At 41.3% G+C, this 72,089-nt stretch overlaps 1 protein-coding gene across 2 annotated transcripts; it reads right to left on the minus strand.

Annotated features, from left to right (window-relative positions):
• Positions 1-23,300: 23,300 nt before the first annotated feature.
• tmx1 (thioredoxin-related transmembrane protein 1) lies at positions 23,301-42,566 on the minus strand. Of its 2 annotated transcripts, XM_072269142.1 has the most exons (9): positions 42,388-42,566; positions 41,876-41,991; positions 32,827-32,872; positions 30,166-30,294; positions 27,530-27,575; positions 26,099-26,200; positions 25,831-25,900; positions 25,086-25,288; positions 23,301-24,488 (listed from the first exon to the last, which is right to left on the minus strand). In XM_072269142.1, exons 1-8 carry the CDS (start codon positions 42,549-42,551, stop codon positions 25,110-25,112), a joined length of 852 nt encoding a protein of 283 aa, XP_072125243.1. In that variant the 5' UTR covers positions 42,552-42,566; the 3' UTR covers positions 23,301-24,488; positions 25,086-25,109. The 2 variants fall into 2 exon arrangements, with proteins under 2 accessions (XP_072125243.1, XP_072125251.1); XM_072269150.1 differs by lacking the exon at positions 30,166-30,294.
• Positions 42,567-72,089: the final 29,523 nt, after the last annotated feature.

Genomic DNA, 72,089 nt, shown 5'->3' on the forward strand with positions numbered 1-72,089 from the left:
GCCCTTTTCTCACTGTTACCGTCAGGTAGGAGGTACAGAAGCCTGAAGGCACACACTCAGCCATTCAGGAACAGCTTCTTCCCCTCTGCCATCCAATTCCTCAATGGACATTGAACCCTTGGACTCCACCTCACTTTTTTTTTATATATAGTATTTCTGGGTTTTTTTGCACTGTTTTTAATCTATTCAGTATACGAGGGGTGATTGAGTTCGTGGCCTGAGGTAGAAGGAGATGAGTTATACGGCTCTCATTACATGCACGTGCAGTTCAACTCTTTGAGTGATTATGCAGAAAGTTTGAAGTTAATAACTCATCAGGGGTGATTGTTAAGTTTGTGGCCTTAGGAAGGAGGAGATGAGTAACTCATGTATAACTCATCTCCTTCTACCTTAGGCCACAAACTTATCAATCACCCCTGCTGTGGACACTTTCTGGAGGTCCAAGATCCATGTGCTCCATGACCGCTGGACTAAGTGTGTAAATGTAGGAGGGGACTATGTTGAAAAATAAATGTGCTAGGTTTTCTAAAATTGACTCCTTCTACCTTAGGCCACGAACATATCAATCACCCCTTGTATGTATAGTGTATAAATATACCGAGTAAGGTTTATTTATTTATTATTATTACCATTACTATTTTATTTTTTTTCTTCTATATTATGTAAGTTAACAAATTTCACGTTACATGCTGGTGATAATAAACCTGATTCTGATTCTGATTTTCAACATGAATTGAATAATACTTGATATAAATAATAGTACCACAGGAGTTATTTTCCTACATAAGTCAAGGAAATATAAAAGTTTAGAGAACAACTATGTTCTTCATTCTTTTAAAATGATACTCAGTGTTCAATAATAGGCTAGAAATCTCAGCTCACAACTTAACTACTTCAAGATGCCATGCTGGCAATGGAAGTGTAAGTGAAGGAAAAATTGGAATAATTTCTATCCAGAGGTATAATTTATTACATTCTGGAATAGATGCAATAAAACAGTACATGTAGAGTTATGTGTACTTTCAAGGTAAACTTGAATATTTACCAACACATCAAATGTTTCATTTATTACATTACCTATTTTTAGTTTTACAGAAAGATGCATATTGTTGAGTGCAGAACCATGCATTAAAAGAATAAAGAAAATATTTAATTTGTAGATTGATTTCCATAAGATTTATGTATCATGTTAGAAAAATATCTCAGAAAGAATGCTCCAGTTACTTTGCTAAGGTATTGTATTTACTGAAACAAAGACATCATGTTTATAGTGCTCACCTAACAGAAAGCATGCAAAGGCAATTACAAATGAGGGAAACCACATATTACTCCAAAGTCTGTATATGTATTGCCTGACACTGTCAATTTTAATATATTATTTTCCAGATGGGTAGGTATATTAAAATGTATGCCAATTGGAGCCCTATTATGTTAAAAGCTGATGACTTGATTTTAAGTAAGGCCTTGAACAACTAAAGCCTTTTTATGGGATCCACTTCAGAGATCCCATAAAAAGGTATTCAAAAGTACATGAAAATCATTCTTTCAAGTGGTCAGAATAGGAAAATTCCGACATGCTCCACCTGCCTCCTGAAATCCACCTCCATACAAATGTTTGTGGAGGAACCTACCCTTCTTGTCAGAAACTGCTCGTGCAAACTTCTCCCCTTTGACCAGCTTCAACCTTCAGCATGTTTGAGCGGGAAGCCGCTCAGCATAAGGCTGGAAACTTAGATCATTGAATACATCCTGCACTAACTTCATCCTCTGCTCATCCTAAACCCAGTCAGCATTAAAAACCATTGCAGTCTACTACCTTTAATTCAAAGTTGCTATAAATTGATTAATCTGAAGATAAATATTTTTATAAAAATATTGTAAACATAATTTCTATTGCTTTATTCATACTATTAAATTTGATACCACCCCATAAGCAACATAGTTCGGGGCAGCTAGGGATGGAAAATAAATCCTACTTAGCCAGAAATTCCCAAATGAATTAAAACAAAGGTAACTCAGAAAGAAATATTGGAAAGGAAGCATTTTTAAATTTTTAATTCTGATCATTTAACTACAAATTATTGTGTGTTTTGGTCAAGATAGTAGTACCTACAATATGTTTGTTTATTAATGTCATCAAATTTCTTAATCCACAAAGACAACCAACATCAGAAGCAAAACATAAGAAATTATAGGGCTATCTTCCTAATATTCTTAATTGCTATATTCACAAACATTATTTTTGGCATGAAGAATTACCTAACTGTCAAAGTGACTGGCCTGTCATTACCATTGATAACACTAACATTTAGCAGGAATTATTGCTTTATCTACCTTGAAAATACACACACTGATCAAAGCGACATAGACAAATTAGCAAAAGCCGGTCATTTATCTAAAAAACTGCTGCTCTTATCCAGCTCATTCAGACAGATTCCAGTGGGAAAGTTTCCATTCTAGCAGATTAGCTTTAGATTTGCAAAGATATTCCAGGCAAATGGAGGATTTCTCACATTCTTTCTATTGACTGTCAAAGGATATCAGGGAAACAGCATGCCCTCTGGAATGAATTGATTAGATTTTCGAGATTGGTCAATGAAAAGAAAAACTCACTGCAGTTAAATAAAATCCAAAACTATTGGTAGCTGTGATTTCTATGTGAAAGCTTTCAGCTGGAAAGTATACAACCAACAGTTTATTAGAAATAAATATTGTGCATCTACAGTATTTGTCCAGTTAAATCTCTGCCTGTGATAGGCTCCCATCACCTCCATCCAAGTAAGGTGGTTTAAAAGAGTAAGAAAAAGTCCTACACCAGTTGTCAAACTTCAAAGTATATTTATTACCAAAGTACATATGCATCACCATATACAACCCTGAGATTCATTTTCTTGTAGGTATTTATAGTAAATACAAAGAAACACAATAGAATCAATGAAGACCACACGCAAGACAGACAAACAACCAATGTGCAAAAGACAACAAAATGCAAATACAAAAATAAAAATAATAATAAATAGATAAATAAGAAATAAATACTGAGTACATAAGTCCTTGAAAGTGGTGGTGTGGGTCCTGAGGCTCCTGTACTTTCTTCCTGATAACAGCAACAAGAAGCAAGCATGCCTGGATGGTGGGGGTCCTTGATGATGGATGCTGCTTTCCTGTGACAGCACTCCGTGTAGGTGTGCTCCATGGTGGGGTGGGCTTTCCCCTTGATGGACTTGGCCATATCCACGATTTTTTGTAGGATTTTTCATTCAGGGGCATTGGTGTTTCCATACCAGGCTGCAATCAAGCAATATGCTCTCCACCACATATCTACAGAAGTTTGTCAAAGTTTTAGATGCCATGCTGAATCTTCGCAAACTTCTATGGAAGTGCCGTACTTTTGTTGTAATGGCACTTACGTGTTGGACCCCAGACAGATCCTCTGAAATGATAACACCAAGGAATTTAAAGCTCCCCAATGAGGACAGGGTCATGGACCTCCAGTTTCTTCCTCCTGCAGTCAATAATCAGCAAATCTATGCAAACTTCTAAGGAAGTAGAGGTGCTGCCATGCCTTTTTTGTAATGGCATTTACATGCTGGATCCAGGACAGGTCCTCTGAAATGATAACACCGAGGCATTTAAAGTTGCTGACCCTCTCCAGAAACATGATGATGTTTTGCTTTACATAACTTCTAATTATGGGTCTCCATATGTAATTTTCACCCAAAAGAGATTATGGAGTCACAAAGAAAGATATCGCTGTCAAGTGCAACTATTTCAGCATTCCCTATTGCACAGGATGCACTGTAAAAGAAGGATCTAATGTTAGGAAAAGTTGTTTTGGTCCAACAGAACACCTTTTTGTTGAAGCTCACTATGAGCCCAGCATCATGAGATTTATTTTCGTTTCATCTACCTAGACCAGCGGTGTATGCTGCTGACTCAATTTTCAGGAAATGAGAGAAAAAGGTATGGTGCTTCACTCAGACACAACTGTCTAGGCAATCAAGATTGTAAAAAAAGGAAGTACTTGGGTTTTGTCTGCACAGGCCATAACTCACTGCATGTGAAATTAAAATAAAATTACCAACAGGTGACTCTCTTCTGTAAAAGCAAGTTAGTGTAATTGCTACAAACAATCTGCTGGAAGAACTCTGTGGATTACGCAGCATCTGTGGAGAGAAAGGAACTGTCAATCTGTCTATGTTGTGGGACTGTGCTCCAGATTCCAACACCCGCCATCTTCTTGTACTCTGAAATGCTATAGAGTACCCAGATTCTGACAGGGCTCCGTCTCCAAGAAATATTCATTACCCAGACATAAGATGACAGCAAGGGGAGAGGATACAGTATGTACAGGCTATCTATAAATCAGTGTTTGTAGCCCAGGGAGCAGCTGTAATCTGAAATAAATCATGATACTCTGCTCATGACACACCTGTAAAGAAAGAAACAGGGTTAATGCTTCTAGTCTATAACCATTCATCAGAAATGCTATGATCTGGTCTGGCTCAACTCCAGAGCCACACTAATGCAGTCAACTCTTAATTGTACTCAGATTACCAAACAAGCCACTCAGTTCAAAGGTGATAGGAATGTACAAACAACACCAACTTTGCCACCATTGCTCACTCAACATAAAGGTCTAAAAAAATACCCAGAGACTGTGAAAAAGTAAGTGCTCTCCTCCAAAGCTCAATGTGTTCCTTAACCCCTCTCCATTCTTGCACCAGATTGAAACCACACAAAACAACACTCATTTTATAAGTCAAATATAAAACAAAAGAGCATGTATACTCATAGTCACAGGAAGGTACTGCACAGAAACCAACCCATTGAGTCTGTGCCGACCATTAGGCTCCCATTTTTACACTAATCCCACACAACCCAATTTAATTCTCCCCAACTCCCCCAGGTTCTGCCATTTATTTACACATTAGTGGCCAATTAACCAATCAGCCTGCACATTTTCAGGATTTGAGAGAAAACCAACCCAGCCAGAGGGAAACCATGTGGTCCCAGGGAGAAAATGCAAACTACACACAGATAGATAGCACCAGAGCAGAGGATTGAACCTAGGAAGCTGAAGTTGTGAGGCAGCTTCTCTACCAGTTGTACAAATACGCCACCTTCTAAAAAACTTTTTAAAAATAACAGTCTACCCAAACAACTTTAATGGTTAGTTGTGAAAAGATCTCAGGAATCATGAAGAAATGTCCCTAAAAAGAGTACAACAAAAAGAAAACAGAAATTTGAGACATTATTTTACAAAAGATACACTTGGAAAACAGATGGGCCCTAACAAGTCGTTTCACCCCAAGTACAAAATAGGAAATTTAAAAACAGTGATAGTAATTTCAGAAAAAAAAGCTGTTCTAAATTTGATCAAAGGAAGATCTCCCATTCAGCTCAAAATATACTGCTGAATGCTTGCTAAGAGAAATCAAGATCTTAGTAGGTGTCCAGTGCTGAGATAGTGAGGATAGAGATTCAAACACAGCTGATTTCTTACAGATAAATGCTCAGTACCTGTTCCACGTCACACTGCTCAGACGCTTTAACCTGGTCTGATTTTTATCACATATTTATTAAAAAGCCTACGTCTGATGTCTGTGCTTTTGATATTATCTGCATGCACAATGTCACAGGTGTTATCCACTTTAACCAGCACACAAAACCAACCATGTATCAGTTATGAAGTCATAACATCATAAATCAATGAGTAAAGCAAAAAATATGTCTATGCAGTTATTTGTTCCAGACCATTGAAGTTTGTTAACCCTGATGGGATATTGCTTAGCTATCATTTGAAGCATTTCTAAATTTACTTGAAGCATTTCACTTTTTCTTTTGATCATAGTGTTGCAAAATGTTTATTAAGCCATGAGAAACCAAAATGGTGTGAAAAAGGATTTCACCTTTTAGGATTCTTTACATGTCAATAACTTGATAGAAAATTACACCGAACAACAAGTTTTTTCAAAAGCGTTGCTTCCTCAGATTTTGTTTTTGGTTATGATAGACTGCTTGAAGCGGAGCACAAATATAATTTCAGATTACTTGTATCACCTAGGAATCTGGATAAACAAGAAATTAAATTTTTATTGAATGTAATGCATTTAATTGCCTAATAGTGCTGAAGCTTTGCAATAGTTCAACTAAGCTAAAAATGTTTCGTTGATGACTTTTGTTTATACTCGGGGTCTGAGGCTTCTCGCTTAAGTGTCCAACAATAATCAGCCAGCATTGACGGATTCCAGTTGCCCTGAGACAGTTTCTCCATGACCACAATGTCCTGGTAAAGCCTTTCACCATGTTCGTCACTAACCGCGCCGGGATTTGCAGGGAAGTCAAAATAGGAATGCAGAAAATGAATCTTTAGTAACATGTCACACTTCATGGTTTGTATGCTTGAAGCATGTTGTCAACCATCTGCACGTGTCATTTGCTGTATTGTTGCAAAATTTTCAACATCTTTGAATGCCTTCCAGACAATTTTCTCAGATTCCATGAGAAGTTCTTTAAATTGCTTGTCATTGATGACCTGTTTATTAGTGGCCGAAGATACCTTCCTTAATCTTGGTATCTGTTATCCTGACTTGAATTATGAATTAAATAACAAATATAGGTGATTTTTAAAAAATGGTGCATGATAAAGACATTTCAAGGTGATTTTCATGATCAGAAGCCCAAAATCCATAAGATACACCCAAAAGTATTCAGGAAGCAAAATCTTTGTTGTCCTCTGTTTATTGAATTGCAAATTGAATATTTTCGGTCTCAGGTCAAAAACACAACCAAATATACAAAAAGCAAGGTTTTGTGATATACAAAAGGATATTAGGAATAGCATCCCTCACCTTATATGCCAAGTAGGATTTAATTAATCTACCGAGATCTAGAGGCCATCTTCAATTCTGAGATTCAGATGCTACTTAAGAGACGTGCTTGTCGTTAACGCCTATCCAGATAGAAGAGATAAAGTAAAAATTTTAGGTTCATTTAATCTTGTCATGGGATATAACTAGTTAAAAGGTTTCTTCTTATTTTACTTCCTATGGTTAATCACTTGCTAGTTTTCTTGAGGTTTAGAGATGACATTTCAACTTACTTTGATGATTTGGTTTTTATTTTGTATATCACCATATTCATTTTTTTTTGGCCTGTACCTGTGTGCGCGTGAGTCTGTGCATGTGCGTCTGCGTGTGCGTGCATCCGTGATGATGTCCTTTTCATGGCCTTTACAAGGCGCAGAGTGAGAGAGAGGCTGCGTGGCGCGCCACTCCTCATACAGACATTTTCTCGCAGTCTGTCTAGGTACCATATCCGATGCAGACTTTGGTGACCATGGTTTTCCATATAGATCTATCCTTCGTTTTTTGGATGACTTCCATTTCCTCGACATGTAGCCACCTGGCTATGCTTTTGATGTACATAAGTCGAGGTCTTCCTCTAGGTTTGCTCCCCTCAATCTTTCCAGAGAGTATGAGTTTTTCTAGTTCATCTTTCCGCATGATGTGTCCTAGGAATCTGAGTTGTCTTTCTCTTATTGTTGGTATGGGTGATCGAACTGCTTGGACTCTTCTGACAACTTCTTCATTTGATGTGTGTGTGGTCCATGATATTTTTAACGTTCTCCTGTAGAACCACAATTCAGCTGCTTCTAGTCTCTTTTCCATTGTTGGAGAAATGGTCCACCATTCACTTCCATAAGTCAGGATAGAATAAATGTAGCACTACAGTATTCTGCTTTTAGTGTACGTGCTCATCTTTCTGTCTGTTAATATGGTCTTTATTTTTCGCAGTATTTTTCCCTTCTATTTTACGAGGTCGAGCTGCGATCTCGACACTCAACCCGGCACGGATGGAAAGCGTACTCGGGAGCAGACCCGACTGGTTTCGAACCCGGGAACCTCCGCTCCCGTGTCCAGTGCCGACGTCATTATGCCACCAGCCGGGGCATCTCACCATATTCTAATTGACATTAATATTAACGCTATCAATTATCTAAACCAACAAGAATTCTTGGTGCTGTATCTCCAAAATTCTCTAATTTCATCAAAACTCTCCAGTGACTGCACGTATCAATTTTCTGTTGGTTGCAGCCATGTATCTATTTTCTGTCTGTGTTGTAGTTTGTGGCACATTTATTTTGGTCATCTGTCTGGTGAGTTGGGGAGTGGTAGAAGCAAAATGAGTATAGTTAACTATCCTCATTTGTTAGTTAGAGGCAGTCAGGAATGAAATATTTGTTTACCGTTAATTGGAACGTTATTGGACCACTTAAATATGTTAACTTTGCAAATTTAGTTTGACTGCCAATTACACTTAGTATCCTTTAGGTATATTGCTAATTAGAAAGCTTAGTTATGCGGATATGAACGCTAAGATCGTTATATCGCTAATTTAGTTTTGTTAGTTTTTTATCGATACAGATCATCCATCTTTGTTGGTTTCATAATAAAGGATTGAATGTAATTTTTCGATTTGGAAATTTGTTATTTGGAAGCGCCTTACACAATGTCAAGTACCATGGGTTATTCTCTCAGTGATTGTTGGCTTGTTTTCAAGTAACCGCTGTAAGAGGTTTACAGGGATGCTGCCAGGTCTGGAAAGGTTATGAGGGCAATTTAGTTGAATTAGAATTGTTCTCTTTGGATTAAAGTGGGCTGAAGGGAGACTTAAATAAAGGATCAATTAAAAGATAAAGCAACAGAGAGCACCTATTTCCTACAGAAAGAAAGTCAAAAACCAAACGGTAAAGATTTAAAGTGACCATTAGGATGAGAGGAGAGAGAAAGAAAACTTATTTCCACCCAAAGAGTGGTAGGAGTCAACAAAACACTACCAGAAAGAGACTCAGAGGCAGAGACTTCATCATTAGACTGGTAGCTTTTTCAATTGATAGGAACATAATGGGGCCATTCCCTCCATAGCTTACGTTTCCTACGATTACATCTTAGGTAACACAATACAACTGTTATTAAGAGGTTATTAAGACTGTTCTCTGACTCTCCATAGCATGAACACATGATCTTCCATACATTTTGCCTATCACAGTTGCTGGTAGTCCAAGTGACTCAAACATCTGATTAATATATGCTTGAAATTCTACATTTGTGATACAGCGAATAATCACCACGACTATTGAATGTAAGAATCAGCACTGGATGCAGCTAAAACTGGATTCACAACCAAGGAAGCTATTTCTGTCCACTCTATCTATGCCTCTCATCATCTTATATGCCACTATGAAGTGGAGAAGAACAAGATTTTGCTTTGAAATCTTTCATCAGAACCGCACATAAATTTTAAGTTGCAAAGGTGGAGAAGTAGAACAATAGGAATACAGACCAAAGTTGGCACAGCAGCAATTAATATAAAAATTACCAATTGTGAAAAAGTTATACAGTGAAAAAGTGAAACTAAGGTTCATCCACATCTATAGAAGGAAAAAAGTGCTGTTCCTCGAGCTCATACCAGGGCACTCTTTCCAGGCAAATGGAATCAGTCTGCAAATCTGCATTCAGCAGCCTCATGGCATGTTATGAATGTCACAGTTAGCACCTTCATCAATATGCATAATTGGATCAAAGGAACAATTCTCATGTTGTGTAATTATAATGTTACAACATTTGAGTCTTAATTTCTAGTTTTATACTTTCAGATAAACCCTCGTGGCTAAATCTTCATTTCAATTTTTTCTATCATTTTGTTCCTTCTATTGGTTTTAAAGAATTTGTCATGACAACTGTAGTCTTCCCTCTATCAAACATTCCCCATTTCTCCCTCTACCCTTCTGTATAACATAAAACACATGCACCGATCTGCTTTTCCATTTCTGAAGGTTCAGCAAGAATGGCAACTGTTTCTCATTTGCTAGTGTTGCCTGGCCAGCTGAAGACTTCCAACATATTGTTTGTTTTGGATTTCCAGCATCTGCAGTTTAATACTCCAAGGTTTTACTAACTTTAAGCAGAAGCCAAGAATTTCTAAGTATTGAGCTCATATGTGACTATGGGCATCACCGGCAATGTTCCTTCCACAGATTCACTCTGGTTGCTAGGTTACTTTAGAGACAGCTGTTCCAAACTTTGTGTGTGATATGTTGAAAGCTCCAGTAAAGTTGTATGTTTCCTTCTCTTAAGTCTCAAACAGTTGGAGACAAAACGACAGCAATAATTTTTTACTAGTTACAGACTCTTTTTAAAAATATTCATGGCAGACTTTAAACTCACATTTCTCATCACAGGTTTTTTTAAAACAAACAACAACTATTGGCTCCCTTTAATCACTAAATTATTTTTCTTCTAAAGTGCATTTTATGACAGTTGACACCATTATGTTTCCTGTTAATTATGACTAAGTCACCTTTAATTAGATCAGTGAAGTCAGTTTGGGACATGGAGATGAAAATATTCCGGTTCCATGAAACGCCTTACAATCAGATCCTGTATGTCAAGAGAGGGTGATGCTTTCCTGAATTTACGTGTGTAGTCTAACACAGATAAACTTAACAGCTGGTACAGTAGCTTACATTTGTCCCAAGAAAAAGAAAAGTATTGATGTGTCACTGACGCAGTCACTTTGTCACTAAGTAAATCAATTCTCTTGCACTGACACTAGCATTTTTGGTAAACTGACGTAGGATATGTTATCCCTCCTGATGTATCTAAAGGTCCTTTATAAAATTATGCAAGACAATTTCTTTTCATTAGTGATGAATGTTATGATTGGAGATCTGTAAAAACAAGATAAATAGGAACAAAACCAAACCTTTCAGAAGCTAAAAATAATATGTCTTGCACTCTGAAAAGATGTATCATAGGGTATATTAAAGAAACATATGAAATGTATCCTATAATGTTCTTCACTGGAGAGATTTCGATTACAAGGAGAGCTTTCAGCAATAGAAATTACATGACACCAGCTGCTAAATCCAAACAGTGCCAAAAAAGCAATTTACGTCAGAACCAAAAGAAACCCCGGGGGTTTTAGACTAGCTGTTGATGTAATCAAATATCACTCGCCATGATTTAGCTAGATTTTGACAAAAATATTTGATCTGATAAAAATATTTTTTACAAAATCTGATCATTTTAGTTATTCTATCTGTTCAATGATCTGAATATTGTGCTCTTATAACTTCATAAGTATTAAATATTGACCAGAGAAGGCATTACATAGAGGCAAATGTGAAGTCATGACATTTTTATTCAATGTCAAACTGTTATAAAGGGAACACTTGTCTTTTCAAATTAAATGCAAAAGAGCTTGTAATTTGAAATGACAAGTGTTAACATTATGGAAGGATAAATACTATGAGATATTTTCCAAATGTCTCTTGAATGTAGCAGAAAAAAAACACCAAATTAAACCAAATTGAAAATAATTTTCATTTGAAATCCTTGAATACTTCACCTGATGATGAAATGACATCTTTATGTGAGGCAGCTTGTCAATGGCCTTCTGAAAATCTAAGTAAACAACATCCAGCCAATAATATAAAAGAAGATACCAATTAGCTTGACTTCAGTGGTGGCAAGATGTTAGAGTCCATTATTAAGGATGAGATTTTGGGATACGTGGAGGCACACAATAAAATAGGCCAAAGTAACCATGGTTTCTTCAATGGGAATTTGTGTATGTGTATCCTACTTGATATTTCCTCAAAGAATTCCAACAGATTTGTCAGGCAACATTTTCCATTGAAGAAACCATGGTTACTTTGGCCTATTTTATTGTGTGCCTCCACATACCCCAAAACCTCATCCTTAATAGTGGACTCTAACATCTTGCCACCACTGAAGTCAGGTTAACTGGTATCTTTTATATTATTGGTTAGCTTACCTTCCCAGTCCTCTAACTTCCCACTATATTATGTGCCCTCTCTAGCTTTTATGCTGTCTTGGACTTAGCTTGTCACCACGTTGGCCTCATTTTCCCGTTAGAATGCTTCTTCATCTTTGGGATGTAACTATCCTGCGCCTTCCAAATTGCTCCTAGAAATCCCATCATCCCTGTTAGTGTCCTCTTCCAATCAACTTTGGCCAATTCCTCTCTCATGCCTCTATAATTCTATTTACTCCACTATAAAAATGATACTCCTGACTTTAGCTTCTCCTTCTCAAACTGCAGGGTGAATTCTGTCATACTATGATCAAGTCAAGTAAGGTTTATTTCATTTAACTACATACATGTACGTTTGTATATAATGTATATTATGTATACAGAAATGAGACAACATTTCTTCAAACCAAGCTGTAAAGCACATAACACACCTAACTTATGAAGGTAAGGATAAAGTCTACAGATGAATCACACTTAAATAACAAACTAAAGTGTATCAATATTAAATATTGTAAGGCACAGGACACTTCGAATATGATGTGGTAGGGAGTTCAGAAACCTAATGGCCTATGGGAAGAAATTGTTTCTCATCCTGACAGTTCTTGTTTTTATGCATCGTAGTCTCCTGTCTGATGGTAGAAAATCAAAGAGGATGCTGGATGGATGGGTGGGATCCTTAATAATACTAAGGGCCCTGCATGTGGAGAGCTCTTGATAAATCTCCCTGATGGATGGTAGGGAGACCCCTGAGATCCTCTCAACTGTTCTCACAGACCTTTGTAGGGACTTCTGGTCAGATGCTCAACTGCTCCCATACCAGATTTGTCAGGATGCTCTCAATGGTGCTCCTGGAAAACCCAGTTAAGATGTTGGGGGGGGGGGGAGCCTTGCTTGCCTCAATATTCTTAGGAAGTGGAGGTGTTGCTGTGCTTTCTTGTTCAGAGAGGTGATATTAAGGGACCAGGTGAGGTCATTGGTGATGTGAACTCCCAAGACCTTGGTGCACTTAACTCTCTCTATAGAGGAGCCATGTATTCACAGAGGGGGATGGCTTGTCTGCACCTTCCTGAAGTCCAGAATGATTTCCTTTGTCTTCTCCACGTTCAGGCTTAGGTTGGTCTTCTGACACCGATCCACCAGCCACTCCACTTCCTCTCTATACTCCGTCTCGTCATCATTCTCGATAAGGACAACCACTGTTGTGTCATCCGCAAACTTGCTGACATGGTTTGAGTTGGATCCTTCAACACAGTCATGAGTCAACAGTGCGAAGAGCAGCAGGCTGAACTCACAGCCTTGGGGAGCGCCAGTGCTCAGTGTAATTGGACTAGAGACGTTGCTGCCCACACAGACTGACTGTGGCCTTACTGTTAAGAAGTCTAGTGCCCAGTTGCAGAGGAAGATGTTGAGACCCAGTGAGGACAGTTTCCCCACTAGTTTCTGGGGTATGACGGTGTTGAATGCTGAACTGAAGTCTATAAACAGCAGTCTGGCATATGAGACCCCACTTTCTAGGTGGGGCAGGACAGTGCAGAAGGCAGAGGCTATTGCATCACCAGTGGATCGATTTGCCTGATAAGTGAACTGGAAATGGTCCAATGTAGCCTGGAGAAAGCCTCTAATGTGCTCCATGACCAGCTGATCAAAGCATTAAAATGGTTGATGGTAATGTCACTAGACGATAGTCATTTAGGCAAGTTACTATCACCTTCTTTGGCACTGGAATGATGGCTGCCGCCTTGAAAACTGAGGGACAATGCATTGTTCCAGAGAGATGTTGACTGTATCTGTCAGCACCTCCGTCAGCTGGTCTGCACAGTATTTCAGAACCCACCCTGGCATATTATTGGGCCCTGCAGCTTGCATGGGTTGACTCTAGCCAGAGTTTTCCTCACATCAGCTTCAACCAGACAGTCTGCTCCCCTGGGAGGAGGGATGCCTTCCTTGCCAGCACTTTGCTCTGCACATCAAACCGGGCGTAGAAGACATTCGGCCTCTCAGGGAGTGAAACATCCTGGTCACACATGCAGGGTAGACTTGTAGTTTGTAATCCTCTGAATTCCCTGCACATGCACCTCTCGTATCATAGAAGTGACTGTAAATTCTCTGAGAATGCTTCTATTTTACCTTCCTGATGGAATGGGAAAGCACAGTTCTCTCTAAGGGTTCCTTTACTGAATCAAATCTGGTTCATTACACAACACCCAATCCAGAATTGCCTTTCCCCTAGTGGCTCAACCACAAGCTACTCTAAAAAACCATTTTGTAGACATTCTGCGAATTCCCTCTCTTGGGATCAATCACCAACCTGATTTTTCCAACCTACCGCAGTATTGAAAACATCCACGACAATTATAACATTGACCTTTTTACAGGCATTTTCTATTTCTTATTGTAATTTGTATCCCACATCCTGGCTACTGTTTAGAGGCCTGCGTATACCTCCCATCCTTTTACCCTTGTAGCTTCTTAACTCTACCCACAAGGATTCTACATTTTCTGATCCTATGTCACCTCTTTCTGAGGACTTGATTTCATTTTTTATCAACAGACCTACCCCACCCCTTTGAAAACCTGCCTGTCCTTTCAATACAATCTGTATCCTTGGATGTTAAGCTCCTAACTCTGATCTTCTTTCAGCCATGACTCAGAGATCTCCACGTCATACCGACTAATTTCTAACTGTGCTACAAGATCATCTGCTTTATTCCATTTACTGCGTGCCTTCAATTATAGCACCTTCTGTCCTGTAGTCATCACTCGTTTTGATTTTGCCTTCATTTTACATTTCGACTCATCCCAGAGACAACAATTTTGCCCTATCATCTGCCTGTCCTTCCTCACAGTCTCACTGCACACTGCACCTACTTGTAAACCAACTGCCGCATCATCAGCCCTATCACTTCTGTTCACATCCCCCTGACAAATTAGTCTGAACGCTCTCCAACAGCTCTAACAAGCCTGCCCACAAAGATATTGGCCCCCCTTGGGTTCAGGTGTAGCCCATCACTTGTGGGATACCATCCCAGAAGAGATCCCAATGATCCAGAAATCTGAAACCCTGTTCCCTGCACCAATTCCTCAGCCACACATTCATCTGCCAAATCATCATACTCTTAGCCTCACTGGCAGCAATCCAGAGATTACTACCTTGGAGGTCCTGTTCTTTCTAACTTCTTATACTCTCTCTTCAGTGCCTCCTCCCTTTTCCTACCTATGTTGTTGGTACCAATAAGTATGACAACTTCTGGCTGCTCATTCTCTGCCTTTTAGAATGTTGTGGACCCAAACTGAGACATACCCAACCCAGGCACTTGGGAGGCAGCATATCATCTGGGTGTCTCTTTCACATCCAGAGAATCTCCAGTTTGCTGCTCTATGGATTCCCCTATCATCTCTTCTCCCTCCTTCGCTTCTGAGCCACAGAGCCAGACTCAGTGCCAGAGACCTGGTCGCTGTGGATTCCCGGTGGTAGGTATTCAAACCAGCCACTGGGGTTCCCTGCACTGTCTGCCTGTTCCCTTTCCCTCTCCTGACAGCCACCCAGGTATCTGCTCCTGTACCTCCCTACAGCTCCTATCGATCACCTCCTCAACGGCACGAAGGCCATCGATCTGCAGCCCCAGTTCCTTAACACCATCTCTAAGGAGCTGCAGCTCAATGCACTTCATGCATATGTAGTTATCAGAGAGACTGGAGGTTTCCCTGTGTTCCCACGTCTTACAGAAAGAACATATTGCTAACCCTGAATTCATTCCCACTGCACCAGCTATGCACTGATAGACAAAGACAGAGAAAAGAATCTTATTAGAAACTTACTTAGAGCCTCCATCTGTTCTTGCCGAAGCCTGTTGAGCCAAAGCCTGACCACTCCACTGCTGTCCACTCCAACAATGGTCGCTTCTTTTTATTGGCTTCTTTACTGAGTGCCTAGGAGATGCTTATGACTGCAGCCCACCTAAAGCTCCCAAAAGTCTTCAAGCTCTTTTTAAATATCACTCCGTCTCAGCCAAACAAGCAACTGCTCATGTTGATTGCAACCTGCCATTAAGATGGCCTTAAATCGCCATTACTTTTCTATATAATATCAATACCTCATTAGCAGCAATTTATATAAGCCACAGACTTGAAACTAACTGCAGTAATGAAATCCTTTCCCAATATCACTGCAAATGAACCCATAACCTTTACAGTTTGTTACCTCATAGCCTCCAAGATCGACCTGCGTGCTTGCTCAGGTCTGTTTCATCTCCTCAGACATCCGTTCTCCATTAGTTCTAACTTGACCCCCATAATTAGGAAGACATGCACACTCTTTCCCTCTAAAAAGATGTCCTACGCTTTTACTTAATTTTCCTCTTACATACAATGCCAATAAGAAGTATTCACCCCCCCTCCAGAAGTTTTCTTGTTTTATTGTTTTACAACATTGAATCAATCGATTTAATTTGGCTTTCTTTTTGACACTGATCAACAGAAAAAGATTCTTTCGTGTCAAAGTGAAAATAGATATCTAGAAAGTAATCTAAATTAACTACAAATATAAAACACAAAACATAGCATTTAGATTGATGATCAAAAAGCTCAGTTTTGGTTTCAACAGACCATAGAACCTTCTTCCAGCTGACTTCAGAGCCTTCCACATGCCTTCTGGCAAACTCTAGCCAAGATTTCATGTGAGTTTTTTTTCAACAGTGCCCTTCTCTTTGCCACTCTCCCATAAAGCTGCGACTGGTGAAGCACCCAGGCAACAGATGTTGTACGTACGGCCTCTCCCATCTCAGCCACTGAAGCTTGTAACTCCTCCAGAGTTGTCATAGGTCTCTTGGTGGCCTCCCTCACTTGTCCCTTTCTTGCACGGTCACTCAGTTTTTGAGGATGGCCTGCTCTAGGTAGATTTACAGCTGTGCCATATTCTTTCCATTTCTTGATTTAACTGTAATCCAAGGGATACTCAGTGACTTGGAAATTTTCTTGTATCTATCTCCTTTCAATACTTTTTGCGGAGTTGCTTGAAGTGTTCTTTTGTCTTCATGGTGTAGTTTTTGCCAGTATACTGACTCACCAGTAGTTGAATCTTCCAGATACGGGTGTATTTTTACTACAGTCAACTGAAACACCTTGACTGCACACGGTGATCTCCATTTAACCATATGACTTCTAAGACCACTTGGTTGCACCAGTGATGATTTGGTGTGTCATATTAAAGGTGGTGAATACTTATACAATCAATTATTTTGTGTTTTATAGTTGTAATTAATTTAGATCACTTTGTAGAGATCTGTTTTCACTTTGACATGAGAGTCTTTTTCCATTGTTCAGTGTCAAAAAAGCCAAATTAAATCCACTGTGATTCAATGCTGTAAAACAATAAAACATGAAAACTTCCGGGGGGGGGGGTGAATATTTTTTATAGGCACAGTATGTGACCTAATCAACAGTCCTAGAACCAAGCCGCTCATCAAATGCTTTGTTAGAAATCAGATGCAACAGGCAAATTTGGGGACATTAGTAAAAATAATAACTCCAGAAACACTCAGTATCAACATCAAACCATCTCAAAGGGCAGCACAGTCATGTGGCAAATAGAGCCACTGCCTCACAGCGTTAGAGACCTGCATCAATCCTGACCTTGGATGCTATCTCTGTCATCGTTGCACATTCTCCATGTAACCAAGTGGGCTTCCTCCAGTTGCTCTGGTTTTCTCCCGTATTCCAAAGCTGTATCAGTTAGTGAATTAAATTGCCCCTACTGTTCGCATGAGTGGTAGTGATAGATGAAAATGTGGAGAGGATATAATATGAGATTAATGTAGCAGTAGTATAAATGGATGGTTAATGTCTGCATAGGCTCAGTGGGTTGAAGGGACTTCTGACTGTGCTGTATCTCTTTACAATTCTATAACTTCAATTCAAACGTAATAGACTCACTTAAGATCGTTCATTCCCATAATCTATTTGAATAATACCTCCTTGTATTCCTTCTCATATCCTCCATTTACAAATTTAAGCTTGTACTTTTCAATGGATTTACTCACACATGATACAGTACCTATAAAAAGTATTCACCCCCACCCCCCGCCCCCGGGAAGTTTTCACATTTTATTGTTTTAAGACATTACAGTGGATTTAATTTGGCTTTTTTACACTGATCACACAAAAAGATTTTCGTGTCAAAGTGAAAACAGATCTCTACAAAGTGATTTAAATTAATTACAACTATAAAACACAAAATAATTGATTGCATAAGTATTCGCCACCTTTAATATAACACATCAAATCATCACTGGTGCAGCCAATTGGTTTTCGAAGTCACATAGTTAAATGGAGATTTGTTTTTGGATACCTGTATGCAATCAAGGCATTTTGATTGATTGTAGTAAAAAATACACCTGTATCCGGAAGGTCCATCTGCTGGTAAGTCAATATCATAGCAAAAAACTACACCACGAAGACAAACGAACACTCCAGCAGCTCTGCAAAAAGGTTATTAAAAAGCACAAATCAAGAGATGAATACAAGAAAATTTCCAAGTCACTGAATATCCCTTGGAGTACAGTTAAATCAATCATCAAGAAATGGAAAGAATATGACACAGCTGTAAATCTGCCTAGAGCTGGCTGTCCTCAAAAACTAAGTGACCGTGCAAGAAGGGGACTAATGAGGGAGGCCATCAAGAGACCGATGACAACTCTGAAGGAGTTACACGCTTCAATGGCTGAGAAGGGAGAGCCTACGCTTGCGACAACTGTTGCCTGGGTGCTTCACCAGTCGTAGTTTTATGGGAGAGTGGCAAAGAGAAAGCCATTGTTGAAAAAAACTCACAAGAAATCTCAGCTAGTGTTTGCCAGAAGGCATATGGGAGACTGAAATCATCTGGAGGAAGTTTCTATGGTTTGAGAAAAACAAATTTGAGCTTTTTGGCCATCAGGCTAAACACAATGTTTGACGTAAGCCAAACACCATACAACATCAAAAACGCACCATCCCTACTGTGAAGCGTGATGGCGACTGCATCATGCTGTGGGGATGCTTCACTGTAGCAGGTGCTAGAAGGGTTGTAAAGGTAGAAGGTTAAATTTATGCAGCAAAATACATGGAAATCCTGGAGGAAAACCTGATGCAGTCTGCAAGAGATCTGTGACTTGGGAGATTTGTTTTTCCGCAAGACAATGACCCCAAGCATAAAGCCAAAGCTACACTCGAATGGCTTAAAAACAACAAAGTTAATAACCTGGAGAGGCCAAGTCAGAGTCCAGACCTCAATCTAATTGAGAATTTGTGACTGGAAAAGGGCTTTTCACTCACGGTCCCCATGCAATTTGAAAGAGCCTGAGCAGTTTTGTAAAGAAGAATGGGGAAAAATTGTAGTGTCCAGATGTTCAAAGCTGATAGGGACCTATCCACATAGACTCTGGGATGTAATTGCTGCCAAACGTCTACTAAATGCATCTTCTAAATACTGACTTGAAGGGGCTGACACGAATAAATCTGCAGATGCTGGAATTTCAAGCAACACACATAAAAAATGTGTCCTTCGTCAGGTCTCTTCGTCGAGACTCTTCATCAGGACTCAGCCTGAAACGCTGACTGTACCTCTTCCTTTAGATGCTGTCTGGCCTGCTGCTTTCACCAGCATTTTTGAAGGGGCTGACTCGTTGAGCACGTGGCCAAGTAGTTAAGGCATTGTCTAGTGATCTCAAGGTCAATAGTTTGAGCCTCAGCTGTGGCAGTGTGTTTATGTCCTTGAGCAAGGCACTTAACCACACTTTGCTCTAGTATCTGTGCGAGGAGTGGCGCCCCACACAGACTTCCAATCGCACTTTGTAAGGCATGAAAATGCCCGACGCAGGCCTCTCATGGTCTGAGTTGATGGTCCCTCCCCTCCCCCTGAAGGGGCTGAATACTTATGCAATCAATTATTTTGTATTTTATATTTGTAATTTAGTAATTAATTTAAAATCCTGAACAGATTAGATATGGCAAAGTTATGGTAGGGGAGTCTAGGACAAGAGGGCACGAATTTAGGGTTGAAGGACATCTATTTAGAACAGAGATGCGGAGAAATTATTTTAGTCAGAGGGTGATAAATCTGTGGAATTTTTTGTCACGAGCGGCCGTGGAGGCCAAGTCATTGGGTGTAGTTGAAGCAGATATAAATATTTTCTTGATTAGACAGGACATCAGAGGGGAAGGCAGAGGAGTGGGGATGACTGGAAGAATTGGACCAGCCTATGATTAAATGGTGGAGCAGTCTCAATGGGCCGAATGGCCTACTTCTGCTCCTATATCTTATGATCTTGTAGATCATTTTGTAGAGGTCTTTTTCTGTTGAACAGTGTCAAAAAAAGACAAATTCTCTGATTCAATGTTGCAAAACAATAAAACATGAAAACATCCAACTTCCAAGGGGGGACGAATAGTTTTTATAGGCTCTGTACCTTGGTTAATGAACCTGATGGTTGAAGGGTAATAACTGTTCCTGAACCTGGTGGGGTGGGATCTGAGGCTCCTGTACCTGCTTCCCAGTGGCAGCAGGAAGAACACAGCATTGCCTAGATGGTGATGGGGTTGCTTTGATGATGGATGTTGCTTTCTTGTGGCAGCACTACTTGTGGATGTGCTCCATAGTGGGAGCATTTTGCCTGTGATGGACTGGGCTGCATCCATTAATTTTTTTTATGTTTTTCCATTCTCGGGCATTGGTGTTTCCAAACCAGGCCATGATGCTTTCCACTGTGGTTCTAGAAAAGTCTGTCAAAGTTTTAAATGATATGTCAAACCTGCACGGTCTACTAAGAAAGTAGAGGTGCTGTCTTTGGCACTTACATGCTGGTGCCAGGACAGACCTTCTGACATGATAGCACCAAGGAATTTAAAGTTACTGAAAACATTCAACATCTATGAAATGCAAAACTTTAAATTACTGGTATAGAAATATCTATCCCAGTCATATTTGCAATCAAAACCGCACAACTACAGGTGAAAATTGGAGTCACAGACACCAATGTCAATTAAAGTCATATTTATTAAAGGGCAATTTCGTAACTGAAGATACAATATTTAGAGTGTCAAATTCTTATCTTTGTAATGAGAAATTCTTACTGACTTTACATCAAGAACGTTTATCAATGCTACACTCCAGTGCCATCTAGAGAGAGATCTGCACGTTGCTCTCACATATTGTTTTTAAAAAAAATTAGTACAATGGAACAAGTGCAAACTTACTTTTTAGCAAAAAAAAATCAGTACTTAGTGAGACAATTTACTTGCCCTTCACATATAGAACATAGAAATCTACAGTACATTAAAGGCCCTTTGGCCCAGCGTTGTGTCAACCATGTAACCTACTCTAGAAACTGCCTAGAATTTCCTAGCACATAACCCTCTAGTTTTCTAAGCTCCGGGTACCTATTTAAGAGGCTCTTAAAAGACCTTATTGTTTCTGCTTCCACCACCACCGCCGGCAGTGCATTCCATGCACCCACTCCTCTGTGTGGGAAAAGAAAACTTACCCCTGACATCCCCTCGGTACCTATTTCCAAGCATCTTAAAACTATGCCCCTCGTGTTAGCTATTTCAGCCCTGTGAAAAAGCCTCTGGCTATCCACATGATCAATGCCCCTTATAATCTTATACACTTCTATCAGATTACCCTCTCATCCTCTGTCGCTCCAAGGAGAAAAGGCCAAGTTCACTCAACCTATTCTCATTAAGATACACCCTTCAATCCAGGCAACACCCTTGTAAATATCCTCTGCACTTTATACTTTATTGTCGCCAAACAATTGATACTAGAATGTATAATCATCACAGCAATATTTGATATATTAAATATACTGTCTATAGTATCCACATCCAGAACTGAACAGTACTCCAAGTGGGGTCTGACCAAGGTCTACCTGAGTTCTGGCCCTGTGTTCTGCAAGTTTGGGAAAGTAAACAACATAAATGGCTGCTTTTTCCAAGTACTTCGATTAAAGCATATAAAAAAAAGCTTATTCCAGTTTGAAGTGTCGTTTCGGTCTACGGCATGTTGAAATCAAGACTCACCAGAACTAGAAAAACAACATTCCATCTGACCACTTGGGATTTTGCAGACCTCCAGCTTTAATATTGAAGAGTCCTTAAATTCCAATTTGATATGCAGTTGGCATTATTATTTTTCAGTTTCCCAGAATAATGCATTGACAGTTTATTTCTGCATTATTCTTAACCAGTCCCCTCTAGGTTTTTCATGTACATGCAAAATATCTTTGTCTCACTCTGCTTCCAGTTGCCTCAGTTTAACAGCCCACAAGCAACTTAAAACTTGTTTTCCCACTTAGCACCTTGCAGGTCATTCTACTACTATTCTGAAATAACAAGGCCATAAGATATGGGAGAAGAATTAGGCCATTCCAGTCTGCTCCACCATCTCATCACGGCTGCTCCAATTTTCCTCTCAGCCACAATTTCCTGCTTTCTCACCAAATCCCTTCATGCCCCGACCAATGTAGACTTTGTTCATTTCTCTAATGTTCTGTCCTCCATTTCAAGTAACTGCCTAGCTGTACTGTCTTTCAATTCTGACTAAAGTTCTACACTGGATGCATTAGTCCCTCTCGATGAACACTCACTAGTTTGCAGTAAAAAAGCATTCACAGACACAACTCAGGAAGTGAAATACTGAGCAACACACAAGCCACTGGAAGAGCTCAGCAGGTCAAGCAGCATCTGTTGGAGCAAAGACCTGATGCAAGGTTGTGACCAGACATTAACAATTCCTTTACTCCCACAGGATAATGTGCGACCCACTGAGTTTGTTACTACAGATTCCAGCATCCCCAGTCCCGTCTCCAAATTAAATATTGAATCCATTCTAAAGGTAGAACTCATTTCCCATAGTAAAATTATGTAAATTGTTACTTTCATTAATTACATGTTATTGGAATAAAAAAAAGGCTGCAGAATTCAATATGGCAGCTATTGCAGTAGCTCATGCAATATCAGCACTTTGAATCTCCAACTCACTGACATGTTGTGTTGGGTAAGGGGGTCAATTGTCAGTACCATCCACCAAAAATTGCAACATTTTGAAAACTAATAAGCATCCAATAAGCTAAATGCAATTCAGGTACTTAGTTCATTCTTAGTCTACCATATATGTAATCAGATTTTGAAAATGTCTTGATCCTCTGATAATGCATTTTGCATCTTTCTTTAAAAAGGAATGCTGCTTGCTAGACAAAATAAAGAGCATCTCTGAACTCCATAACTGCATGGCTCCATCATTTTTATACCTTATCAAAAGGCCTTAAGTACATCATAGCTTATCATTTAAATTGGATTACAAGTTTTGTGCCCATAGATTATCCAGGCCAAAAACATACTATAACTTGCCCACAGCAATTAAATACAAGATCAATTTAATGTTTATATTTTTCCCCGAAGATTTGAAATAAGAACAAAGCAAATTATTGAAAGTGGCTTTATATAAATTATTGACAAAAAGAACAGCTTATCTCAGCATAATACAGTTGGTAAAAGTCAATCTAACATTATCTTTACTGTTAAGCATCTTCAAAAGAAAATGTACAATTTTACAGGAAGGAACTGAAACTATTTACAGATTTTTACTTCAAATTCCCTTTTTAAAACAGCAGTTCACTTGAAGCCCAGTAAGTCTGGATAATTTTCAAACTTAATAGACATTAGAATCTGTTATTCCAACATATCCAAAAAAAAAGTCTTGTACCTATTTTTGGCAGTTAAATATAAATGGATAAGGCAATATACAACCATATAATGTCAGTGCGAAATTACACACATTCATGCAAATATGCATAGTTCAAACAACTGGAAGTGTTTTTTATGCATCAAAAACCTGGTCTACAAAGTAATAACTCACACCAACATGCCAAGTTTTTAATGGTACCGTTGAATGCCTCACAAAACCCAATTCAAATATAACACTTGAAAGCAAATTCAGATATTTCAAGAATGATAATGTTAACATTGAAAACATTTTTATACACAAATGAACATTATAAATTCATTTCCCTCATTACAAAATAAATCCTCACCATTAAGTGAAAATGTACATCAGCCAAAAATTGCAACAGTTTTAAAACTAATAAATATCCAAATGAGAAGCTAGATGTAGTTGAGGTACTTTTTTAACATGAAGCATTAGCACCTGAAGCATTTGGTCTTCAAACATTCATTTCCTTCTGATTAAATGACACAATGGTTTAAAGCAGTTCTCCTGCTACACTCTCAATAAAGTATTCAGTACATAAGCTTCGGTCTCCCAACTTGTGACTATTAATCAGAACTGACTCAGAATACAGTCGAGGTAACACTAATCAACAGGACTGGTGAAGGTCTTGGCGCAAAACGTCAACTGTTTATTCCCCACCACAGGTGTTGCCTGACTTGCCGAGTTCCTCCAGCATTCTGTGTGTTGCTCAAAATTTCCAGAATCTGCAGAATCTCTTGTTTATCGTGATTAGATCAGCTAGTTTTGTTATTACTTTTAGATGCTTAAATCCTTGTAAACAGATGCTTTGGTTGAAATGACACCCAAACATGCTATGCTTAAGCAAGTTCGCGAGATCAAAATTTTGATGCAGGCAAAGACAGGATGAGCAGGAACAAGAAACCTACGAAAATAAAATTAAAATAAATGCAAAATAACTGGAAACATTGTTATCCATTTTAACTGCAATCTTAAAGAATTTTGAATCCAATTAGTGGCTGATGAGCTAAATTTTTAAAATGTGTTGAGAAATACCTAATTTGAAAGTACTGACTTTCTAATGAAAATAGAGCAATCCAGATGGGTGACTAAACACATACACTATGGCTTTCAAGTGTACTGCAGTAAGTTAGCTGCTATATGCACGTGTACCATTTCCAAGCTAATGTTTTACATTTAGTTTGAAAGGTTGGAATTTTCAGAACTTGATCATAGATATTGCCACAGCATTCATTTAATAAATGTGACATTTCAAGTCTTCCATCAAAATAGTACACAGGACATTTTAATCATATAATTGAAAGTTTGAAAGATGTAAAGGAACATGCAAGGCTCAATATTAAAGCCTTGTAACTTTGCAACAAAGCCCACAAGAACAAAAGTAAATTTAATACAATACTGCTATCTGCGGCAGGTGACCTTGCACTTCACCGCAGTCTTTTTCCAAAAGTTCACTACCTAACAGTTCAAAGCCTTATGGAAGGACAATAGCTTTAGTCACCTTTTACTTCAATTTGCCCCAGAATCAGGAATCATCAGTTCTGCTACTGTATTCCAATGTACGTTTTCTCACAGTATCCTGTAAATGATCCCCATCTCCTTTCACCATAGCTGTCTCAATTCTTTTACAACTGCCCTTCTTTGCTTCAGAACACAGATCTTCCTCATCTTCATCCTGGAACTGTCCATCCTTTGGCTTGGTTCCTGACATTTTTTCATTGAAACAAAAAAAAAGTCACTCAATCTTCATATAATTAAAAAAAATCCGTAAACTATTTACTTAGTCCATTGTTAAATATAACATTAAGGATGAGAATGAGTTAATGATCAATAGATACGTTAATTAAAATGTCTGCAAAGGATAGTATAAGTCAGTGTTACTACTCGAAAGGAAGTAGCAATAATGATCTTCAGAGAATGCTGAGGTCAGGAGTGCACAAGAATATGGGGTGATGCAAGGATAGGAGAGCAAAATACTAAAAGGGGAAAAAATAGTTCACACAACTGAAAGTGGAGAGACCATAGTATCTTAAGCTACTAGGACGAACATGTTAGTCTAAGCAGTTTAAATTATTTGTTAACAATAAGGGACCTCAAATATTATATAATGAACCCACTATCTACTGGAACTGAAAGAATCATTTTTTGAAACTAGCTTCTGCTCCTTTTCTTAAGTGTATTTTCAAAAACCCTGTACTTGAAATTCATAGGTACTGCAAACACTATTAGAAGAAAATTGGACTCACTTTGAGAACTATGAGGTTGATGTCTATATTTCCGGGATGGTAAAACACAGTCTGCCACAAAGACCAGAATCTAAAAAAAATGCAGATATTTGAAATAAATTTAATAAACTCAAAGAATTTTTTTTTATGGTGAACTTGAATTTTTGAACCATGTTGTTTAGTTTTATTTATAATAAATGCACTTGCATATTTTCAGTCAAAATAGATCTGAGTTGAAACCATTCTACATCATAAATTAACCTACGAAAGCCATCTTTAGATATCTTACCAATCCAAGCACAAGGCCAGAAAACAGAGTCACCAAAGCAAAAATGGTATATGATCCCCAAACAGGTATGCCAATATCTTCTGTGAAGTAATTATGACAGTGCTGAAAAATAAACATTTTAAATGCATTTTAAAATATAGCCACATTAAGATAATGAGATCAGTCACTGGAAAAAGTCAATGTCTGGAAATATGAAAAGAAAAACATGGCTTAGAACAAGGAGCATTAATCTTGGGACACAACAGCAGTACTCCAAAAGCCATATAGTTTTAATCACATTTTGTGCTGCTGAAGTCAGATGCCTCATTAGAGGCATCAGGCAATTTCACATGCAAACTATTGTAATTTTTGGGTATCACCAAGCAACCAGCCTAAAAGAACACTGAGATTCTCAAAAGCAATGCACAACTTTTCTAAATGCAGTTCAAAAATCCCCCCAAACTACACACATTTACCCTTTCTATCCAATCAGTCTCTTTCCACCTATTTTATAAGGGTTGGTTAATAAGTAGAATGCAAAGCAGCAATTTAGTACACTGAGACAGAAAGAGTCATAGCCTAATTACAGGAGAGCAAGTGAACATTAAGGCACAGATAACTATAATTGCTTTATATTCCCCAGAGAAGTATACGAGTCCTAAATTTTTCAATTATGATTTGGATTTTTAAACAATATGCTCAAGCAATACACAAAGTTGTGCCAATGAGAGAAATGTTATAGGGATATGGATGGACTGAAAAGGGTTGAACCGCATAACAACTTGAAATTTATGGAAATACAAAGTCATGCACTTAGAAAATATCCTGAATTTCCATTGATGAGAGGCCATGAACTATGGATAATGAAACAAAATTAAAAAGCCTAGAAGATAATATGCAGATGCAAAAATGAGAAAGATCAATGAAATCTTGCTATTTACCTAGATGACTAATATAATACAAGCATATATGATATAAAATTGCCATAATCTATTCACAGGTAACATAGTAGAAATAAAAACATATATACAACTTGCAAAATCACCCATCATGTAGCCCTACTGGTCCCTCAAGTTTGAAGTATCTGAAGCTGGGAAGTGAACAAACACCCTCATTATCTGCAGCTTCATTTTTGTCTAGTTACCTGTACTAGGCTACCTGCAGTTCCATTTTCCCCCATTTATGTAATTAAAGCTTCAACAAATGCAAAAAGAATTAAAGATAGGAACAATAACCCTTACTTCATCCAGTATTACAGTGTAATGGCAGTTCAAATTATAAATTAAACTGAGCTGATATTAAGCTAGAATAAAAAAAATTAAGCCCCCAATATCAACATCAATTTGACCCCTGATTATATACACTAAAATTGCCTAAATATTAAATGTCTTTTAAAGAAGCAAGATGCAAGAATTACAGTGACAACTCAACTAGCATCAGATAGTAACTCACACGAATCCACATGGAGAGCTGAAATAGTGCCGACATGCCACTCATCCTGCAACAATATTACAACAGGGTCATCAGTAATATTCAATAAGGATTAAAAGTGTCAGCAAATAATTCATGATGTATACTTAAACACATCTGTACTTCATAATTCCAACTAACATTATTTGATCACTTCAACTGAAGTCAACTTTCAAATGGAACAGATTCTGTAAGAAGGCAATTCTTATCAACTTTCATAAACTAACAAATGCATGCTTAGATGAATGAAAGTATGAAATAATTTCAGAGAACCCACAAACCAAGGTGAATTTTAAGTCCAAAGATGAGTGCTATTGTTATGCCACATCCTGGCAATTAGAAAACACAACCAACATTTGGGATTGTGTTCTAATTTTGCAAAAGTTGTTCACTATATTGGACTGAAAACAATTTCTCCATGTTACTTTGCAGCAATTCTATCCTTGGTGTTCTTGTTAAGTTTACTGAGAACAGTGAATACCGTGTCCATTCCTTCTATACAGAAAGGGATTTTCAACAATATTCCATACACTACCAACCACTTACTTGGAAATGGGTAACAAAATGAAAATCAATACACTAATACTTCTCATTTTACTTTAAATTTCTATGGCATTGTTTCATACCCTGACAAGTCAGTTTCTTTGATAAGCACTTTCAAGCATTTTAACAAACTTATTTCAGAAATGAGCTTGACTATGAACTTTCACAGCGTACCACAAAATTAGTTAATCAAAATGAAAGGGGAAAATCAGACAGGTTTTCACAAATTCATTTTTAATAATTTCTGCCTTTTACACCTTAAATATTATTAACTTTAAGGTGATGTAAGGATGCTTCCAGGAGATTTTAAATACTTCAAATTTTATCTATAAATTAACAATTAGTCTTAAGAACCATCAATGGAGTCTACATTCCTCATCATTTAAATTCCTCAAACAAGTAACCTAATTCCAATTTCATAACCAAATTAATGAACAAAAACCAAAAACTACTTTAAATAACACATTTAAGAAAAAATATACACCTTATTCAAGAAAGGGGGTAGAGATAGCTCAGGAAATCATAGAGCAATGAGTTACTTCAATGGTTGTTAAGTTGATGGGTGCCTTATGAGACTGATTGAATTTTTTTGAGAATGTGACTAAACACATTGATGAAGGTAGAGCAGTACATGTAGTGTATATGGATTTCAGCAAGGCATTTGAAAAGGTACCTATGCAAAGCTTTCTGAGAAAGTAAGGAGACATGGGATCCAAGGGGGCATTGCTTTGTGGATCCAGAATTGGCTTGCCCACAGAAGGCAAAGAGTGGTTGTAGATGGGTCATATTCCGCATGGAGATCCGTGACCAGTGTTGTGCCTCAGGGATCTGTTCTGGGACCCCTACTCTTTGTGATTTTTATAAATGACCTGGATGAAGAAGTGGAGGGATAGGTTAGTAAATTTGTTGATGAAACAAAGGTTGGGGGTGTTGTGGATAGTATGGAGGGCTGTCAGAGGTTACAGCAGGACATTGATAGGATGCAAAACTGGGCTGAGAAGTGGCAGATGGAGCTCAACCCAGATAAGTGTGAGATGACACACATCAAAGTTGCTGGTGAACACAGCAGGCCAGGCAGCATCTCTAGGAAGAGGTACAGTCGACGTTTCGGGCCGAGACCCTTTGTCCTGACTGTACCTCTTCCTAGAGATGCTGCCTGTCCTGCTGCGTTCACCAGCAACTTTGATGTGTGTTGCTTGAATTTCCAGCATCTGCAGATTTCCTCGTGTAAGTGTGAGGTGGTTTATTTTGGTAGGTCAAATATGATGGCAGAATATAGTATTAATGGTAAGACTCTTGACAGCATGAAGGATCAGAGGGATCTTGGGGTCCGAGTCCATAGGACACTCAAAGCTACCGCACAGGTTGACTCTATGGTTAAGGCGGCATACGGTGCACTGGCCTTCATCAACCACGGGATTGAGTTCAAGAGCCGAGAGGTAACATTACAGCTATATAGGACCTTGGTCAGACCCCACATGTAGTACTGCGCACAGTTCTGGTCACCTCACTACAGGAAGGATGTGGAAGCTATAGAAAGGGTGCAGAGGAGACTTTAAAGGATGTTGCCTGGATTGGGAGCATGCCTTATGAGAATAGGTTAAGTGAACTCAGCCTTTTCTCCTTGGAGCGGCGGAGGATGAGAGGCGACCTGACAGAGGGGTATAAGATGATGAGAGGCATTGATCGTGTGGACAGTCAGAGGCTTTTTCCCAGGGCTAAAATAGCTAACATGAGAGGGCACAGTTTTAAGGTGCTTGGAAGTAGGTACAAAGGAAATGTCAGGGGCAAGTGTTTTTTTTTTAAAAAAACGCAGAGTGGTGAGTGTGTGGAATGGGCTGCCAGTGATGTTGGAGGAGGCAGATATGATAGGGTCTTTTAAGAGGCTCCCGGATAGGCAAATGGAGCTTAGAAAAATAGAGGGCTATGGGTAACCCTAGATAATTTCTAAAGTAAGCACATGTTTGGCACAGCATTGTGGGCCAAAGGACCTGTATTGTGCTGTAGGTTTTCTATGTTTCTATGTTTAACTACTGTTAAAAAAACAAATGTGCTGGAATTGTTCATAAACTTACAAAAAGGAGGAAGGCTGTAACCAAGAGTACATTGGTTCTATGGCTTCCCACTTCTTTCCATCTATGAAGTCAATGAAATCATTCTTCATTCTAGGCCCTTGATACTTTCTAAATTCTCCATCCTTACAACTGGGGGAAAAAAAGATTCAATACCACAAGTGATTTTCATGCTTTCACAATTACAAATTAGAAATATCACTTAAATAAGTGGCAACATAGAAGCTTCCAATGTTTTACTTGTCTTCAAAACATAATGTATATTATGCAAAAAGCAAGAGAGGTAAAATAAATTGCACTTTAGCTTGCTTATCAATGTACAGATTTAGAAGAAAGAAAGAATGAAATAATTGATTAAAGCTGGGCACACATGTAATATGAAAAATATCTGGAGTTATAATGATACAGCAACCAGGCTAAATTTTTTTTATGAAAAATGGTTAAAATGACTAATGATTCAGATCATAGCAGCATCTAGTTATCTAAGGAAACTTACAGAAGATCCTGTAAAGACACTGTTGCCTTAAATTATAAAATAATCTCAAAGTGAGAAAAATAAATGAGTTTTCATCATTTTCATTTTGTTTACTGCAGATTAACACTTGTTTGGAATAAGTTATTAAGTTCTTCTGACCACAAATTTAAATCACAACTTAACTGACTCAAGTTGACAACTACTGGAATCAATTGCTTTAATAATGTTTCCCTCTCTTTTTTTTTTACATAATCAGGCCATCAAGTACCTTTGCACCTTTCAAAAACTCCAGGAATCACCTGAGACAATTCAGTCCAGTTGAATAATAATCTGCAATTTGCCGATTGTCACAATAGGTTTACAGCAGATGCAATCTCACTGGCTCTCCACTCGGCCTTGGATCACCTGGACAATAGCAACAACTACACAAGGCTGCTGTTTACTGATTACAGCAGTGTTCAACACCATCATACCCTCAGTACTAATCAACAGGCTCTAAATCCTGGGCCCTTGTATCTTGCTCTGCAACTGAATCCTTGACTTCCTCACCAGGAGACCACAGTCAGTGTGGGTCGGAAATAACATCCTCTCCGTGCTGACGATCAACAAAGGCGCACCTCCAGATGTGTGCTCTACTATCTCTATAACTACAACCGGGTGGCTAGGGATAGCTCAAACCGCACTTATAAATTTGCTGACAACACAACTATTGCTGGCAGAATTTCAAATAGTGATGAGGAAGCATATAAGAGTGATATAGATTAGCTGATTGAGTAGTGTCACAGCAACAACCTTGTACCAAAAGTCAGTAAGACCAAGGAATTGATCGTGGACTTCAGGAAGGGGAAGTCGAAAGAACACACATCAGTCCTCATCGAGGGATCAGCAGTGGAAAGGGCGAGCAGTTTCAAGTTTCTGGGTGTCAACTCTGAGGATCTACCCTGGGCCCAACATACTGACCCAATTACAAAGGCGCCACAACAGCGGCTACATTTCATTAGGAGTCTGAGGAGAATTGGTATGTCAAAGTCACTCAGATTTCTTCAGGTGTACCGCAGAGAGCATTCTAACTGGTTGCATCACTGCCTGGTATGGAGGGGCTGCTGTAGGAGATCGGAATACGCTGCTAAGAGTTGCAAACTCAGTCAGCTTCATCTGCTAGTCTCCCCATCAGAGGACACTTCCAAGAGACATTGCCTCTAAAAGGCAGTATCCATCATTAAGGACTCTCCATCACGCAGGTCATACCCTTTTCTCATTGCTACCATCAAGGAGGTGGCACAGGAGCTGAAGACACACTCAACATTTCAGAAGCAGCTTCTTCCCCTCCACCATCAGATTTCTGAATAGACAATGAACACATGTACACTACCTCACTGTTTTTTCTTCTTATGGTCTCTTTTTGCAATACTTATTTATATCCACACCAGTTCTACTTCTCCCTCTCTCTCTATACAACTCTTTGGAGCTGCTGTTGGCTTTTCTGCAACTCCGGGTTGTTGTCATCGTTTTTTTTTAAAAACAGGGTGGGGTTACTAGCCTTATGTCCAACTCTCCTCCTTTCACAGCCGGGCTTGGGACTGGTATACCTCAAGATGACCCCAAATTCAGTGTTCAGCTTACATGTTCCCCATGCCTGACTTTTTCCTTTTACGTAGGATTAACTGAGCCTTACAAAAATAAACAACATTGGACTGCACAATGTCTGCACAGAATATACATTCTAACCTAACTTTATTACCTCATTGTGAATTAGCAAACTATCAGTTTAAAAACCAAGTTAAAATATCTGAATGGCACAAGTATTATGATGTAATTGCTATCCAAGTCCTAGTATTGTTAAATTACTAGACACATATTACATGAAAAAGAACAGGATACCAATATTAGAATAAGACACCACAGTCCTGCATAAACACTATTAATTTCAACTGATTTGATATTGTATCCAAAAGCATAGTCATCTCTTCATGAATATACAGTGGCTGAGGCAGTTGACTCATTTGGACACAATTTTGAACAGGAAGGAAGAAATTACTGCTGAAGGCATTTAAGTGCTATACAAGAATGGGAAGAAATACTTCCAGATTTTCTAACTGTAGATTCAATATATCAAAATACATAAAAATTACATGGAAAAATGTTTAAAAATGCCACAAGCAAATAAGAAAACCTTAAAATGTACTTACTGGTATATTGTGGGAAGAGCTGTAATAATGAAGCGACCACTCAGACCTGTTTTTAAAAAGGATACTTGTCACAACAAAAATGCAAATCATTGAAAAATCAAAATTATGCAGTTTGATTTTTGGGAATACACTAAACACCATCTATAGAAATAGTATTGCCAGCTTTTAACACACACTTTCCACGAGTTGTCAATGCTAATAGTTCTCCCACCCCTCCCCCAAAGAGGAAGTCATAGATTCCCTCTCAAACTTAAGCCATTGAGACAGTCAACACAAAAACACACCCTCCAGTCCACCAGTTACATTCATCCGTTGTTGAAAAATTTAGCTCAGTCCTATAACTCTGCCCGGAACCTACTTCCACACTGGGAGCAATTTTACAATGGCCAATTAACCTACAAAACCACTTATTTTTAAGGTGCACACATAAAAGTTGCTGGTGAACACAGCAGGCCAGGCAGCATCTCTGGGAAGAGGTACAGTCGACGTTTCAGGCCGAGACCCTTCTTCAGGACTAACTGAAGGAAGAGTGAGTAAGGGATTTGAAAGTTGGAGGGGGAGATACAAAATGATAGGAGAAGACAGGAGGGGGAGGGATGGAGCCAAGAGCTGGACAGGTGATAGGCAAAAGGGATACGAGAGGGTCATGGGACAGGAGGTCCGGGAAGAAAGACGGGGGGGGGGGGGACCCAGAGGATGGGCAAGAGGTATATTCAGAGGGACAGAGGGAGAAAAAGGAGAGTAAGAGAAAGAATGTGTGTATAAAAATAAGTAACAGATGGGGTACGAGGGGGAGGTGGGGCATTAGGGGAAGTTAGAGAAGTCGATGTTCATGCCATCAGGTTGGAGGCTACCCAGACGGAATATAAGGTGTTGTTCCTTCAACCTGAGTGTGGCTTCACCTTTACAGTAGAGGAGGCCGTGGATAGACATGTCAGAATGGGAATGGGATGTGGAATTAAAATGTGTGGCCACTGGGAGATCCTGCTTTCTCTGGCGGACAGAGCGTAGGTGTTCGGCAAAGCGGTCTCCCAGTCTGCGTCGGGTCTCGCCAATATATAAAAGGCCACATCGGGAGCACCGGACGCAGTATATCACTCCAGCCGACTCACAGGTGAAGTGTTGCCTCACCTGGAAGGACTGTTTGGGGCCCTGAATGGTGGTAAGGAGGAAGTGTAAGGGCATGTGTAGCACTTGTTCCGCTTACACGGATAAGTGCCAGGAGGGAGATCAGTGGGGAGGGATGGGGGGGACGAATGGACAAGGGAGTCGCGTAGGGAGCGATCCCTGCGGAATGCAGAAAGAGGGGGAGAGGGAAAGATGTGCTTAGTGGTGGGATCCCGTTGGAGGTGGCGAAAGTTACAGAGAATAATATGTTGGACCCGGAGGCTCGCACTTCCCGTTTCTATCTCCTACCCAAGATCCACAAACCTGCCTGTCCTGGCCGACCTATTGACTCAGCTTGCTCCTGCCCCACCGAACTCGTTTCTGCATACCTCAACACGGTTTTATCCCCCCTTGTTCAATCCCTTCCGACCTATGTTCGTGACACTTCTCACACTCTTAAACTTTTCGATGATTTTCAGTTCCCTGGCCCCCACCGCTTTATTTTCACCATGGATGTCCAGTCCCTATATCAGGAAGGTCTCAAAGCTCTACGCTTCTTTTTGGATTCCAGACCTAATCAGTTCCCCTCTACCACCACTCTGCTCCGTCTAGCGGAATTAGTCCTTACTCTTAATAATTTGTCCTTTGGCTCCTCCCACTTCCTCCAAACTAAAGGTGTAGCTATGGGCACCCGTATGGGTCCTAGCTATGCCTGCCTTTTTGTTGGCTTTGTGGAACAATCTATGTTCCGTGCCTATTCTGGTATCTGTCCCCCACTTTTCCTTCGCTACATCGACGACTGCATTGGCGCTGCTTCCTGCACGCATGCAGAGCTCGTTGACTTTAGTAACTTTGCCTCCAACTTTCACCCTGCCCTCAAGTTTGCCTGGTCCATTTCCGACACCTCCCTCCCCTTTCTAGATCTTTCTGTCTCTGTCTCTGGAGACAGTTTATCCACTGATGTCTACTATAAGCATACTGACTCTCACAGCTATCTGGACTATACCTCTTCTCACCCTGTCTCTTGCAAAAACGCCATCCCCTTCTCGCAATTCTTCCATCTCCGCCGCATCTGCTCTCAGGATGAGGCTTTTCATTCTAGGACGAGGGAGATGTCTTCCTTTTTTAAAGAAAGGGGCTTCCCTTCCTCCACTATGCTCTTAAACGCATCTCCCCCATTTCACGTACATCTGCTCTCACTCCATCCTCCCGCCACCCCACTAGGAATAGGGTTCCCCTGGTCCTCACCTACCACCCCACCAGCCTCCGGGTCCAACATATTATTCTCCGTAACTTCCGCCACCTCCGATGGGATCCCACCACTAAGCACATCTTTCCCTCTCCCCCTCTCTCTGCATTCCGCAGGGATCGCTCCCTACGCTACTCCCTTGTCTATTCGTCCCACCCATCCCTCCCCACTGATCTCCCTCCTGGCACTTATCCGTGTAAGCGGAACAAGTGCTACACATGCCCTTACACTTCCTCCCTTACCACCACTCAGGGCCCCAAACAGTCCTCCCAGGTGAGGCAACACTTCACCTGTGAGTCGGCTGGGGTGATATACTGCGTCCGGTGCTCCCGATGTGGCCTTTTATATATTGGCAAGACCCGACACAGACTGGGAGACTGTTTTGCCAAACACCTACGCTCTGTCCGCCAGAGAAAGCAGGATCTCCCAGTGGCCACACATTTTAATTCCACGTCCCATTCCCATTCTGACATGTCTATCCACGGCCTCCTCTACTGTAAAGGTGAAGCCACACTCAGGTTAAAGGAACAACACCTTATATTCCGTCTGGGTAGCCTCCATCCTGATGGCATGAACATCGACTTCTCTAACTTCCGCTAATGCCCCACCCACCCCTCGTACCCCATCTGTTACTTATTTTTATACACACATTCTTACTCTCACTCTCCTTTTTCTCCCTCTGAATATACCCCTTGCCCATCCTCTGGGTCCCCCCCTGACCCTTGTCTTTCTTCCCGGACCTCCTGTCCCATGATCCACTCGTATCCCTTTTGCCTATCACCTGTCCAGCTCTTGGCTCCATCTCTCCCCCTCCTGTCTTCTCCTATCATTTTGTATCTCCCCCTCCAACTTTCAAATCCCTTACTCACTCTTCCTTCAGTTAGTCCTGACGAAGGGTCTCGGCCTGAAACGTCAACTGCACCTCTTCCTCGAGATGCTGCCTGGCCCGCTGCGTTCACCAGCAACTTTTATGTGTGTTGCTTGAATTTCCAGCATCTGCAGAATTCCTGTTGTTGTTTGCGTTATTTTTAAGGTGCTCCCGGTTCTTCTCATAGCACAAGGAAAACCATACATCACAGGGAAAGCACACAATGATGACGCAGTTGGTGCCGTGCACATGGACTTTGTCTTGTTACATACACCTGTTAGGGTGCATTCTCCAGTTACCTTATAAGGTAACCGTAGCCTTCAGCCAGGAGCAGATGTCATCAGGTGGTTCCCAACCTTCACCGAGTGTTTCGACCCTTAACCACGACACTCTCCAGTTGGTGGGCCGGCAGTGGTGGCCAAATCACTGCCCATCTGCTTCTGGCTTCCAGCTTCCCTCCTCTCGTCTACTCCAAATCCAACAAGAGGCTCGCTCTGCCTCTTCCCCCATCCTACAAACTGCTTGTTTTTTGCTCCCAGGCCAAATTATGCTTGATGAATCTGCCATCAAAACTGAAACCTCCAGAATAAATAAAGGTCATTGACAACAATATTATGGAATTGGCTTTGACAGAAGATTGGTTTGAGTGAACTGGACAAAGAAAAAAAGTGACATGCATTTATCAAGGCTCTTCATCAAGGGTTCACGAATTACAAATTTTCTTCATTTTTTTTCTGCATAGAAGGTACACAATTTCAAAATAGGCTGGTAGCACGGAACATTAAGGATGATGACTTCAATAAAACAGCAGATAAGGAGTAGATGAAGTTTAATGTAGTGAAATGCAAAGTGATAATATAGTAGTTGGAAAAACAAGGGATACATCTGAAGTGGAAGAAGTGGAGATGTGGCTGTCTGTACGCAATCAGTGATGAGGTAGGACAATTGAGAAGGGCTTTATTAATAGATGTAGAGCTGGAAAAAATAAGAAAATCAATCCATAAAATGTTGGTTCAACTATAATTGCAGCATTATGTCCAAATCTGCTGCACACTTTAAAGTAGAAGACTCAATACCTTGAGAAGAACAAGTGGTTGCAAGACAAACAGGGATTCCATTGCTTTAGACAGAGCGGGAGAGATTAAAGGCGAAAGGGTGGCACTACTAGTCAGGGGAGATGTCACGGCAACACTCAGGACAGACTGGAAAACTGGTCTAGTGAGGCTTTATGGCTGGAATTGAGGAATAAGAAAGGTATGACCACATTAATGGTTATATTACAGACCACCCAACAGTCCGAGGGATTTAGAAAAACAAATCTGTAAAGAGGTTGCGAAGTATTGCAAAAAGTGCAAGGTTGATATAGTAGGTGATTTTAACTAGTCAAAAAAGCTTATTTTACAATTTAACTCCCACGTCGTTCACACCGACTGCGCATTATAACAGCCGTTCGGCAGTGCTTTCGCAGTACCAAGCAGAAGCTTTCCACATATTGACTGGGATTTCCATACTGTAAAACAGTTTTACTGTAAGATAGAGTTTGTCAGTGTGTTGAGGAAAGTTCTCTTAATCAGTACACAGAAGTCCCAATGAGAGCATCCAATACTTGATCTGCTATTGGGAATTTGGCAGGGCAGACGACAGAAGTTTGTGTTGGGGAACACTCTGCATCCAATGAACATGAAGTTATTAGTTTCAAAGTAAATATGCAAAAAGATAGCTCTGGTCTGCAGGCTGAGAGTCTAAATTGGAGAAAAGCCAACTTTCATGGTATCAGAAAGAATCTGGCAAGCGTGGACTGGGAGAGGCTGCTTTCTGACAAAGGTGTACTTGCTATGTGGAAGGCATCAAAACTGAGATTTTGAAAGTACAAAGCCTGTATGTGCCTGTCAGAATAAATGGTAAAGATAATAGGTTTAGGGAACTTTGGTCCTCTGGAAGATCAGAATGGTAATGTATGCATGGTGTCAAAATAGACGGAGGAGATCTGAAACGGATTTTTTAAATCAGTATTTACTCGAGAAACAGACACAGAGTCTATAGAAGTGAGGCAAAGCAGCAACAAAGTAATGGACCCTATGCAGATTACAGAGAAGGAGGTGCTTGCAGTCTTAAGGGTGAATTAAATCATTAGGGCCTGACAAGGTGTTCCCTTGGATCCTGCAGGAGGCAAGTGCAGAAATTGCAGGGGCCCTAGCAGAGATATTTAAATCATCCTTAGCGACAGGTGAGGTACCAGAGGATTGAAGGATAGCTAATGTCATTCTGCTGTTTAAGAAAGGCTCTAAAAACGAAGCAGGGAAAATCTGCAAAAGCTGGAAATCCAAGCAACACACACAAAATGCTGGAGGAATTCAGAAGGCCAGGCAGCATCTATGGAAAAAGTACAGTCGACGTTTTGGGCCGAGACCCTTAATCAAAACTGGGATAGAAAAGGTTAAGGAGTCAGAGTAAGAACATGGCGGGGGGGGGGGGCAGGAAGGAAGAACCACAAAGTGATAGGTGATGCCGGGAAGGGTGGGGGGGTGGGTGGTGGATGGGAGTAAAGAGCTGGTAAGTTGATTGGTGAAAGAGATACAGGGCTAGAGAAGGGGAAATCTGATAGGAGAGGACAGGAGTTCATGGAAGAAAGAAAAGTGGGAGCACCAAAGGGAGATAATAAGGAGAGGGAGGAAAATGGGAATAGGGAATGATGGGGGGGGGTTGGAAGGGATGGCGGCAGCATTACCTGTTCAAGAAATCAATGTTCCTGCCATCAGGGTAGAGGCTACCCAGACAGAATACAAGATGTTACTCCTCCAACCCGAGTGTGGCTTAATCATGGCAGCAGAGGAGGCCATGGACAGACATGTCGGAATGGGAATGGGAAGTAGAATTGAAGTGGGTGGCCACCAAGAGATCCCGGCGGACAGGGCGTAGATGCTCAGCAAAGTGGTTTCTAATTTATGCTGGAGCACTGGATACAGTAGATCAGGGGTCCCCAACCTTTTTTGTACGGTGCACCGGTTTAATATTGACAATATTCTCGCAGACCAGCCGACCAGGGGTGAGGGGGGGGTTTGAGTAGGGTTAAGCTCACCTCAACATGTCTTTTACAGTTAGGGTTGCCAACTTTCTCACTCCCAAATAAGGGACAAAAGTAGCAGTCAAACCCCAGGACACTTTACCTCAGAAAGACTACCAGGACCATGAAGCCTTGTGCAGGCACCTGTGTGCACATAAGCGCACATGCCAATTTTTCCCCCCACAAACAGCCTTTGCCTTCAACTTCCCGACTAGACTGTACATACATTATTTCTACTTTATATAGGCTGTGTATTTATCATATCGTTCCTGCTTTTACTATATGTTAGTGTTATTTATTTTCGGTTTTATGTGTTATTTGGTATGATGTGGTAGATTACTTTTTGGGTCTGGGAATGCTCAAAAATTTTTCCCATATAAATAAATGGTAATTGCTTCTTCGCTTTACGCCATTTCGGCACAAAAGGTTTCATAGGAATGCTCTACCTTAGCGGGGGAAATACCGGACAAACCAATTTAGCCCAATATACGGGATGTCCCAGCAAATACGAGACAGCTGGCAACCCTATGTTCAAGTTCAACAGTGCGTGACAGGGAATGAGGAAAAGGTGCAGCTGACTCACATCGTTTCTTCGCGGCCCGGTAGCACATGCTTTGCAGCCCGGTGGTTGGGAACCGCTGCAGTAGATGACCCCTACAGACTCACAGGTGAAGTGTCGCCTCACCTGGAAAGATTGTTTGGGGCCCTGAATGGTAGTGAGGAAGGAGGTACAGGGGCAGGTGTAGCACTTGTTCTGCTTGCCAGGATTAGTTCCAGGAGGAAAATCAGTGGAGAGGGACGAAAGGACAAGGGCGTCACATATGGAGCAATCCCTGCGGAAAGCAGAAAGCGGGGAGGGAAAGACGTGCTTGGTGATGGGACCCCAGTGGAGATGGTGGAAGTTCTGGAGAATTATGTGTTGGACGTGGAGACTGGTGGGGTGATAGATGAGGACAAGAGAAACTCTATCCCTTGTGGATGAGGGCAGACATGCACAAAATGGAAGAGATGCGATTGAGGGCAGGTTTGATGGTGGAAGAAGGGAAGCCCCTTTCTTTGAAGGAGAACATCTCCTTTGTTCTCAAATGAAACCGATGCGGCAGAGACAGAGGAATTGAGAGAAGGGGACGGTGTTTTTACAAGTAACAGGGTGGGACGAGGTATAGTCCAGGTAGCTGTGGGAATCAGTGGGTTTATAATAGACATCAGTAGATACACTTCTCCAGAGAGAGACAGAGAGATCAAGAAAGGAGAGGGAGGTGGCAGAAATGGACCAGGTAAATTTGAGGGCAGAGTTGAAGTTGGAAGCAAAATTGATGAAGTCAACAAGCTCCGCATGCTGCAGGAAGCAGCCCCAAAGCAGTCATCGATGCAGCGTAGGAAAAGTTAGGGAGCAATACCACTGTACACTCGGAACATAGACTGTTCCACAAAGCCAACAAACTGGCAGGCACAGCTATGACCCATGCGAATGCCCATGGCTACACCTTTTGTTTGAAGGAAGTGAGAGGAGCCAAATGTGAAGTTATTAAGAGTGAGGACAAGTTCCTCCAGACAGAGGTGGGTGGTGGTGGAGGGCAACTGGTTGGGTCTGGAGTCCAGAAAGAAATGGAGAGCTTTGAGGCCTTCCTGGTGGGGGATGGAAGTATATAGAAAATAAGATGATCGGGGCCAGGGAACTTAAAAACATTGAAAAGATCAAGAACATGTGAAGTGTAACTGATGTAGGTAGGAAGGGACTGGACCAGGGGGATAGAACTGAGTTGAGGTATGCAGATACAAGTTCAGTGGGGCAGGAACAGGAACAAGCAGTTATAATGGGTCTACGTGGACAGGCAGGCTTGTGGATTGCACATGCAAGCTCAATGGGGCAGGAAATTATAGGCCAGTGAGCCTGATCTCAGTAATGGGAAGATTGTTGGAAGGTATTCTAAGGGACCAGATATGAGTATTTAGATAAAACATGGATAGTCAGCATGGCCTTGCATGTGCTAGGTCGTGTTTAACCAATCTTATGGAATTTTCCCAAGGAAGTTACCAAGAAAGTTAATGAAGGCAAGGCAGTGGATGTTGTCTACATGGACTTTAGCAAGGCATTCGACAAGGTCCTACACAGGGGATTGGTCAAGAAGGTTCTTTTGCTTGGCGTTCAAAATGAGGTAGTAAATTGAATTAGACATCAGCTTTGTGGGAAAGCCAGAGTGGTGTTAGATGGTCCATTGTTATTTGTCATCCATATCAATGATCAGGGTGATAATGCAGCTAACTGGATCAGCAAATTAGCAGATGACACCAAGATTGGAGGTGACACCGAGAAAGACAATCATGGCTTGCAGCACGATCTGGACCAGCCAGATAAATGGCTCAATTGCAACATTTTAAGTTTGGATAGATACATGGATGGTAGAGGTATGGAGGGCTATAGTCCTGGTACAGGTCAATGGGAGTAAATAGTTTAAGTGGTTCAGCATGGACTACATGTTTCTGTACTGTATTTTCTATGACTCAATGAATAGTAACTCACAGCAGGTACACTAATATACCAAATCTTGCAACATATAGAAACAAACATTTACACTCCCCAAATAGAATGCAGTCTAACACTTCAACAGCTACATCTTCCAAATACTATTCTTTATAAGCTTTTTTTTTGCTCTCAAGAATAGAAAAACAGCTTTCCCAAACGATTTAATCTTTACTATAAAGATACTTTATTTCCCTCATCAGCAAAAAAAAAACTGCAAGTAATCAAAGAAAATACCTGGCTGCTCAGTTACATCCACTTTGGCAACGTTCACACCCAGATCATCACTCCACGCTGCAAACTCACTCCACTCTGACTGAAGTTGTTGACAGGCAGGACACCAGGGGGCATAACTAGAGATTAAACAAGGCACCAATTAAAACACACGGCTATCATTAGCTCATTCTTTTGTTGCATGTATTTTACGAGTTTTATTTCAGAAATGTTACTGAGCAATTCAAATATTACAATTTACCAAAAGTAGGTCTAAACGCTGCAGTGATAAGAGTCTCCCAGTTCTAGGAGATGCCCGACCTCGGACCTGCCCTTCTAACTGCACTGACTCTGCGCCGCCAGTCACTAGTTCTAGCCCCGATCCTGACATACAACATTCTCGTGTTTATATCTCCCGGGATTCGACAGCCTTGCTTCCCCACATCCTGTGATAAATTACAGGCGGGGCCAGGGCCGTGTGCCTGCCCTGAATCGCCACGGCCATTCAGCGCGGGTAACAGTATCTTGATACCTACAACTCCACCATCCATTCGCCCTCGAGAATCTCCTTCCAGTTATGGTCAGTAATGACCTTGACCAAATTCCTCTCGGCCTGTAGAAGTGGCACCAACCATAACAAGATCAACAGCGCAAACGCGAGTACCGGCCGCCCAAAGGGCCCAACTCCAACCACCGCCATTTTCCTCAAAACGTGTGCTGCGCATGTCAATGACGCAATTGCGAACTCCCTCAATACAAATACGGCGGGGAGGGAGAAGCTCGTCAGTGATTGGACAGAGGGAGGTCAGAGCAGTGGGGATTGGACAAAGGAAATAAGCAGTGGGGATTGGACAAGGTGGAAATCAGTCAGTGGGGATTGGACAGAAAGGAAATCAGGCAGTGGGGATTGGACAGGGAGGAAATCAGGCAGTGGGGATTGGACAGGGAGGAAATCAGGGCAGTGGGGATTGGACAGACTGAGCAGGGCTGGATAGACTATCGAGGGAACCTACGCAGAATGCTGGAAGAACTGGGTTTCATCACCTAAGTTACAGAGAAAGGTTGAATAAGTTGGGTCTTTATTCTTTGGAGCGTAGAAGGTTGAGGGGGGACTTGATAGAGGTATTTAAAATTATGAAGGGCATAGATAGAGTTGACATGGATAGGCTTTTTCCATTGAGAGCGGGGGAGATTCAAACAAGAGGACATGAGTTGAGAGTTAAAGGGCAAAAGTTTAAGGGTAACATGAGGGGGAGCTTCTTTACTCAGAGAGTGGTAGCTGTGTGGAATGAGCTTCCACAGCTACTATTTTTGTGTTTTACTATTTTTTGTTATGTTTATTATTTAGTGTTGCGTTTGTTATGTTATGATTGCACTGCCCCTGAGAAACGCTATCTCATTCTGCCCTGCAGAGCTGATGGACGGTTAGAATGACAATAAAGTTTTTTGAATCTTGAATCTTGAATCTTCCAGCTGAAGTGGTTGAGGCAGGTTCGATGTTGTCATTTAAAGTAAAATTGGATAGGTATAGGGACAGGAAAGGAATGGAGGGTTATGGGCTGAGTGCAGGTCGGTGGGACTAGGTGAGAGTAAGCATTCGGCATGGACTAGAAGGAGTGAGACAGATCAGTTCAGATGGTGACGAGGCGTACAGGAGCGAGACAGATCGGTTCAGATGGTGACGAGGCGTACAGGAGCGAGACAGATCGGTTCAGATGGTGACGAGGCGTACAGGAGCGAGACAGATCGGTTCAGATGGTGACGAGGCGTACAGGAGCGAGACAGATCGGTTCAGATGGTGACGAGGCGTACAGGAGCGAGACAGATCGGTTCAGATGGTGACGAGGCGTACAGGAGCGAGACAGATCGGTTCAGATGGTGACGAGGCGTACAGGAGCGAGACAGATCGGTTCAGATGGTGACGAGGCGTACAGGAGCGAGACAGATCGGTTCAGATGGTGACGAGGCGTACAGGAGCGAGACCGTTCAGTTCAGATGGTGACGAGGCGTACAGGAGTGAGGTAGATCAGTTCAGATGGTGACGAGGCGTACAGGAGTGAGACAGATCAGTTCAGATGGTGACGAGGCGTACAGGAGTTAGACAGATCAGTTCAGATGGTGACGAGGCGTACAGGAGTGAGATAGATCGGTTCAGATGGTGACGAGGCGTACAGGAGTGAGGTAGATCAGTGGGCTGAGTGATGTTGCAACAACAACCTTGCACTCAGTGTCAGTAAGACTGAGGAATCAATTGTGGTCTTCAGGAAGGGGAAGTTGAGGAAACACACACCAGTCCTCATTGAGGACTACTTAGGCCCAACATATCAATGCAATTACAAAGAAGATACAGCAGTGGTTATATTTTATTAGGAGTTTCAGGAGAATTGGTTTGTCACCAAAGACACTTGCAAACTACAAAAAATTGTAAATTCTGCCAGCTTCATCATGGTCACTAGCCTGCTCAGCATCTAGGACACCTGCAAAAGACACAATATGGCAGCATCCATCATAAGGACCCCCATTACAGAGGACGTGCCCTCTTCTCACTGCTACCATCAAGGAGGAGGTCCAGGAGCCTGGAGACACACACTCAATGTTTCAGGAACAGCTGTTTTCCCTCCACCGTTGAATTTCTGAATGGACAATGACCATGAATATTTCCTCAGTATTTTTTTCTGCTCTTTTTGCACTACATGTTTAATTTAATTTTCCATTTGTATATATGCATCCTGGACTGTCAGATCACCGGCAGGTGGTGAGAGGGGGCTCCCTCACCTCTGTCCCTCTAACCCTCAACACAGGAGCCCCTCAGGGCTGTGTCCTAAGCCCCCTCTTTTACTCTCTGTATACCCATGACTGTGTAACCACCCACAGCTCCAATCTGCTAATTAAATTTGCTGACAATACTCCATTGATTGGCCTTACCTCAAGTAATAACAAAGCAGTCTACAGGGAAGATGTCGTCTCTCTGACACAGTGGTGTCAAGAAAACAACCTCTCCCTCAATGTCGCAAAAACAAAAGAGCTGGTTGTGGATTACAGGAGGAATGGAGACAGGCTAACCCCTATTGACATCAATGGATCTGGGGTTGAGAGGGTGAACAACTTTAAGTTCCTCGGCCTACACATCACAGGCTGTACATACTGGCCGTGTGGTGAAAGAAGCACAACAGCGCCTCTTTCACCTCAGACGGATCACTGGGGATCTGAGTCCCTCCAACCACAATCTGTTCCAGCTGCTACCATCTGGGAAATGGTACCGCAGCATAAAAGCCAGAACCAACAGACTCCGGGACAACTTCTTCCACCAGGCCATCAGACTGATTAATTTACGCTGATACAATTGTATTGCTATGTTATATTTACTGTCCTGTTGAACATACTGTTGTAGCGTGGATGAAATTACCGGAGAGACAGAGTTACTGGTAGATACAAAGCAGCTTCTTTATTCCACACAACAAGGTACAGCAGGCATCTTACGGATGGAGACGCTTTCCGCAGAAAGGTCTGCTAGCTCAACGTGGGCTCGATATTTATATGCTAAACACAAAGGCAATCGCTACTTAAAAAGTTATAGACAATGCTTCCTATTGAAGCTATATACAAAATATCACACCATCCTTTCCTTCCGACGCCAACATGTCCGGGTTGGTATCCACAGCCTTTAGGAATGTAAGTTAAGTCTGCGAAACATTTATTTGGCATTTCCCATGCTAACATAGAAGACAATTAATATTTATAATGTATAGATAATACTATCTTCAAAACTACAGCATTAGGCCAAACTATGGCGCCAAAAGCATCTGGTATTTACACCTTTTAGGAAGCCCATTGTGGTGGACTCAATCCACAGTCCTTTGTCAAACAGTTAAAATAGAAGTCTGGTGGCCAAAGTCATTTATGTGTAAACAAATCATCTACCCAAATAAACTCACTCTAACAGTCCATCCTCTTGGCCTTCCTGGACAAAAATTAAATTTGTATTAGGAAAGGCCAGCCTAGGAGGATCTGCTCAAAAAGGGCCGCAAAAATGCCCTGTCTCGAAATTCCCCCCCAATTATGTACCTCGATATCTATCCTAGCATTACCTACCAAATGTTAAGCAGAGAGGCTGTTCCAAGTCTTTAGGAATGCAGCTCCTTTCATGTGCCTGCAGGCTGACTGCATCTTAATCACATTCCTTTGTCTTCTGCCCTTTATCCTCTGGTCGCTGAAACTCTCCTTCCAGGAGCACCCACAAGCTCTCTCATCGATGTACAGGAAGGGGTTGGGGAGGCCTTTACATAAATGTCTGCAAGGACCTCTCCCCAGTGGCACCCCCTTCCGAACTGTTCCGTTGATCACTGGCTCAACTGCTGAATAAGGCCCGGCTCCTCAGACTCGGGTGACTGCTTTCAGATGCTGTGTGCAGTCTGAAATGCCATCAAAGTGGTGGAACTTGCCGTCTCTGCCTTAACTCAAAAATCTCTCCACATCTATTTTCCAAATAATTTTCTATACTATGCTATAAAATTAATCTTCTACCTTCAGCAACCAGCCTTCTTAACAGAGTACCATCATCATCACACCTTAGCAGGCTATTCATGGTTTTCCAACATGTTCTCAGTGTCTTCTGCCACGCTGTCAGCGTTTTCTGCCTTTGCATTTTCTCCGGTTATGTTTTCATCAGCTGTGGTCAGGTCTGCCATGGTCAGCTGGTGTTCCTCTCTTAGGTTCTCTGTAATTACATGGTTACTGGGTACACTTGGTTCCCCATTCTGTCTGTAGGAGCAACAAGAGAGTGAGTTGTATGCTTTAACCTGGGTCCAGTGTTTCCACAGGCTGCCTCGCCGAGTCTGTACACAGACACACGTATCATTGGTTAAGAGCACTGTCTGTGGTCCTATCCACCTGCGGGCAAACCCTGGCCTTTCTGGCAGCACCCTCACCATAACTTGGTCGCCGCACTGTGGAAGAACTATCCCCTTTCCCTCTGGCTCTTTCTGATCAGTGATTCGCTGTTGTTGTTTCACTCGGTCCTTTAATACTTTAAGTTGGTTACAAAGGTCTTTCACATATTGGGTCATTCTGTCCCTGTAAGCCCCAGGCTCCCCGCAACCCGTAATTACCCCATAAGGGAGTCGCATTGCTCGCCCATCAATAACTCGTAGGGGCTGAGACCCAAAGTGCAGTTCGGGGTTGCGCGCAATCTCATCAAGATTCCTGGTAATACATAATCCCATGTCTTTCCTGTCTCAGCTATAGCTTTGGCTAACACATTCTTGATTGTTCAGTTCATCCTTTCTACCATTCCTGAACTCTGGGGCTGGTAGGGTACGTGGAACCGCTGTCGAATCCCTAGCAGTCGGCACATTTCCTTCATCACTTTCCCTGTGAAATGTGCTCCCTGATCTGAATCCACCCGGACTGGGGTTCCCCACCTTGGGAGGATTTCCTGAACTAGGAACCATGCAGCGGTGCAGGTGGTGCAGTCCCTTGTTGGGAAAGCCTCTACCCACCGGGTGAAGTGATCCATAATTACTAGACAGTAGCTTTTCCCCCTGCTTTTTGGCAGGGGCTCTGTGAAGTCTATTTAGATGTTTTCCCAGGGTCCCCTCGGCCGAGGCTGATTGGCCAGCTGTAGCTTTCTGCCCTTACCAGGGTTATGCTGGGCACAAATGATACAACGGCGGCAGAATTTCTCAACATCCCCTCCCATCCCTGGCCACCACCAGTCCTGCCCGAGGGTTGTGATCATGCTCTGCCTTCCCTCATGCATCGCCCCATGATAAAACGTCAGTAGTATCTGTCTAATACAGGGTGGGGCCACCATGACTCTTTCCTCCCCATGTGTCCAGCACCCATCTGATCCCTCCTTTGCTCCTTTTCTCCTCCAGTTTTCCTTCTCTTCTGCCTCTACCTCTTCATATAATTTTACTAAGCTGGCTTCTGTCATTTCCTCCTGCACACTTGCAATTTCAATTGCCTCTTGTTCCTCTGCTGCCTTCTTCACAGTAACTTCTGCCCTTGGAGGAGCTGGGAAAACTTTATGTTCTGGAGTGGCCACAGTCTCTCTGAGTATCCCCTGGTGTTTTTGTTCCTTTACTATACCCTGAACAGTGGTCAGTGTGTCATTTTGTGTAGGGTCCTGCTTAGGGGGTTGAAACAGACCCTCCTCTATCTTAACTGGGTTTATCTTTACTTGACCACAATCTTGCTTGTGTATTCTGTTGGTCGTAAGCGTTCGCTGCCCCTGACTCGTCCATATTATTTCTCCCTTTGCCGAATCTATAACAGCTCCTGCTTCCCATAGGATGTCTATTCCAAGGATCATGCCCTCATTATTTGGACATACCCAGAAATAAACTGGAAGCTGCACTCCCCCGATTTCTAGTATCTGCAATTCACTTCTTTCTGCTTTTACTGTTTTCCCTCCTACACCCCTGATATAACTGGCCTGTCCGGTTGTTGGTAAGGGCAAGTCTGTTATCGGTACCGATGCCCCTGTGTCCACTAACATATTGCATTGCCGTCCCCCTAACAATGCCGTTGTGAACATCCGTGAGTCACCAGCGTAGGCAGTGGAGCCCGCTGCCACATCCTTTTCTGCCTTAAGAGGCGCCATAACTAGCTCTTTTCTCTGATCAACAGTCAGACTGGTTGCTGATGGGGTGAGTGACTGGGTGTCTGCCGTGACCTTCACCTGGGTTTCCCCCCTCCCTTTTGGAACACTGTCTCCAGCCATGTCCCGATAGGCCACAGCTGTAGCATATCAACTCCTTCACTGTTTTATACTTGGTCCAGCTATCCTTTGCTATGTGCCCTGGCTGCTGGCAAGCAAAACAAGCCCTCCAGGACATCACAGTAGCTGCATCCATTATACCCACTTTACGATTTCTCTTGCCTTTTCTTTGGTCTATCTCACTGGCCCACGAAACTATCGCAGAGTAGTCAGACCCTACCATTATGCCTAAATCTAAAACTTCTTGGTGGGCTGAGGTCAGGCCTTCCTTCAGCGTTTTTAGGAAGACTGGGTCATCCCTCCCTGGATAATCCAATCCTGAATACTCCTCATATGCTCGGTGTTTACGCTCTGCATAATCCATGGCTGTCTCGTCAGCTTTTTGAATCACTGCCACTATCGTTCCCCAGCTACTCTCGCCTCCCCCAAGGCGCTGCCTCACTTCCCCTTTAAAAGAGCGATGTCTTTCTTCATTACTGGCGCTCCCGGTAGTTGTCCATGTACCATCCCGCACCCCCTGGGCCATCCTGTCCTACATATTCCTCGGGCACTTTGCTTTCACTAACACATGTATATCTTTAGGGTGCATCTGGTGAATTTCAACCATTTCCTCGAGTTTGCACCAGAATTCTGAATTCCCACAGGCGACTTTAAGTGAGGGCAACTCGGACAAAATGCTCTGTTTCTCCCCGGGGGTGAAGGGCTTATGAATAGTCGTAATCAAGGTCAAGGGCTGGCTTAGATCATCAGGGTTCTTAACCTGACGTTGCCTGATTTCAATAGGTGCCATTCTGGTCAATCTCTCTGGGTAAAACCTCTCCCTGAGATATCCCCACACTAATTCCCACACTATGCAAAATATCATAGACGGGTAGCAGTTAAAAGCAGAGTATGTATTCCACAATCTGCCACTTTTGAGTACCTGAACTCATGATGCCTACTGTATTCCCTCGCATCACACTTGCAAACGCATACACTAAAATGCAGCTCCCCGAACGAGTATACACGCCCCTACTCTGGGGTCTCGAACCGTACCGTTGGTTACCACCTTTCGCAACTGGTGCCTCCAAGTTAACCAAGTCAACATGCAAAGATTCCTCACTTACATAAGCACACATGCACACGCACACACTACTTTTATATCTACCAGTTCAGCTCTCCACGTTCGTGATACCTCGTGTTCCCATGTGTCCACCAGCCGAACAGATCCAAGTGTGAATGTTACTTTAGAAAAATACTCACCAACTTAAGACTGCTAGGAACGCTGGCCACACGACGGGTCACGAAGATATCCCACTCCTGACACCAAATGTTGTAACGTGGATGAACTTACTGGAGAGGCAGAGTTACTGGTAGATACAAAGCAGCTTCTTTATTCCACACAACAAGGTACAGTAGGCATCTTACGGATGGAGATGCTTTCTGCAGAAAGGTCTGCTAGCTCAACGTGGGCTCGATATTTATATGCTAAACACAAAGGCAATCGCTACTTAAAAAGTTACAGACAATGCTTCCTATTGAAGCTACATACAAAATATCACTCCATCCTTTCCTTCTGACGCCAGCATGTCCGGGTTGGTATCCACAGCCTTTAGGAATGTAAGTTAAGTCTGCAAAACATTTATTTGGCATTTCCCGTGCTAACATAGAAGACAATTAATATTTATAATGTATAGATAACACTACCTTTGAAACTACAGCATTAGGCCAAACTATGGCGCCAGAGGCATCTGGTATTCACACCTTTTAGGAAGCCCATTGTGGTGGACTCAATCCACAGTCCTTTGTCAAATAGTTAAAATAGAAATCTGGTGGACAAAGTCATTTAAATGTAAACAAATCATCTACCCAAAAAAACTCACTCTAACACGTACCATTTATTACAAATTGCTATAAATTGCACATTGCACATTCAGACAGAGACGTAATGTAAAGATTATTACTCCTCATGTATGTGAAGTTTGTGAGAAATAAGGTCAATTCAATTCTTATTGTAAATCATAGATTTTATTATTATGTATCACCCAAACCACCACCTGTAGTACTGCTGCCACTAAACAACAACTTCATGACATGTGCCAGTGATATTAAACCTGATTCTGGAGAGTTACAAGGCTAGAGTCATTGAGTACTACAACACAGAAACAGGCCAAGCAGCCACACTGAACTGCTATTCTATTTAGTTCAGTGACCCACATTTGAACCATAGTCCTCCATACCCCTCCTATCCCATGTACTTATGCAAACTTCTCTTCAATATTGCATTTGAAACCACAACCACCACTTCGGCTTCCAGCTCATTCCAAACTTGCATCATCCGCTAAAAGAAGAAACTCCCCCTCATGTTCCCATTAAATATTGCACCTTTCACCCTTAAACTACAATCTCTTGTTCTCGTCTCACCCCACCTTGGTGAAAAAACCATACATCTGTTTACCCTATTTTCCTCTCATAATTTTGTATACCTCTATCAAATCTCTCCTATTCTCTTGCACTCCCGGAAAAAAAGGCTGAACCTATTCAACCTTTCCCTTTTACTCAGGTCCTCAAATCCCAGCAACATCCTTGTAAGCTTTCTCTGCACTTTTTCAATCTTATTGATATTTTTCCTGCGCTAGGTCACCAGAACTGCATAGAATACTTCAAGTTTTGCTTCATCACCATCTCATATAACATCCCAACTCTTGTACTCAGTGCTCTGATTTATGAAAACCAATGCATCAAAGCTCTTTTCAATGTCTTATCTACCTGTGTATCGCTTGCAAGGAATTATGGATCTGTTTCCAGATCCCTTTGTTCTACCACGCTCTTCAGTGCCCTACCATTTGATAGACAAAGGAGAGTCAAGTGGATGTTGCTTGCCTGGATTTTCAGAAGGTATTTGACAGACTGTTGCACATGAGGCTGCTTTATAAGATAAAGAGCACACAGTGTTACAGGAAAGATATTAGCATAGATAGAAGATTGCCTGCTGGCAGGACAAAAAGAGTGGGAATAAAGGGGACCTTTTCTGGTTGGCTGCTGATGCTCCTCAGTAGTCAGAGTGGGCCCACTTCTTTTCACGTTGTGTGTCAATGATTTGGATGCCAGAATTGATGGCTTTGTAGCCATGTTTCCAAACAATATGAAGATAGTGGAGAGACAGGTTATGTTGAGGAAAAGGGGAATCTGCCAAAGGTTTTAGACAAATTGGGAGAATGGACAAAGAAGTGGCAGATGGAATATAAGACCATAAGACAAAGGAGCAGAAGTCAGCCATTCAGCCCATCGATATAGTATAGGAAAGTACAGTATATGCTCATGCACTTTGGTAGAAGGAATAAAGGCATAGACTATTTTCTAAATGGGGAGAAAATTTTAAAAATCAGTGATATGACAGGACTTTGGAGTCCTCATGCAGGATTCCCTAAAGGTTAACTTCAGGCTGAGTTGGCGGTAAGGAAGGCAAATGCAGTGTTAGCATTCGAGGATAATATGAATGCAAGGATGTAATGCTGAGACATTAGTCAGATGCACTTGGAGTATTGTGTGTAGTTTTGGCCCCTTTATCTAAAAAAATGTGCTGACGTTGGAGGGTGTTCAGAGGAGGTTCAGGAGAATGATTCTGAGAATGAAAGGGTTAACGTATGAGGATCATTTGATAGCTCTGGGCCTGCATTCGCTAGAGTTTAGAAGAATGAGAGAGGGTTTCATTGAATTCTATTGAATATTGAAAGATCAGAATAGTGTAGATGTGGAGAGGATGTTTCCTATAGTGGGTGAGCCCAGGACCAGCATCAGAATCATATCACTGGCATATGTCATCAAATTTGTTAACTTTACAGCAGCAGTACAATACAAGACATGATAAATATAGAAAAAAAACTGAATTACAGTGAGTATATATCTGTATAGTAAAGTTAATGTAAAGTAAGTAGTGTGAAAACAGAAATTTTTTAAAGAAGTACTGAGCATGCCCTTGGTGAAGGGGATCCTTGATGATGGAAACTGACTTTCTGAGGCATCACCCCTTGAAGGTGTGTTGAGTACTACGGAGGCTAGTACCCATGATGGAGCTGACTAATTACACAACTCTGGTCCCATGTGGTAGTTCCCCCCACCCATAACAGAGAATAATGTAGCCAGTCAGAATGCTGTTCACGGTACATCTGAATATGTTTCGAGTGTTTTAGATAACAAACCAAATCTCTTACAACTCCTGATGAAATATTGCCACTGTCTTGTCCTTTTTTATAGCTGCATTAATATGTTGGGACCAAGTTAGAAATTGCTCACTCTCTCCACTTCCGATCTTTCTATAAGGATTTGCTTGTGTTCCCTTGTTTTACCTTTTCTGAAGTCCACTGTCAGCTCTTCGGTCTCACTGATGTTGAGTGCAAGGTTGTTATTGCGAAACCACTCAACTAACTGGTATAACTTGCTCCTGTATGCCCTCTTGTCACCATCTGAGCTTCTGCCTACAATGATTGATTTATCAGCAAATCTGTAGATGGCGTTTGAGCTATGCCTAGCCACGCAGTCAAGTCAAGTCACTTTTTATTGTCATTTCAACCATAACTGCTGGTACAGTACACAGTAAAAATGGGACAATGTTTTTCAGGACCATGGTGCTACATGAACAATACAAAAACTACACTGATCTACGTAAAACAACACAAAACTACACTAGACTACAGACCTACCCAGGACTGCATAAAGTGCACAAAACAGTGCAGGCTTTACAATAAATAATAAACAAGACAATAGGCACAGTAGAGGTCAGTAGATTGGTGTCAGTCCAGGCTCTGGGTATTGAGGAGTCTGATGGCTTGGGGGAAGAAACTGTTACATAGTCTGGTCGTGAGAGCCGGAATACTTCAGTGCCTTTTGCCAGATGGCAGGAGGGAGAAGAGTTTATATGAGGGGTGCGTGGGGTCCTTCATAATGCTGTTTGCTTTACGGATGCAGCGCGTGTTGTAAATGTCTGTAATGGTCAGAAGAGAGACCCCGATGATCTTCTCAGCTGACCTCACTATCCACTGCAGGGTCTTGCGATCCGAGATGATGCAATTTCCAAATCAGGCAGTGATTCAGCTGCTCAGGATGCTCTCGATACATCCTCTGTAGAATGTGGTGAGGATGGAGGGGTGCGAGATGGACTTTTCTCAGCCTTTGCAGAAAGTAGAGACGCTGCTGGGCTTTCTTTGCTATGGAGCTGGTGTTGAGGGACCAGGTGAGATTCTTCGCCAGGTGAACACCAAGACATTTGGTGCTCTTAACAATCTCTACGGAGGAGTTGTCAATGTTCAGTGGAGAGTGGTTGTTCCGTGTCCTCCTGAAGTCAACAACCATTTTTTTGTTTTGTTCAGATTCAGAGGCAGGTTGTTGGCTCTGCACCAGTCTGTTAGCCGCTGCACCTCCTCTCTGTATGCTGACTCGTCATCCTTGCTGATGAGACCCACCACGGTCATGGGTATAGAGAGAGTAAAGCAGTGGGCTAAGCTCACATCCCTAAAGTGCACCAGTGTTGATTGTCAGTGAGGTGGAGATGTTATTACTAATCTGCACAGATTGTGGTCTTCCGGTTAGGAAGACGAGGATCCAGTTGCAAAGGGAGGTAGAGAGACCCAGGTTCTGTAGCTTTTCAATCAGAACTGTAGGAATTATGGAGTTAAACACTGAGCATGCCCTTGGTGATGGAGGTCCTTCTGAAGCATTGCTCCTTGAAGATGTCAATGAACACAGCCTCAGAATGGATGGATGTCCATTTAGAACAGAGTTGACGACAAATTTGTTTAGCCAGAGGGTAATGAATCTGTGGAATTCATTGCCACAGATGACTGTGGAGGCCAAGAGATTGGGTATATTTAAAGCATGGGTTGATAGATTCTCAATTAGTCAGGGCATGAAAGGTTATGGGGAGAAGCAGAAGAATAGGGTTGAGAGGGTTATGAATCAGCCATGTTGGAATAGCGGAGCAGATTCGATGGACCAAATGGCCTAATTCTGATCCTATATCTTATTGTCACTCTGTATGTCCTAGCCTGGTGTGTCCTCCCAAAGCACAACACCTCAAATTTTCATTCAATTCCACCTGCCATTTTTCTGTTCATTTTTCCAGCTGGTTCTCCTAACTGCCAAGAGAAGATCTAATGTCATACGATTTTGAAGAACCATCAATTGCTGGATTGTGATAATAAACTTTGCTTAAGGAAAAGGGTGCATGTTTGTTCTGAATCTGCAGGAATGCCTAACATTAGTGAATATTTTGAAGTATGTGATATATATTGACATACCCAACCGCAGAGACATTAACAGCATCAGCAAATTCATGTGATACCTGCAAGTACGTATTATAGAAACCATAGAAACCATGGAAACTACAGCACAGAAACAGGCCCTTGGCCCTTCTTGGCTGTGCCGAACCATTTACTGCCTAGTCCCACTGACCTGCACATGGACCATATCCCTCCATACACCTCCCATCCATGTATCTGTCCAATTTATTCTTAAATGTTAAAAAAGAACCCGCATTTACCACCTCGTCTGGCAGCTCATTCCATACTCCCACCACTCTCTGTGTGAAGAAGCCCCCCCCCCCAATGTTCCCTTTAAACTTTTCCCCCCTCACCCTTAACCCATGTCCTCTGGTTTTTTTCTCCCCTTGCCTCAGTGGAAAAAGCCTGTTTGCATTCACTCTATCTATACCCATCATAATTTTATATACCTCTATCAAATCTCCCCTCATTCTTCTATGCTCCAGGGAATAAAGTCCTAACCTATTCAACCTTTCTCTGTAACTGAGTTTCTCAAGTCCCGGCAACATCCTTGTAAACCTTCTCTGCACTCTTTCAACCTTATTAATATCCTTCCTGTAATTTGGTGACCAAAACTGAACACAATACTCCAGATTCGGCCTCACCAATGCCTTATACATTGTGAGTGGGAAAAATTAGTTAATATATAACAACAACAAATAATATTAGATTAAACTTCATAATGTCCAGTAATTATCAACTCTGTTCAAGGTCTTCTGGCTGGTTAGTGATTTGCTCACTGTAGTCCAGCGGCATAGACACTAGGTCAGAGGTTGCTAACACATTTACCTCAATGCCTTAATCAGGACCCACTCACCAGGGATCAGGCTGTGTCCTCCTTCTGTTGGATCACTAAGAGATAGAAATCTGTGGGAGGCAGACTGTACAGCATGGGTTAATTTCACACAATAGTTAACTAAGCCAAGTGCCATAATATGTATATCAGCCTCTCTGAGAACAAGCAATGACTTGGGTTGCCCTGTTTCCACCTCAAATAGACTTAATTTAGTTTTCTTGTGTGGGGTTGCTCTAATGATATATAAGACTGTAGGAAGAACCGTAGGCTGTGGTACGCCTTCTTCATGATACTTAATGAGTTGTTGTTTGAGGATTCCATTCATTCATTCAACTTGTACTGATGAACCTGGTGATGTGCACAATAAAAAGTCATTCAGTGTTCACCAGAAAACGTCATTTCTGACACTCCTGGTGAAATGTGTCACAAACAAGATAAAATCTGCAGATGCTGGAAATCCAAAGCAGCACGCACAAAATGTTGGGAGAACTCAGCAGGTCAGGCAGCATCTGTGGAAAAAAGTTAACAGTAGACATTTCTGGCTGAGACTCCCCATCGGGACTGGAAAGGGAGAGGAGAAATTAGAGTAAGAAGGTGGGGAAAGGGAGGAAGAACTACAAGGTGATAGGTGAGAGGGGATGAAGTAAAGAGCTGGAAAGTTGATTGGTGAAAGAGATAAAGGGCTGGAGAAGGGGGAATCTGACAGGAGAGAAGAGAAGACCATGGAAGGAAGGGAAGGGGGAGGAGCACTGGGGCAAGGTGATGGACAGGTAAGGAGGTAAGGTGAGAAAGGGAAACAGGAATGGGGAATGGTGTGTGGGGGGCAATTACCAGATGTTCAAGAAATTAACATTCATTTGGAATATAAGGTGTTGCTCCTCCAACCTTAGTTCAGTCTCATTGCAGCAGTAGAGGAGGCCATGGACTGATATGTCGGAATGGGAATGGGAAGTAGAATTGAAATGGGTTACTTGGTCAGAGGCAATGTGACAGGGCAATCCCCATCTAGGAATATAGGCCTTGATTAAAAGTTTTGCTGTGTGTGTGGCAGTGGCTTTCCTTGCTGGAATAGCTTGCATCAATCTTGAAAACATTTCCACTATTACCAGTATGTCTGAGTATCCTTGACACTTTGGTAAAGAAATGAAGTCCACTTGTAGATCTAAAAATGGACCAAGTGGGGCAGGAGCACTTAACTGTGGTAGCTTGTCTGATGCCCCAGAATTTGTTTTCTGCCCTGTCATGCATCTTCCAGATGTTTGTTGAGCCTATGCTCTGAACATGAGATTCCACCACCAATGGGAGAATCTGTGGATCATCTTTTCCACTCCAATGTATCAACTGTGCCAGATGAGGAAGCAACATAGTTGGAGCTACTAGTCTGTGACTAGTACCATATCTCCAAACCCCATCACTGTTAAACTTCCACCATTCTGACATAGCAGCCAAAGTTTAGATGCAATCTTATGGGAGCTATTTGTATATGTTACTAATACATTGAAGCTCAGCTTTTTAAGCTTCCTTTTTTAAGATGTGGAATTTCTTTGGACCATTTATCAATCTTTTCTGGTTCAGGCAGTTGATGAAAAACCAAATGTCTCCATTCATAGGCCCTATTTTCAGTCCTGCTGTCTTCACGTCCTTGGTCTTTATTGGGGCAAGCAGTGACATGGTTGCCAAGCCCATTGCTTCATCACTGTCATTCTCACCTAAGTCACTAGAGGTCGCTGTAAGGTCCATGTCATAACTCCTCAGAGCTCTGATGGTGGCATTGTCTCAGAGAACTGTCCAACATGAGGAATATTTCCCAAGGAGAAGTGTCAAGGCTGGCCCGCCCACGTGAGGCCTTTGCCGGGCTTTCTGATACTCCTTCATTTTACTTCAAAGCTCCTTACAAAGCACTTCTATTCAATTATAATTATCATGTTTGTTCACTCATTCAGTTAACATAAAGATTCAGTTAATGCAAATGATTTAGATGGGGCACAATTTGTTAAGTGTACCCAGGAGGGTTTCTTAAATCAATATGTAGCTAGTCCAACAAGACGAGGGGCTGTACTGGGTCTGGTGTTGGGTAATGAGCCTGGCCAAGTGACCGACCTGTCAGTGGGTGAACAGTTAGGGAACGGTCACTACAGCTCCTTAAGCTTTAAGATAGCTATAGATTAGAATAAATATGGACCTTACGGGGGAGTATTAAATTGGAGCAGGGCAAATTACTAAAGCATTAGGGAGGAACTAGGGGAAGTTAATTGGGAACAGCTGTTTTTGGGCAAGTTGAATCCAACATGGAGAGTATTTAAAGACCAACTGCACAGAGTACAGGACATCTCATCCTCAGTTCTAGCACGTTTAAGGCCTTTTCACACAAACAGTCGGCAAGATGTACTTTATGAAGTCCTTCAGTTAATTACAAGGATTGCAAATCAGGGAGGTCAGGTAAAATTTCTATGGGTTCCAGCACATGTAGGGGTGAAGGGGAATGAAAGGGTGGATGAGTTGGCAAAGAGGGCGTTAAAGAAAGAAAATGTGGAAATGCACATTAGTATCGGTAAAGCAGAGGTTAAGTGTGTAATCTGGGAAAAAGTCAACCGAATGTGGCAAGAAAGATGGGACAGGGAGGGGAAAGGGAGGCATTTATATCAAATACAAAAGAGTGTTGCAGTTACTAGGGTAGGTTATGGAAACAGAAGAGAGGAAATTGTGTGGACTAGGTTAAGGCTGGGGCATTGTGCATTAAACAAAACATTGAAAATGATAGGGAAACACCAGACAGGATTGTGTGAGGAATGTCAGGAAGAAGAGTCAGTAGAACATGTAGTTCTGAGTTGCAGGAAGTATGAGATACAGAGAGAGATGATGAGAAATAAGTTAAGGGAGTTGGGGATGCAGGAATTCACATTAAAAGGGGTGCTGGGCATGGGTGAGAGAGCACAAGTCTGGGTATTTTTAGCATTTTTAAGGGGTACAGGGGTTTTTTTATAGAATATGATGAATAAACAGGAATAGGATACTAGGATGGTCAAAGATGGGAGGGTGAAGTGTAGGTTTGTGTGTGTGTGTGTGAGAGAGAGAGAGATTGGGTGAAGGGATTTAGAATGTATGTCTAGTGCACATTCTGGAGCAGAGGGTGGCGGTAATGCACCATTAAGCTGGATGCCAACCGCCGTAAAACAAGATACAGACAGACAGTACGGGACATCAGAAGGAAGGACGGGGATGGCAAGGTAAGAGAACCCTGGATGTTGAGGGAGGTGATGAATTTAGACAAAAAGAAAAAGGGAACATGCGTAAAGCTTAGTAAGTAGAATCAAACAAAACCCCTCAGGATTATAAAAAAGCCAGAAACGAACTCAAGAAGGGAATTAGGAAAGGAGCCATGAAAAGTCCTTTGCAAGTAGGATTCCAAGGCATTCTATACATACTGTAAATCAGGAGCGAGAGGATACCTAGGGAGAGAGTGGGACTGCTCAAAGATAAAGGGGGGAACATTTGCTTGGACGCAAAGGATGAGGGCGAGGTTCTTAATGAGTATTTTACATCAGTATTTACCACAGAGAAAGATGTGGAGGATAGGGCTTGAGAGTATTAATATGCCAGGACATTTTGAAGTAAAGGAGGAGATAGTGTTGGGTCTCTGAAAGACCATTAAGGTGGATAAGTCTCCATAGCCTGATGGATACAGTACACCCCAGGTTATTGAGAGAGGCAAGAGCTTGCTGGGGTCTTGACCAAAATCTTCGTGTCCTTTCTTGCTTTAGGCGAGTTTCCAGTGGACTAGCAAGTTGTTAATGTTGTTCCATTGTTCAAAGATGGAAACAGGGATAATCTTGGAAACTATAGACCAGTAAATCTCATGTCAGTAGTAAGGAAGTTACTGGAGAGAATTCTGAGAGATAGGATTTATGAGCATTTGGAAATCAATGGCCTAATTAGGGAGAGCCAACACGGCTTTGTGCAGGGCAAGTCATGTCTTACTAACTTGATTGAGTATTTGACGTGGTGAGGAGGGTGATTGATGAAGGTAGAGTAGTGGATGTTGTCTACATAGATTTTAGTAAGGCGTTTGATCCACCTGCTTCAAAGTGGCGACAGTCATACCAGTGGCCAAGAAGAGCAAGGTGAGCTGCCTCACCAACTATTGCGCAGTGGCATTCACATCTACTGTGATGAAGCGCTTTGAGAGCTCGGTCATAGCTAGAATCAACTCTTGCCTAAGCAAGGACCTGGGCCTACTATAATTTACCTATCACCACAGTAGCTCTACAGTAGATACAATCTCACTGGTTCTCCACTTGGTATATTTAAGGTATACTTAAATTCATTCTTTATTAGTAAGAGGGTGAAGGTTACCAGAGGGTGACAGGAATACAGGCCTGAGGCTAAATAAGATATCTCATAATCTCAGTCCAAATTGCCCTAATTGCACAACTATGTGGGCCGAAGGGCCTGTACTGTTCTGTATTCTAATGCGTGTGCTAAGACTGTGATCCCAGGTTCTAGATCTACTGTCCAAACAGCAGAACTAGATTTTGACCAGTTGAACTTCACAGAATATTTTATTGTAGTTCCTGAGGACTAGAATATAAAAGCAACGATATAATTCTGAGGCTTCATAAGGCATTGGTGAGACCAGATATGGAACATTGTGAGCAGCTTTGGTTTGGGCAATGATTTTAAGAGTTAGGATATCATGTTAAAGCTATACAAGATGTTGATGAGACTGAGACTGCACTTGTTGTGTGCAGTTATGATCAGTCAGCTATAGGAAGGATGTCATGAAACTGGAAAGGCTGAGTAAAGATTAGCAAGGGTGTTACTCAGACTGTAAAGGTTGAGGTATAAAGAGAAACTGGATGGTTGGGACTGTTTTCCTTCTAGAGGGGTGACCTTGTATATAAAATCATGATGGGAATAGGTAAAGTGAATGGTCACAGTCCTTTTCCCAGGGTAAGGGAGTCTAAATACATTTAAAGTGAAAGGGGAAAGATTTAAATGGTTCTTAAGGAGCAACTTTTTCCACATAGTGAGTGGTGTGTATATTGAATGAGCTGCCAGGAGAACTGGTAGAGGTGGTTACAATTACAACATTTAAAAGACATTTAGATAGGTACATGGATAGAGGAATATTGGCCAAACACAGGGAAGTTGGACTAGCTCAGGTAGGCAATTTGGTCAGCATGGACAAGTTGGTTTGACGGGCACGTTTCTATGCTGTAAAACATGACTCTGATTCTTAAACATACAGTGTAATACTCTTTGACATGTAGTAACCTTTATATCCATTGAAGTTTTTAACATTCACAGTTCTTATTAGGTCTGACTCACTGTTGAAGCTTTAGTCAAGGAAGAATTTATCATTATTATTGGCTATCATGAACTCTGATGAAATAAAATATATTTTACATATTTAAAAACACGAAATGTGATCAGCTTCTTTTTTGTAGCCAAAAAAATATTATTCTAAGAACGGGAAAACCTTACTATTTTCCCATTATGATTTATTAATAGGCCGTCACACTTGGTACCGATTTTTCATTATGGCATTTTCAAATGAGGAGCAAAGCACTCAAGTATAGAAATGATTCTTTTTCTTAACATTCTTAGGATCTCAGTGATGTTCCTTAGTTATTTTTAGTGTTACTGAGAGGAAGACCTCAATTTAAATTTGCTCTGTGACATCATCATTTACAAAAATAACACTATAATTCTTGTCAAGGAAACCATATAAATTACAGTGGCTTTTGGGCTAAATGTAACAGAAGCCATTGGCTCACTGGGAGGTTACTTTCTGTCACTTGAAAGTAAATCTGCGAACTGAATGGAATGGGAACAATGACAAGATAACAGCACACGGGATTAAATATAACAGGCATATCTGTGATAACATTGTTAATGAAGAAATGAGGAAACACACACTTGCTGGTATTGCAACTGTAAAGGGAATAAAAACTAACTGAACATAAGTATTGGGCAGAGATTAATGGTGATCAACTCCCATTGCTTTTGCTGAAAGATGGAGAGAGCTAGACCAATGCGAATATAAATTGATATTGTTAGGAACTGCTAGGAGAGGAGGTTACCAAATGATTCAAATTGGCACTACATAATATACATGTACTAGAAAACAGCTGAAGTATTGTCTATATTGCTTTTCTATGATCAGTTATCATTTTAGAAATGCCACTGTAGCACCATTCTGATTCATTCCACGGCAAAATGTGATTTCACGTAACATATGCACAATATTTCACTTGTAGAGACGAGAGGCTACAGTCTCTGGAACCTGGAGCAACGTTCCCCCTCATGGTTTTTCCACCTGGTACGCCAGCCATTGCTGTGAGCAGGAAAGTCTTACACGGCCTGAAAACTGCGTGCTGGGCTATATAATAGAAAATGCCAGCTGCGCGGCAACAAAGGCCAGGTGCGCTGGAGCATTTCAGTTACCATGTGGCCGCACACCCGCACAGCTTAGAGGGAACAGTTCTGCAACGAGCAATCTGCTGAAGGAATTTAGTGGATTGAGCAGCTTTTGTAGAGGAAGGAGTTTTCAATGTTTTGGGTAGAAACATGCACTAGGACTGGAATATGTCTTCTATATTTTTATGTGGCATTTTTGTTTCTGTTTATTATTAATCACACATTACATAAATTTTAGAATAAAGTCATGGATAAGCCTTTGTGTTAGTTTCCTACTTGTATCATTCAACTATGTGGTTTCACAACTGCTTTATTCCTCACTACACATTTCTATTCCTAACTTCTATATTTGCGATGAATAAACTAGTTAACTTTTGATGGCTAACTAAAGGAATGCTGAACTGTTGCAATTCTTTTAATCATAATATACAGGCATTATTGAAGAGCTTACAAAAAAAACTATTTCCTACCAGGAGGGTTCACAGCCAAACACAATGTGAATGCTCAACAGAAGCATGTGCCAGAAAATGTTCCATCTGCCATGGAACTGCAAAATGTACGCGGGAGTCCAGTCATACTTGGAAACATGCCTCAGCATCACAGAATAAAATCTGTCCTGTTCAGAGCATGCATCTCAGAAACATCTAAACAGAAACATTACCAGAAATTATAAATTAAAATTTCATTTTGTTTAACAATACATGGTGCTTCCTGTTGTTATGAATTATTTAAAATTTAGCCCATTTACAAAATATATATTCGTTAAACCCATCTGGATCAATTTTTTTACTGTTATTTTTAAATTATGCAATAGTCTCACTTCACTTTTAAACAACTTAAAAGCTTTGGACAACAAAACTTGCTGTCCTTTTTAACAACCACTCTCTGAGTTTAGTCATGGTCCATATGTGAAATGTGCATGCTATATTCTAAACAGCAAGTGACACTAAGATCTAGGGCAGTAGAAACTCTGGGAACATATCTTACTTCAGAATATTAAACACTTTCACCGAATGAAGTGATAGTTTTTCTATTCACCTTCTTATTAAGATACTATATTTTAAAATTCTAAATGCTGGTGCAAATGTCCAACTTCACGGTTAACACAGACATAGAATGCCAGCCAATCAAACATCTACTGCAGGATCCCTTAATTAGAATCTTCCCACGTAACATCTCCCACTCTGTCGCTAAGCAGATCACACTCACTTATTATGTGTCAGTGCATGAGACATACTCCACCCCCGCCAGTCACTCACTTCCAAAACCTAAGGCATATTTAAAACAAAAAATACATCAAAAATCTAGTTTAAAAAATAATATTATGTCCTGTTCAATCCTAATAATCTACGTGCTTCAAAATATGTGTTGAAGCTTGCAAGATTCTGAGGGGTTTTGAGGGTATATGTGGAGAATATGCATCCTTTTCTGAAAGAAACTACAGCTGGGTGCTGTTGTTTTAAAATAAAGTGACACTTATTTAGTTCAGATGAAATTACATCAGAAGATTGAAGTATTTGGAACTCTATTTTTCCTCAAAGGGAAGTTGAAGCAAAGATTTTGATTATTTTTAAGGCAAGGTAAGAAAGGCTCTTAATAAGCAAAGGGGTGAAAGGTCATTATGGAAAGGCATGGTCTCATTGAATTGAAGAGAAGGCTTGAGAGACTTACTCGTGCTTTTATTTTTTATGTTTCCTAAGTATACCTCCAGGAAAAAGTGTATCCCACAGGAATATGTATCCCATTCATGAACAAAATGAACATAACAGCTTCCCTTTTGACAACTGAGGTCCACTTTTAAGGAGCTACACTGGTGAGCCTAAGGCTCCAGCAGGAATGATAGAACTCATTGAATTTCACTTGTTCAGTGAGAAACAAATACTAACAAACACATTCTCACTATTTGCATCTGTGATGTGTAGATTCTTCAGTAGTGTTAAAGCCATCTCTAGCACAAACACTGGGAGTCCCAACCACTGTGAGTCAGGATATTGTCTGTTGTAGAGAACACGAAGATGTCCTTGGGGTGAGTGCTCTTTATTCCAATCTAGAGCAAAATACCTAATCTGGCTTTTGCTCTAGCCTTGATTCTCAAGAGGTCAGAAAGGTCATATGTCAACAAAAGAATGAGAAGGCCCCAGGAACCACAGTGAGGTTTTAAAACCATCAATGATAAATTTCAGTCACAAATTCAAAGTTCTAAGTTCAAGGTACAATTATTATCAAAGTATGTATACATCATATAGCCTTGAGATTTGTCTCCATACAGGCAGCCACAAAACAAAGAAACCCAATAGAACCCACATAAAAAGAAAACCATCAAACACCCAACATGCAGAGAAAAAAAAACATCATACAAATAATAAAAATAAGAAAATAGCATTTGGAATGAAAGTGAGTCCACAGACACAAAGCCTGGAGCAGCCACTTCAGCCTCATTTCAGCATGGAGCCAAGTAAACATAGTGGGGCAGCAAGCAGAACTAGCCTAACCCCCGTTTTTGGTCTCGATACACTGCTTTTTAAATCTGATCCAGCATTTAAATCATCCAAACATCGGGTCACTCCTCACTCTACAACCCAAGGCCTGTCACTTTCACATGCTCTGGGCCTGGACACCGCTGCCACGTTTTGGCCCAAATCCGATACTTCCAAATTTACCTGGCGCTTAGATCAATCAGATCTCGGGTCTTTCCTCACTTTCGGTTTAGGTGGACATGCCTCAACTCTTCCTCGCTTCCACTCAACTGACTTTGCCTCACCTCCACTCACCTCGAATCCGCCTCGATCTCACCTCAACTTCACCTTGCACCTGCTCACTTCAACCCTCAACTCTTCAACACCTCCACCCACCTCTCTATTGTTTGCAGTGATAGTTTACCATAAATTTTACCAGTAAAAGTGTTATTAATAAAGTATTTAGTTGGATTCCTTGTTTTGTTTGCCACCAATAGGTAGCCAATGGGCCTCACCGGTGCCATCTTAAACCAGAAGATCAGTGCCATCTTAATCCACAGCTGTCACTCACATTTTGATGTGGAAGATTTGAAACTCAGTAACTGTGCCTTAGAAAGAAGACAAGTTCAATTACAGAGTGGTCTCCCTGATGGCTGCCACAGAGAAAACTGCTAGCAGGGTTCCTCCTAAAGAGCTGTTCCCAGAGTTACAGTAAGGGTTTGTCCAGAGGCACTGTGGGCATGATCTCACCACACAACTGTCCAAGGGAGATGCGCTGAGCAGCACCATCTACTGCCATCTTTATATCATTAAGGTCTTTTTTACCCTTGAATTGGAAAGGGCAGGAAAGATACCCGAGAAATTTTTTTCTTTACATATGTTTGCTTCATTGGGGACTATAAGGCATGAACTTAACCAATGGATTTACAACAGATTCAATACAAGGAAAACAATATCGTGCCCAACACTTTTCCCCTTTTTTTTGCCATAACATTGTATCAGCCTCCAATGAGCTCCTCACTGATATGAAAGTAATCTACAAGACTAATGGGGAAATGTTCAACCTGGCGATAGGTCCAACTGAGCCCACTTTTCTAGGCCCTAAACAATGCTCAAAGTCCTAACTCTTTCCAGGCTCCAGTCAGTATTGAAACACCCCCCCCCCCCCCACCCCATGTCCCTCTTCCACAGCACTTTATCGTTCTTGAAGACTGGCTTCTGGTGACATAATTCCAGGCCCCAGTCCTCATCCATCAGGACTGAACAACACCACTAGGAGGTTTTAGGTGGAATCTTCATCAAGAGAAATGGAGGCTTCATCAATGTTTGGGATCAGAAGGGTGGATTTTCTACAAGAATCATGGTCTGTGGGATGTTGTGACACTTTCACCAAAGATCAGATCAGAGGCTCATGGCCAAGAAAATGGTTTACCTACATTGAACAGTGCCTGAGATCGGGAGTTGCAATTAGCAAAGAATATGCTTTTATGCCACAATAAACCATCCAGGCCATCCTTCCATCATCAATGGCACCCACCATCCAGGCCGCGCTCTCTTCTCACTTCTGCCATTGGAAAGAAGGTGAAGGAGCATTAGGACTCCCACCACCAGGTTTAGGAACAGTTATTATGCTACAACCATTAGGCTCCTGAACCAGGGTGATTAACTTCACTCAACACTGATCTGATTTCACAAGCTATAAACTCACTTTCAAAGACTCTACAATTCATATTTTCAGTATTATTTATTTGTTATTTATTTGTTATTATTATTTGTTTGCTGTTTATTTGTTATTATTATTTGTTTTGTTTCTGTACTTGCACAGTTTGCCTCCTTGTTCACATTAGTTGGTTTTCTGTCTTCGTGCATCGTTTTTCATTGATTCTATTGTACTTCTTGAGTTCTACTGTGAATGCCCATGAGAGAATAATCTCAGGGTTGTATATAGTGGCAAATAAGTACTTTGATAATAAAAATGTCTCTTGAAACTTTTAAGTAAAGAATTTGACTATCTTGATTATTACATCTCTTGCATTATGTAGTTAATAGTTTAACAGTTTCTCTCAGCCATTCCAGCTATACTTCCATTCATTAATGTATAACTTGACTTCAAATATTTTAATAACATTATACCCTAAACTTTACAAGATGCAATTCAAATTGCATCATTTACATGGCTTCAGATTACCCTGTGGTATGACCTCACATTGCAAGACATGACAGCGTGCAGGTTCAAGCCCTTGATTTTTAATCTGGTGATCATGTGATCAATGGCTCAACACGTCCCCTGATGTTTATCTGTGGTAAACCATATATATGTTGTAACTGGGTTAACTGTCTGGACACGCCCCTCTGCTGACTGCCCCTGTGGCTCCTCCCGCAGACCCCTGAATAAAGGTGATTTCGCCCTGCTCTTCCCCCTCAGTCCAGGGGCAGACACGCAGCATGCTGGAAGTCATATTTTACTGCGAATAAAAACCTTTCAGTATTTACCCTACTTCAGTCTTTTGGAATAATTGAAGGTGCTTCAGGATCACAACAGTAGCTTGATCTAAAAGGAACTTAAACTGGTTTGACGTTCTGCTGGTGGCAATCTCATTTGTGCATCTCTATTCTTATTTAAGTAGCCCATGAACTAGTCTTGTTGAGACCTGAAAAAACAGGAAATAACAATTCTTCATTACCTTCTTGAGATAAGCAGCTCTTATGAATCATGGAAAGCCACTATCCTTCCTTGTTTCTAAGTAATTTCTATTGACCAAAATTACTATTGTAATCAATACAAACATAACGTGATGGCCATTAAGCAGCTTTCATGTTCAACAGATTAGTTATTTTTCTGCCAAATATCATACAGAAGAAATTAATACCAAATTCAAACAAGATCTAGTATTCTTACTCCACTATATATCTACAATATTACATTTCCTAGCAAAACTAGACACATTGAGTTAGCTTTCTGGCAGTTTAAAATGTACACTTATATATACAGTACAGCAGTCAGCTGGTGAGCAAATCTCACTCTGTACTTAACACATTCCCCTTTGCAACTCCCACACAGACTGACTACAGCATCCTTCCAGGAAACCATCTGCTCTTGTAATTTTTATTCAGTTGTCACTTTTCTTCCTTGGTAATTTATTGGTTTACGCGCAAGCACATACTTCATGTACGTGTGCAGCAGTTTTATGTAAGCCATGTACAGACGTCATAACCATGGGGATTGGAGGGGAGGATTACAGAAACCAAAAATAATCAGCATTGGACAGTGTTAGTCAGAGTCCAATTTGCCTCAACAACTGTGTTATTTCAGCTGGTAAGCAAAAATATATATTTCTCCACTAACTGCGAGCAATATGCAGCATTTGAATTTCAAACAGATTTGCTTTAAATTGAAATAAAACAGATTAGCAAGATATTAAGATGAATTCAGATCCTTCAAAACAATAATGTGGAATCCCAGTCCCATCTAAAGTGCACGGTTCTATTGTCGAAGCTATTGCAGGAACAGAACAATGCTTTCTCTGGCTTCAAAACTGCACTATATGCATTTTATCCCCTCGGATAAAAGATTAGCACATGCATCCATCAGTTTATTTTGATACAGTAATTGAAATATATTCCAATGAGTTTCAACAATAAAAACTATCCCTCCTTGTTATCAATGGAAATTTGAAGGGTAGAAATACACATTCTGATACTGGCAACTTGAAAATTCTTGTTTCTATTTTTATTTTTGGAAGTTAACATGCAATATAAATTAAATGGAGTGAATGAATTTCATAAATTTCTTTCATTGTTAATGCTTATTCCAAGTATCATATTAAATGTTTAAATGACTTCCTCATCATCGTCATTATGTGCCATGTTGTATGACATGGGCAATTATGGTCTTGACCATGATTGTTAGAAACATAGAAACAGAAAATCTACAGCACAATACAGGCCCTTCGGCCCACAAAGCTGTGCCGACCATGTCCCTACTTTAGAACTACCTAGGCTTTACCCATAGCCCTCTATTCTTCTAAGCTCCATGTAGCCATCCAGGAGTCTCTTAAAAGACCCTATCATTTCTGACTCCATCGCCGCCACCGGCAGCCCATTCCACACACTCACCACTCTCCGCATTAAAAAACTTACCCCTGACATCTCCTCTGTGCCAACTTCCAAGCACCTTAAAACTGTGCCCTCTCATGCTAGCCATTTCAGCCCTGGAGAAAAGCCTCTGACTATCCACACAGATAATGCCTCTCATTATCTTGAACACCTCTATCAGGTCACCTCTCATGCTCCATCACTCCAAGGAGAAAAGGCCGAGTTCACTCAACCTATTCTCATAAGGCATGCTCCCCAATCCAGGCAACACCCTTGTTCTTGGCAACTTTTTCTACAGAAGTGGTTTGCCTGTGCCTCCTTCTGGCCAGTGCCTCTACAAGATGGGTGAGCCAGCCAATATCAATACTTTTCAGCGATCATCTGCCTGGCGTCAATGTTTGCATAACCAGGGACTTGTGATATGCAACAGCTGCTCATATGACCATCCACCCCCTGCTTCCACGGCTTCATGTGACCCTGAATGGGGCTACACAGGTGCTACACTTACCCATGGGTGACCTGCAGGCTAGCGGAGGGAAGGAGCACCGTACACCTCCTCTGGTAGAGATGTATCCCCACCCCGCCACCCATGTTTAGTGACATTGTTATTTAAAAAAAAGAGATGGAGCTCATTTTCCAGAGGGAATTTTGAGGCAAGTCTTCCCCTAACCAGGAATCTGCTGACAGTGTCTTAACAAATGCATTAATCTGCATTAATTTGGCATTTGGTGTGGTTAAGTTTCATTTAACTTGACATATTAACACATTTAAAAATACATAGTTAGAAGATCTATGTTGTGTTTTCCATTTTTTGATCATTAATTTTTGTATTTCTTTGCTAGTTTTTCTTTAATCAAATCCAATATGCAGTATGCTAGGCAAACTTGCTAGCAGATGGCAGCTCACCTATATTTGCCTAACCTAACCCAAAAATAGCCAGGTAGCTGAATTTGCTTTCTAAACTCCCATGTGGTATTACCCTTCAACCATCAGATTCATGAACCAGTATGGATAGCTTCACTCATGTCAACACTGAACTTATTCTACAAACTATAGACTCACTTTCTAGGACTCTACAGCTCATGTTCTCAGTATTATTTATTTATATATGTATTTATTTAAGTGTCTGTCAATCTGGCTATTTATTTATCTATTTATTGACTGATTTGCACAGTTGTCTTCTTTTGCACATTGGTTGGTTGTCAGTCTCTGGGTGTAGTTGTGCATTGAACTTTCTGCATTTCTTTGTTCTGTTATGAATGCCCACTAGAAAATAATCTCAGGGTGCTATATGGTGATATATACGTACTATGATAATAAATTTACTTTGGTAATAATAAATGTCTCTTGAAACTGTCATGGTCCGGTCCGTTAACTACTCATTTCAGTTAATTTCCTTTTCTCCGTGTTCCACCGGGCTCCTTGATCAGGGCATCTGATCTTCATCCAAACCGGCAGGATAAAAACCCCGGCTTACAGCTACTCGGGGCTGGTCCGCCACCTTAGCCAGGGCGGTGATGAATGTTCCGAGCCGCCAAGAATAGGGGACCGTCTTCATGAGCTTCTCCGTGTCAAGATTCCTATTGTCTGTTGTTGTTTGTTTTTGTCATCTCGTGTCCAGCTGAGTTTTGCCGCTGCTCCGAGCTGGGATGCGAGTGGTCTGTTGTCGCTTTGCTTTGAAGGCTCCGAGTCCCAGTCAAGGCTTCGTGTCCAGGTCATGTCCAAGTCCATCCCCATGTCAAGCCTCCGTGCCTGTGTCCTGCAATTGGGTCCGCTTCCTCCATTTCCAGTCGCCGCACATTGCAACAGAAACTGTTCATTGAAGGATCTTGTCTCAACATCTTTTGTTTCTTCAGATGTGATTTCATCCCTGGAGATCAGCTGTTTCTGAGATACTCAAACCACCCTGTCTGGTCTTAACAATCATTCCACTGTTAAAGTGACTTAGATGTCAATTCTTCCCCATTCTGATGTTTGGTTTTAACAAAAACTGAACCTCTTGACAATATCTGCATGCTTTTATGCATTGAGTTGCTGCCACATAATTAGCTGATTAGATATCAAAATTCAAAGTCAAAGTAAATTTATTATCAAAGAAGATTTATCTTACCATATACAGCCCTGAGATCCATTTCCTTGCAGGCATACTCAGTAAATCAATGAAAGATCGCACCTAACAGGATGGACAAACAACCAATGAGCAAAAGACAACAAACTGTGCAAATACAAAAGAAAAAATAATAATAAATAAATAAACAGTAAATATCGAGAACATGAGATGAAGAGTCCTTGAAAATGAGTCCATAGGTTGTGGAAACATTTCAATAATAGGGCAAGTGAAGTTGAATAATGGTTTAAGTACCTGTTGTTTGAGGGGTAATAACTGTTCCTGAACCTGGTTGTATGAGGCCTGAGACTCCTGTACCTTCTTCCTGATGGCAGCAGCAAGAAGAGGGTGTGTCCTGGGTGGAAGGAGTCCCTGATGATGATGGCTGCTTTCCTGCTGCAACGCTCCATACAGATGTGCTCAGTGGTGGGTAGGTCTTGCCATGTGATGGACTGGTCCATATCCACTACTTTTTATAGAATTTTCCATTCAAGGGCACTGGCATTGGTGTTTCCGTACCATACTGTGATGCAACCAGTCAATATACTCTCCACCACACATCTCTAGAAGTTTGTCAAAGTATTACATGCGATTTCAAAATTTCATAAACTTCTAAAGAGTTCTAAGGATATTTACCTCATGTCACAAACGTGCAAGGTCTACACATCCGCGCAGAGAGGCTGAGCAATAGGCTCAACAATTGCGCTCATCAGTACGCACGTTCCAGCTAATTAGTGTTCCATCATGGTGGTATTTAACTCCCTTCTTTTCAATCTAGTGTTGTGGAGACTTGACCAAAAGCACAGCAACCTTTACACTTTCTGCTTAACCCCATCCTTGTCTAGGAAAGCAGACTATTGTTAAGACTGGTGCTGGCAAGGAGTGGTATTCATTTCGTATTAGTTATTGTTTCCAGCCACAGTGTTGGTATTAACTTTCTGCTTGAGAGCTTTAATTAATGGCCCTGTTGGCCAGCATTTATTGCTTATCTTTTCCTTTAAGTTCTGCAGCAGTTCTCATTAAAGTCAGTGAAGTGTTGACGTGCTTCAGTCTCTCTCCCTCTCTCTCTCTCAGTGACTTTAATGAGAACTGCTGCAGAACTTAAAGGAAAAGATAAGCAATAAATGCTCCCCAGAGTAAGACCATATCTGAATGTGTTGACACATCAACAAGCAGGTATACCTAGTAAAGTGGCCACTGGGTGATGATAAGACAACCACAAGTCTGTTCTGCTCCATTGGGCTTCTTACCTCGATCCAGACTAAATCCAGATCATGACTTTCTAAATGAATATTCTTTCCAAATTTTGATCTGATTTCATCTTTTACTAAGGGCACCTTTCCCTTC

The sequence above is a fragment of the Mobula birostris genome, chromosome 1 (assembly GCF_030028105.1).
Source record: "Mobula birostris isolate sMobBir1 chromosome 1, sMobBir1.hap1, whole genome shotgun sequence".
Taxonomy (NCBI): Eukaryota; Metazoa; Chordata; class Chondrichthyes; order Myliobatiformes; family Myliobatidae; genus Mobula; species Mobula birostris.

Bases quoted from the DNA above. Each gene is read 5' to 3' on its own strand.
- tmx1 (XM_072269142.1), bottom strand. From the start codon at position 42,551: ATGGCGGTGGTTGGAGTTGGGCCCTTTGGGCGGCCGGTACTCGCGTTT. The intron at 26,201-27,529 runs GTGAGTTACTAT...TTTATTTTTCAG, and splicing joins AGCTCTCCATGTGGATTCGT to CACTGTCATAATTACTTCAC. The intron at 25,289-25,830 runs GTGAGTCCAATT...AAAAAATGTCAG, and splicing joins TCAACCTCATAGTTCTCAAA to GAACCAAGCCAAAGGATGGA.